General features: G+C 48.0%; 3 protein-coding genes across 3 annotated transcripts in view; 2 read left to right on the plus strand and 1 right to left on the minus strand.

Annotated features, from left to right (window-relative positions):
* The window catches only part of CDH24 (cadherin 24), a 48,133-nt gene extending 33,936 nt beyond the window's left edge, over positions 1–14,197 (plus strand). The window contains exons 5-12 of the mRNA XM_087891697.1: positions 757–924; positions 4,070–4,260; positions 5,313–5,566; positions 5,711–5,847; positions 8,181–8,302; positions 8,403–8,517; positions 9,614–9,862; positions 12,024–14,197. Of these exons, the coding sequence (XP_087747823.1) occupies positions 757–924; positions 4,070–4,260; positions 5,313–5,566; positions 5,711–5,847; positions 8,181–8,302; positions 8,403–8,517; positions 9,614–9,862; positions 12,024–12,538 (1,751 nt within the window). The 3' untranslated portion in view covers positions 12,539–14,197. The remainder of the gene's footprint in view (positions 1–756; positions 925–4,069; positions 4,261–5,312; positions 5,567–5,710; positions 5,848–8,180; positions 8,303–8,402; positions 8,518–9,613; positions 9,863–12,023) is intronic.
* A 17,254-nt stretch (positions 14,198–31,451) lies between these two features.
* On the minus strand, positions 31,452–32,364 carry PSMB11 (proteasome subunit beta 11). The gene has a single exon (XM_087894410.1). It carries the CDS (start codon positions 32,362–32,364, stop codon positions 31,561–31,563), a length of 804 nt encoding a protein of 267 aa, XP_087750536.1. The 3' UTR covers positions 31,452–31,560.
* Positions 32,365–41,228: 8,864 nt separating this feature from the next.
* On the plus strand, positions 41,229–53,872 carry PSMB5 (proteasome 20S subunit beta 5). The gene is made up of 3 exons (XM_087891698.1): positions 41,229–41,531; positions 42,556–42,862; positions 53,390–53,872. Exons 1-3 carry the CDS (start codon positions 41,349–41,351, stop codon positions 53,686–53,688), a joined length of 789 nt encoding a protein of 262 aa, XP_087747824.1. The 5' UTR covers positions 41,229–41,348; the 3' UTR covers positions 53,689–53,872.
* The last annotated feature ends 721 nt before the right edge of the window (positions 53,873–54,593 follow it).

Genomic DNA, 54,593 nt, shown 5'->3' on the forward strand with positions numbered 1-54,593 from the left:
ATTTTTTACACTGACTCCATGCAGCCAGCACTGCTGTGCTGCCCCAAAATCCCTCCTCTTCCTTCCCCCACTCCTCTGCATTCATTGGCCATCTTCCCAATCATTCACCCCTAATCTACTGCTCCAATTCAAAGAATTTCCCCCCTCCCATCCATCTCCTAGGGGACATTATCTCCAGCTAAAATAAGTAGGTGAAAGGCAACCATCCCGTTGCAGACACTTGCGTTCTCCTTCTCATGTCAGCACTAGGATAAATGCATCTTGACGTGCTGACACTATCTATCTATCTATCTATCTATCTATCTATCTATCTATCTATCATCTATCTATCATCTCCATCCTTCCACCGTTCCACCCTTCCATCCATCCATCTTTCCATCTATCCATTCTTCCCATCCATCCTTCTACCCTTCCATCCATCCATCTTTCCATCTATCCATTCTTCCCATCCCTTCCTCCCTCCCTCCCTCCATCTTTCCATCCATTCTTCCCATCCATCCTATTCATCACCTGAACGTAGAGACCCAGTGAAAGTTTCAGTTCAACCGCCCATATTCTCCCCATACCATTGATGGGCATCTGGGGTGTTCAGCTGAGTCTCGGGTTGTCTCCTCCTCCAGTGTTGGGTTCTTCCCTTTCTCCATCATGGAGTGGGACTCTGAAAACCCAAACGTCTTTCCTACCTGATCCATCCATCCATTCTCCTTCTGTCCTTCTCTTGATTCTCCTCTTGCTTCCTTTTCCCCTTGATTTTAGGCGTGATTCGGACAGCCACGCCCAACATGGACCGGGAAACTCAGCAGGAATTCCTTGTCGTGGTGCAGGCCAAGGACATGGGAGGCCATACCGGTGGACTTTCTGGAAGCACGACTGTCACGGTCACACTTAGCGATGTCAACGATAACCCTCCCCGCTTCCCACAGAGTAAGTGAGAAAGAGCTGCTGAGAATAAGGGCAGAGCTGCAGAGAAGGAGATGGCCGTATTCAGGGGTGGGCTTCAAAAATTTTAGCAAGGGGTTCTCTGCCCGGTTGCTGGGTGGGCGTGGCCATGGTGGACGTGGCCTAGTCGGCCTCTTGCACCACAGCGGCGGGGTGTGTGTGTGTCTCTTTTTGTCCTCCCCAGGTTCCAGAGGTTTTCTTCGAGCCTCTGGAGAGGGTGAAAACAGCCTCCCCAGGCACCTGAGGCTGATATCAGCTGATAGAGGCTTTTTAAAACCTTTTTAAAGCATTTTTTTTTATTAGCTTCATCGGCCGAAGAGGTTGTAGAAAAAAATGCTTTTAAAAGAAAAAAAAAAGCCTCTGATGATCGCGCGGCTCAGGAGGGCATGGGGGAGGGGAGCAGGGATTTTTGCTACCAGTTCTCCGAATCACCCGCTGCCATCGCTACCGGATCGGGCGATCCGGTCCGAACCGGGAGCATTTCACCCCTGGCTTGGACCCCTATGATATGAAGGTATCTCCTTAAGATCAAGGACCTGAATGAAAGGACCTTCTGGTATCTCCTGGTGTACAAGGACTGTAGGACCCCATGAGTGCATAACTCAAACGATGCGCTGAGCATGGAAGCCAGAAGATTTTAGCTTGTTGGGAAAACGTCCTTTCCTTGAGATGTCAAGGAATATCAAGCATGACATTTGTCTGCCTTTCAACGCCCTGCTTTTTCGTTCGTGTATCTGGGACACGGTGTCTCTTCTGTCCCTCAAACGTGTCTCTCGGGGTTACCGGGCTGCCTCTGATAGATATTTACGTCGCGGGATTGTTCTTACGGTTTGCAACCCATCACCAGATGATGTGGAAAGCAGGAGGGGTGAGGTCGGGGGGGGGGGAAACCTATAAATATTTTCAGCCAGCCAGCCAGCCAGCCGAGCCATCCGTCAATTTTTAACAGCTACCCTGACAGGTTCATCTTCACGACATGCGGAAATTGATTGGCCAGAAAGGTAGGAACTAACGATCAGAGGAAGTAGCCCAACATCTGGAATAATTATGTCCAGCAAACAATGTCCTGGAAATTTTCCAGCTTTGTAGCAGGGCAGATAATAGCGAAGGGAGAATATGGATTTGAAGTCGCTCCAATCGTAGAGCTGGAGTTAAAGCGTGTCTCACCTGAGGCCGACTAGGACAGGGGTGTGAAACTCCATTTCATTGAGGGTCGCCTCAGGGCTGTGGTTGACCTCGGGTGGGGGGGCAGGTGTGGCCGACTGGGTGGGCGTGGCCAGCTTGACGCCACTCTCCAAACTGCTGGCATGTTTCCTTTTCATATTGCGTAGACCGGGCCGAAGCTACACTGTCCGGATCAACAATTCTTCGCACTGGGTGTTGGTGTTGTCGTTAGTTACGAAGTCGTGTCCGACCCATCGCGACCCCATGGATAACGTTCCTCCAGGCCTTCCTGTCCTCTACCATCCTCTAGAGTCCATTTAAGCTCATGCCCACTGCTTCGGTGACTCCGTCCAGCCACTTCATTCTCTGCCGTCCCATTCTTCTTTTGCCCCTCGATCTTTCCCAGCATTAGGCTCTTCTCCAGGGAGTCCTTCCTTCTCGTTAGGTGGCCAAAGTATTTGAGTTTCATCTTCAGGATCTGGCCTTCTAGGGTTGATCTCCTCTAGGACCGACCGGTTGGATCGCCTTGAAATCCAAGGAACTCGCAGGAATCTTCTCCAGAACTGGGTAGACAGGGTCGAAGCCACGCTGGCCTAATCTTTCCTCTTCGCATTGGGTAGACCAGGACGGCCCCGCGGTCCGAATCCGACCACATCACGAGCCAGCTCCGGCCTGCCGGCATTGAGTTTGACATCCCTGGTCTAGGACAACTCGCTGCGGCTAAATTGCTACGACCAACTCTCCATGGCCAACTCATCGCAGGACAAGAGTTAAGCTAATATTGAAGAAGTGATGAAACAGAATCCCTAAAGGAAGGATGTAAAAGAAGGGACAACATGAAATATGAATGGCAACAATTAAAATATTTTTTTATTTTAAATAATTACAAGTAGTTCTTGACGTATGACTGCAATAGAGCCCAAAACTTTTGTTGCTAAGCGAGACATTTCCTAAGTGAATTTTGGCCCCATTCTACGACCTTTCTCGACACAGTTGTAAAGTGAATCACTGCAATTGTTAGATTAGTAATACGGTTGTTAAGTGAATCTGGCTTCCCCCGTTGACTTTGCTGATCAGGAGGTTGCAAAAGATGAGGACATAACTGTGGGACACTGCGACCATCGTAAATACGAGTTGGTGGCCAAGCGGCTGAATTTTGATCGCGATGGGGGATGTTGTAATGGCCGTAAGTGTGAAAAATGGTCCTAAATCACTTTTTTCAGTGCCGTTGTAACTTCAAAGGGTCACTAAATGAATTGTTGTTAAGTCAAGGACCACCTGTAAAATGAATTGTTGGATTCTTCCGTTGTTCTGCAGTGTGTTGTCCCATTCTGTCAGTGGAGCATGTGTAAATCAGCGGTGGGTTTCACATTTTGTTGCTATTAGTTTGCCACGCGCATGCACGCATGCTTTGCGCCCACGCGCACCTTCCATACATGCACCCGGCCTTCCGCAAATGCGCTTTGCTCGTGCGTGCATTTTCCGCCTCAAAGCCGTGCCTAAATAGGACAGCATAGAGCCGGGCCCACCTGCGATCTCTGCTACCGGTTCGCACGAACCAGTACGAACCGGCTGAATACCACCTCTGGTGTATATGGTATGTGAGGAAGACTATGAGCAACAGGGCGAAGAAATGCTACCTAGGGAATGGTCAGATAAGAGCAAACCAAGCCCAGAGCTGCATAACGGGGAAGAGGGAAAAAAAGGCTCAGAATGAACTTTCCTTAGTTCCTCAGGCTCTAAAACAGACAGCGTGAGACTTGTATTTTCAGACTTCTGAAAGATTCTGTTAATTAGCCTTGAGATAATGTAGAATTAGCTCATCCGTTCTTGTTTCCTGTCTGGTGTACGGCTGACAACGTGGCTGAGTACGGTAGGATAGGACTTGTAATCCAGCGCACCTAGAGAATGCCAAGTTCTGAACGATGTAGAAATCCGCTTGTCTTTCCGTCCCGTTTCTCTCTAGGTTCCTACCAGTTTTCCGTGGTGGAAACGGCGCCTCCTGGGTCCGCGGTGGGGAGACTGCGCGCGCACGATCCTGACGAAGGGGAGAACGCCCTGCTTGCCTACAGCATCCTGGATGGAGGAGATGGAGCCGAGGCCTTTGCCATTCACACGGACATGTTGGGACAGGATGGGATTATTACTTTGAAAAAGGTGGGTGAAGCACCCCGAAGTATGGACTTCTCATGTGTCTCTTCCTTCTTGGAGCTTTGATGTAGGAGCTGTGATGTGGAAGCCATTATCTATCTATCTATCTATCTATCTTTCTTTCTTTCTTTCTTTCTTTCTTCCTTCCTTCCTTCCTTCCTTCCTTCCTTCCTTCCTTCCTTCCTTCCTTCCTTCCTTCTTCCCTTCCTTCCTTCCTTCTTTTTCTTTCTCTTTCTTTCTTTCCTTCTTTTCTTTCTTTCCTTCCTTCCTTCCTTCTTTCTTTCCTCCCTCCCTCCCTTCCTTCCCTTCTGTCCTTCTTTCTTTCTTTCATTTTCTTTCTTTTTTCTTTCTTTCCTTCCTTCCTTCTGTCCTTCTTTCCTTCCTTCCTTTCCTTCCTTCCTTCCTTTTCTTCCTTCCTTCCTTCCTTCTTTCTTTTTCTTTTTCTTTCTTTTTCTTTCTTTCTTTCCTTTCTTCCTTCCTCCCTTCCTCCTGTCTTTTTATCTTTCTTTCTTTCCTTCTTTTTTTCTTTCCTTCCTTCCTTCTTTCTTTCTCTCTCTCTCTCTTCCTTCCTTTCTTTTTCTTCTTCCTTCCTTCCTTCCTCAACTGTTGGCATAGGACTACTTGTATTTTTACGCATAACTCAAGGCAGCGAAAATGGCCATCAGATCCTCCTCCTGCTTTTTTTCCCACAACCCTGTGAAGTGGGTTGAGCTGAGAAAAAGTGAGTGGGACAAAGTCACCCAGAGCTGGCTTTCATGCCCAAGGTGGGACTAGAACTCACCGTCTCCTGGTGATTGGCCCAAAGTCCCCCAGCTGGCTTTCATGCCTAAAACAGGACTAGAACTCACCGTCTCCTGCTTTCCAGCTTGGTGCTTTAACCACTAGACCAAATTGGCCCTCGTTTTCTTCGGACGACATGGGAATATTAGACACTTCACCGACTATTCTCGGCGGTTTGCACGTCCTTCACAAACCCGTTGAACCGCTTGCCTTCGCTCGCTTCCAATCACGTTTTTTTCTCTCGTTGTCGTTCCTCTCTGCTTGGATGGGTGGGGTAGCCTCTGGATTTCGAGTCCCGCCACTCTTACACTTTCCGAGTCGAGGCCACCAACACGCAGATCGACCCTCAGTACATCCGGAAGGGCCCCTTCAAGGACGTGGCCACCGTCCGCGTGACGGTAGAAGATGCTGACGAACCTCCGGTCTTCTCCCGTCCCGAGTACCATCTGGCCGTTTATGAAAACGGCCCACCGGGGACCCTGGTGGGCAAAGTCACCGCGGTGGACCTGGATACGCCCAGCAGTGTCATCCGGTAATGGCTGGGGAGAACACCGCTACTGCAGGGTGGGAAACCGGTGTTTGTTGTCTTTGTGTGTGTGTGAAGTTTCAGTTACTCCATTTATACTTCGTTGCCGTGACAACCTGATACCCCAGGTGCCCACCCTCCATCTTCCAGATACTCCATCCTGCAGCATACGGACCCTGAACGCTATTTCAGCATCAACCCGCAGGATGGCGCGATTCTGACCTCGGTGCCACTCGACCGAGAGGTTTTGGCCTGGCACAATATGACCGTACTGGCAACGGAACTTGGTAAGAGCCAAGTTGATATGGCGGGTCTGAGTCCAGGAGGCTCCAAGGTGGTGGAAGCTTTGCATTGCAAACATCTAGTATTTTGTAGTATTTTGATTCATCAGGACAGTACAGATATGAAAACTCTTATGTTTGCAATGAAACATATAAAGCCAGGGTGTCAAACTCAAGGCCTGTGGGCCAAATCTGGCCCACGGGGTGCTTAGATCTGGCCCGTGGGGGAGGCCTGGAAACAGCAAAGGACCAGCCCGCGGTGCCTCTGCCAGCAAAAACAAGAGCTTGGGAGTACTGCATGCAGCCCTCCCGAGTGCCGTTTTCGCTGGCAGAGTGCTGCAGGAGGCTGTCACAGCCGAAAATGGAGCTTGAGAGGGCCGCACATGGCCTTCCCGAGCTCTGTTTTTGCTGGCAGAAGGTTGCAGGAGGCCATAGCAGCTGAAAACGGAACTCGGGATCCCGTTTTTGCTGGTGAAGTGCTCGGGCCACAGGCGCCTCTGACACAAATGACATCAAGCTGGCCACACCCACCCTGGCCACACCCACCCTGAATCCGGCTCATGGGGTGTTTAGATCTGGCTCATGGGACAAGCCTGAAAATAACAAAGGACCAGCCCTTTGTGCCTCTGCTAGAGAAAACGGGGTGCGAGGAGAGCGCACAGCCTCCCCTGCGCCCTGTTTTCAGCCTGGACGGCCTCCTGCAGCACTCTGCCAGCAAAAACAGGGGCCGCACACGGCTCCCCCCTGCCCCGTTTTGGCTGTCAGAGTGGTGCAGGAGGTATCTGTCCCACCTGCCATCCATCCCCACCCCCACCCCCTGGCCGGCTCACCGAGGACAACTACAATGCTGATCCGGCCCTCGAAGAAATCCAGTTTGACACCCCTGATATAAAGCATACTTACAACAGTTCATTTGTTTGAAGTTACGTCAAAAATTGACGTAGCACCATTTTTCACACTTAATGACCATTGCAGCATCCCCAGGGTCACGTAATTTACATTCTGATGCTTGGATTTCTCCGTGTCCCGGGGTCACGTAATTCTCTTTCTGCCACCTTCTGACAAACAAAGTCAATGGGGGAGCCAGATTCACTTAACAATCGTGCTACTCAGTTAACAAATGCAGTGATTCACTTAACAAACGTAGCAAGAAAAGTCATAAAATGGGGGAAAACTCACTTAACAAATTAACAAATAAATATTAACAAATATATTTTGGGCTCAAGTGTGGTCATAAGTCGAGGATTACCTGTAGTTCTCAACTTACAACCATTTGTTTAGTGACTGCTCAAAATCGCAAAAGCACTGAAAAAAGTGACTTACGAGCAGTCCTCAGACTTACGACTGTCGCAGCATTCCCCACTATCATCTGATTGAAATTTGGGTGCTTGGCAACTGGCATGTATGTACGACAATTGCGGGGTCCCTTCCCAGCTGATTTCCAGCAAAATAGTCAATGAGGGAAACTGGATTCATTTAATGACCACGAGATTCACTTAATAATGGCAGTGATTTGGTTAACCGTCATGGCAAAAAAAGGTCGTAAAATCGGGCACGACTCGCTTGAAGGACCGCCTTGCTCAGGAATGGAAATTTTGGCTCTGAATGAAGTCGTACGTCAAGGACATCTCTGTAATAGAAAAAGCGATGGCAATTGTTTATTAATTTTCTCCTCTCTTTCTTTTCCTTCTTCCTTTCTGCATCCCCGTGTCTGTTTGCTGCTCTTTCGGAATGGTGTCTGCTCTCTGTTTTTGTTTTGCACATCGAACGTGCGCAACGGTGCATTTTTTTGCACTCTGACATTGTGGAGTGGGGCTGCGCTTTCTGCGTGTTTTTCCCTGTGATTGATTGATTGATTGATTGCCTATGTCGGCTGGATGGTTTTATATCGGCGGCCGGTGATTTCACTTGTTGGTCACGTTGGACATTTATGTTCGCCCACCCATGCGCAAATGTGCTTCATCGTGCACCGTTGCTCGCTTCCGTCCCCTTAACTCTGCACGTCTGCCCACGTCTTTCCACCTCTTGACGTGATTCTTGGCTGTCTGGTTCTGCCGGTGGTACGATGGTGGACTCTTTCGGGGGCGGGGCGGGCTTATGAATGGGATCCAATCCCACCCCACCGGATTTGGGACCATGGATTGCACTGGCTCCCCCATGGATGACCTGTACGGCTTTTTCGCATGGCTGAATCGTTTGTCCCATATCTTTATCGTCGACTTACTCGTTGGGACGTTCGTGGTGTTACCTTCCCACCTTCCCTGTTTTTCGACTGGATCGGCCTGCACATCCCGTCACGTGGTTCCATGTTGCTCCTTACCCCCGACTCTTACTCTCAGACAGTCCCACACAAGGTTCCCAGATTCATGTGGCCATTCAAATCCTGGATGTCAACGATAACCCACCTCAGCTGGAACAGAGCTACGAGCCTTTCGCCTGTGATAACGCCATCCCGGGCCAAGTAAGTAAGGGGTCCCTAGGACACGGACGGGGCAGGGTGGGGCGGGAGAGGAAAGCACTGGCTGAGAATAATTTTTGCCTTTTTTTTTTTTTTTTGCCAGCTGGTGCAGTTGATCCGAGCGGTTGACCGAGACGAGGATGGTAACACGAGCCATATCATCATCCGTTCCCCGTCTGTGATCAGAGAACCAAACGTCACTGTGCGGGATAACAAGGGTAAAGCACACACGCCTGTCCTAAAATGTAGAACAGATTTCAGAATGTTCCTTATGGACTAGGAACTTGCACTGTTGATAAAAGGAGAGTAGACGTTTTCAAGAATATGTCACGAGCAGCGTACAGAATGTATAGGAGTGCTTCTCAATGTTAGCAACTTTAAGAGGTAGGGATTTCGGCTCCCAGAATCCTCCAGTCGGCAATGCTGGCTGGGGGATTCTGGGAGTCGAAGTCCGGACCTCTTAAAGTTTCCAAGGTTGAGAAATACTAATCTAGTAATTCAGAAATCTATACAAAAATTAACATTATATTGTCCCCTTGAAGATGGTTGTACGTACCTACAATGTAAGGCAGGGGTGTCAAACTCGATTTCACTGAGGGCCGCATCAGGGTTGTGTTTGACCTCAGGGGGCTGTGGTAAGTGTGGCCAGGGTGGTGTGGCTAGCTGTACATCATTGGTGTCGGGAGCTCCTGTGGTGGCCTGAGCCCTCTGCCAGCGAAAACGGAGCTCGGGAGGGCCGCACGCAGTACTCCCAAGCTCCGTTTTTCCTGGCAGAGGCACCGCGGGCAGGTCCTTTGCTGTTTCCAGGGCAGCCCCATGGGACGGATCTAACCACCCCATGGGCCGGATCCAGCCCCCAGGCCTTGAGTTTGACACCCCTGATGAGTGGTGAAATCCTCCACCGGTCGCCACTGGTTTGCTGCCTGTGCATGTGCAGTGTGCGCTAGACACATGCTCTGTGTGGAAAAAGGAGACGTTTGAAGGTAAGTAGAACAATGAGGGGAGAGAACACCTGTGCTGCGTGATTTAGATTCGCTAGAAAACAGGATTTCCTGCTTTCTAGAGAATATAAATCGCGCAGCACAGCTGGTCGTCGGAAATACCAGTTCAGACCAACCTGTAATTTTTTTTTATTACCAGTTTGCCCGAACCGGTAGTTTTTATCACTACCAGTTCACCCGAACTGGAGCGAACCGGTAGCATTTCACCCTTGTCCCTGATGTAAAGCTTGGGTTATTACTACCTACAAGGAAACATTTCAAAAATATAATGGACCTCAATTCACTTGTCTCCTTCGAATCTTTTCATCTCCAGACAATTCAGCCTCCTTATTGCTCCGGGCCACCCGTCTGCCTCCCCAAGGTGGATTTCTGCTTGTGCCGCTGGAACTAATAGACGGTGGTTCCCCCACTCGCACGGGCTCCCCTACTCTGACAGTCAGCATCTGCCGGTGTCGGCGAGACGGGGCCATGCAGACTTGTGGTCCTGAGGCCCTCGGATCTCCTGCTGGCCTCAGCACCGGGGCTTTGCTGGCCATCCTCGCCTGCGTTGGTACCCTACTTGGTGAGACTTTGAGTTGGCATGCTGATGGCATGGGTGGACAGAGAAGGAAGGACAGTACAGGTGGCCCTCGACTTACGATCACAACGGGGCTCAAAACGTCCACGGTTATGCACGACAGTTGCTAAGTGAATTGTGTCCTCTTTTACGAATGTTTTTTTGCCACGGTTGTTAACTGAATCATGTGGTTGTTAAATGAATCTGGCTTCCCCCCCCCCACCATTGACTTTGCTGGTCGGAAGCCATCTGGGAAGATTACAAAAGCTGATCATATGACCCCAGGACAATCCAATTGTCATAAATACAGGCCAGTTGACAAGAGCCGTGGTGGCGCAGTGGTTAGAACCAGAGCTGGGATTCACTTACCTTCCCTACTGGTTCGCAAATGTGAGTGCACGTACCTCCTCTGCACATGTGCAAAGCCTTCCATGCATGCACAGTACTCGTGCATTACACCCGGGTGGGTGGGCGGAGCCTCCCGCAGTCGCCACTACCAGTTTGCCCAAACCGGACAGAACCAGCTGAATCCCACCACTGCTTAGAACGCAGTATTGCAGGCTACTTCTGCTGACTGCCAGCTGCCGGCAGTTCGATTCTGACCGGCTCAAGTTTGACTCAGCTTTCCTTCCATCCTTCCGAGGTCGGTAAAATGAGGACCCAGGTTGTTGGGGTTGACAAGAGGCCAACTCTGTAAAACCACTTAGAGAGGACATGGTCGTGTGAAAACCAGTCAGAAGTCACTTTTTTCAGTGCCGTGGCAACTTCGCTAAACGAATGGTTGTAAGTCAAGGACTACCTGTATTATGGGAATTTCAGCCAGGGAAAGGTTGAGGCTACTTATCCTACATAAGGGTCTTATAATAACTCTGGAGAACTTCTCGTGTAGAAGACAAGAGACACGAAGTGACTCAACAATATAAGGTGGGGATCAACATTGCAAGGTGGAGAAAAGTCACGGAACCTTGGGGAACGGTTGGCTAGTTGTGCTGGGTTTCTCCAGGAGGGTGTGCAGTGTAATGGTATGTGCAAACGACCTTGGGAAACAGGAGGAAGAGCTGCAAACTAGGTAAGAGTCAGATAAGAGGCAGCTGAGTCTACTGAAGGAATGACGACAGGAGAACCCTCCCAAGTTTCATGGGCTGTAAAGGGGACAAGAGGTTGGGAGAAATGCCCCTTCAAACTTGCAATGTTCTAGGTCAGGGGTCAGCAACCTGCGGCTCTGGAGCTGCATGTGGCTCTTTCATCCCTGTACTGCGGCTCCCTGTTGCCTGCCAGCTCCACAATTGATAAGGCTTTCAGTTAGGATAGGTAGAGGAAAAAGGACGCCGTGCTTGGAGGAGACACTATGGTGGGGGGACTCCGGTTGACTCCAGAATTGAATGGGGGGCTTCTGGTTAGGGCCTTTGTGCCTCTTTGAGTGTTTAAGGTTGCCTACCCATTCTAGGTAAAGTAGATAAAAGAGTTTGCACAGATTTTATTCCATAGTTATTGCCGACTATAGGGGGCAGTGTACATCTCTATTTCAAGGCCATTGAGCCAGTGCTGTCCGAAGACATTTTAGTGGTCATGTGGCCAGCATGACGTCACAGAGTGCTGTTACCTTCCCACAGAAGTGGTACCTGTTGATCTACTTGCATTTGGGTGCTTTCGAGCTGCTAGGTTGCAGGAGGTGGGGTGAGGACGGGAACTCACCCTGTCGCATAGAGGTTGGGTCTCGAACCTGGGCTGCCAGCTTTCCAGCCAACAAGTCCAGTGTCTTAACTGCTGAACCACCACCGCCCTCTGTTCATATAACCTTACAATAAAGTAGAATTAGCTTGTCTGGCTGTGCTTCCAACCTGGTTAACCTCACAACGTCACCTTGCAAGTCTGAAGGTATGTTTTTCCCCCGTCGCCTTGACAACCCATGAAATTAGGGAGGGTGTCTTCTGAGCCAATTGTCCTGCCTGCTTTACAGCTGTGGGCTCAGTTACCTTTTATCCGATTGTTCCCTCGGCTGCGTCTCTTCTCCCTGTCTCCCAAGGCTATCCTCACATACCATTACATGCAGAAAGAAGCAACGCAGGATGTTTGCAATGGGTTGTTATTGTGATTAACATCTCACCTTCTCCTCCCGTTGGTCCATCCGACTTCACCAATGCACCAACTTCCCGCTCTCCTCTAGCCCTGGTGCTGCTCTTTGTCGCCCTCCGGAGGCAGAAACAGGCTGCGTTGCTGCCCTTTGAGGAGGAAGACGTCCGTGAGAACATCATCACTTACGACGATGAAGGCGGCGGAGAAGAAGACACCGAGGCCTTCGACATGGCTGCCCTGCAGAACCCGGACGCTGCCCCTCCACCCTCGCAGCAACGGCGCCTCCTCCGGCGGGACGTCCTGCCCCGTCCACACTTCCCACCGTCCCTGTCCACCCGGATCCCACCGCAGCCCCACGACGTGGCCAGTTTTCTAACAGCCCGCTTGAGCGAGGTGGACGCCGATCCTTCTGTGCCCCCGTACGACTCCATCCAGGTGTACGGCTATGAAGGCCAGGGCTCCACCGCCGGGTCTCTCAGCTCCCCCGGCTCTTCCTGCGCTGGGGACAGCGACGCCGGCGGGTACGAGTATCTGGAAGAATGGGGGCCCCTCTTCCGAACGCTGGCCGAGCTTTACGGGGCACCAGAGGGTCCTCCTCCAACCTGAGCCCTCGTGGGCCCGATGCCTCCATGGAAGAGCGTGGACCTCGAACCCCTTCCTCTGTTTTCGGTTGCTTGTTCTCCGTTCCGTCCACCAGCTTCCTTGTTTCTCAGTTTTGGATTTGTCCATGACAAGCTCCATCATCTCATGGATTCCCAAATCCTTCCTGTTGATCTCCTCTTGTTCTGCTGTGTTTGTCAACCACCAATGTTTTTCTTTCCATTTCTTATGTTTATATATCCTTTTTTTTCTTTTCCTTTCCTTATTTTTCCTTTCCTTGCTTTCCTTTTCTTTTTTTCTATCTTCCTTTCCTTTTTCTATCTTCCTTTCCTTCCCTTTCTTTCTCCTTTCTTTTCCTTCCTTTCCTTTTTCTATCTTCCTTTTCTTTCTCCTTTCTTTTCTTTTACTTCCCTTCCTTTCCTTTTTCCTTTCCTTTTTCTATCTTCCTTTCCTTCCTTTCCTTTCCATTCCTTCTCTTCTCCTTTCTTTTCCTTCCTTTTCTTTCCTTTTACTATCTCCCTTTCCTTCCTTTCCTTTCCATTCCTTCCCTTTTCTTTCCTTTTTCTATTTTCCTTTCCTTCCCTTCCCTTCCTTTTCTTTCTCCTTTATTTTCCTTCATTTCCTTTTTCTATCTTCCTTTTCTTTCTCCTTTCTTTTCTTTTACTTCCCTTCCTTTCCTTTTTCCTTTCCTTTTTCTATCTTCTTTTCCTTCCTTTCCATTCCTTCCCTTCTCCTTTCTTTTCCTTCCTTTCCTTTCCTTTTACTATCTCCCTTTCCTTCCTTTCCATTCCTTCCCTTCCTTTCTCCTTTCTTTTCCTTCCCTTCCCTTCCTTCCCTTTTCTTTCCTATCTTCCTATCTTTTTCTATCTTCCTTTCCTTTCTCCTTTTTCTTTCCCTTCCTTTCCTTTTTCCTTTCCTTTCTCTATCTTCCTTCCCTTCCCTTCCTTTCAATTCCTTCCCTTCCCTTCCTTTTTCTATCTTCCTTTCCTTTCCTTTCCCTCCCCTCCGCTCCCCTTTCTTTTCCCTTTTCCCTTCTTTCCTGTATGGTTCTGGGTTCTCGGCCTTCTCTGCCCACCGTTCGCTTTCTCCTCGTTTCCTTGTCTCGTCTTCCTCTTGTATCCTCTCCTCCCACCCCCACCCCCCGCTGTCTCAACTACCTTTCTCGTCCCGTCCTGTTCCCCTTTTTCATTTTCGACACGATTTGTGCTGTGTTTCTTACGTTTCCTTCCCCCCTTACCCCAATTCCTATCTAAAATATTCTATGCATTCATCTTTCCCCCTCCCGGATCCTTCGGTTCCAGACTCCCCTCCCTTCCTGGATCCTATACTTATCCAGTCTTGCCAGCATGGATTGACCTCCATCATTCGAAGTGCATCTCCCATGCCCTGACAGCAGAACCAAACCACACTTCTGGGTGACCGTTGGGTCCCTTCAATTCTATCGGTGGAGTTTTGGCAGCCCCCGCGGAAGGACTAAAAAAAACGTGGATTTTGGGGGGGCGCCCTCCTCCTTTCTGACACCAAAGGGAGGGGGGCCCCCGAAAACGCTGCGTCTCCAGACTTTATTGTTCTACAATCTAGGGAGTTCAGGTGAAATCGGTGTCAGGTGGGAACATCCATGTTATAATTTCGTAATAAACGATTTATTTTCTAAAAAAAAAAAAAGAGAGAGAGAAGGCCAAGGTGAGTTGTGTGCGCGAGCCACAAAGCCGGGACTCGTACCGGCTTATTTTTTTTTTCGCGGTATCAAATTTATCAATTAATTTATCAAAATATAAGACAGAAAAGAGAAGCGGTGCAGTGGCCTAGAGGTGGAGCTTTCGCCTCACAATCAGGAGGCTGTGAGTTCGATCCTAGGTAGAGGCAGATATTTCTCTCTCTGGGCAAAATGAGAATATATCTGCTGAACAAAACTCCGGATTGGCAACAGGAAGGACATCCGGCCAGTAAAAAACACTCTGCTAGCTCCATGCAGTTGCCCAGACTCCACTGCGCAAGGGATTATGGGGTCGTTAAATGAAGATGATGATAAGATAGAAAATAAAATCTAAAGTCCAGGTAGCCCTCGACTTAACAACAGTTCATTTAGTGACCGTTCCAAGTTACAACGGCACTGAAAAAAGTGACTTTTTCACACTTATGACCGTTACAGCATCCCCATCGTCTCGTGATTTACATTCGGGTGCTGGACAGTCGACTCCTATTTATGACGGTTGAGGTGTTTCCCGCAATCCCTTTTTGCGACCTTCTGACATGCAAAGTCCATGGAGGGATGCCAGATTCACTCAACGACCGTATGACTAATTTAAAGAACCGCAGGGATTCACTTCACCAACGTGGCAAGAAAAGTCGTAAAACGGGAGCGAGTCTCGCTTAGCCCATGTCTCACTTAGCAATGTAAATGTTGGACACAATTGCGGTCGTAAGTCGAGGACCACCTGTAATGAAAAATTAGGGGAAGGGAAAAAGGGAAGAAGAGGAAATGTGGGGTAGAAAGGGAGAAAGGGGGTGGGGGAAAGGCATTGGCTTCCAACTCTCTTTGGCACCGTAGAAAATAATATTACATTTGACATCATAATAATAACATTGCAACCTAATCAAAGAGAGAAGCAACCTGGAATTAAGGAGAAACTTCCTAACAGGGAGGACAATTAACCAGTAGAACTACTTGCCACCAGAAGTTGTAGGTCCTCCATCACTGGTGAGACTGGACAGTCACTTGTCTGAAATAGTTTAGGTCTCCTGCTTGAGAAAGGGGGCTGGACTAGAAGACCTCTAAGGTCCCTTCCAGATCTATTCTGATTGATTTAATGTTTCCTTTCATACAATAGTCCATACTAGCCATTTCTATAACAACAAACCTATCTAATCAACCCCAAAAATAATCAAAATTTCATTTTTTCCCTCTCCATCACGAGCAAAAAGTCCAGAAGCGATTTCCAATGAGAAACAAACTTAAATATATTCTCTTCATTGGATAAGGGGATCATTTTTAACAACCTCTGCTGTGGGAAATAATACACATTTCTGTTTTTTCATTCCTCTTTAGAGACTATCGTAATTTATATTAATCAGATCAACGACATGCTTTTAAATTTTTTAACCCTAAAGGGAAAAAAAAAACCCCACACCTTTTCTAAATTTTAAAACCATTGCTAAAAGGGATATTTTTTTAAACTTCGCTTTTTTTCTTTTTTAATTTCCTCTAAACCCACATACTTTACCAATTCACTTTCGACAGTACTTCATACAAGTTTTAAAAATTACTCAAGCCTTTCGTATAGAAAGGAGGGGGAAAAAAAACAATTTTCATTTTCAAAGCCCGCTTTTCCAAACCCCCGGAACTCAAAATTACATGAAAGCTTCAAAGTATTCAAACCACAGCTGCGATATAAGGATATCTGCAAGAGGGACCTAAAGGCCCTGGGAATGGACATTAACAACTGGGAAACCTGGACCTCCAATCGTTCAGCTTGGAGGCTAAAGATGCAGCACGGCCTTCTCCAATTCGAAGAGACACTTGTTCGGCAGGCTGAGGTAAAAAGGGAGTCCCGGAACCAGCGAAATCCGGGGGCTGCGCAGGGGACCAAATGTATCTTCCCTCAGTGTGGAAGGGATTGCCACTCTCGAATTGGCCTTTTTTAGTCACACCAGATGCTGTTTTTAGGACCTCTTTCCAGAGCACGATACCATAGTCTCTTGAGACTGAAGGATGCCAATGCAAAATGGTATTCAGCCGGTTCGAAGCGGTATTCAGCCGGTTCGAACCGGTAGTGGCGACCTGTGGGTAGGCCGCCCCGGTGCTATGCCGTCCTATTTAACCACGTTTTCTAAGCCGCGTAGCCTTCCACGCAGGCGCTTTGCTCGCACGTACGGCTTGCACCCATGTGCGCGTACGTTCACATTTTCGGAGCTCGGCGAACCGGTGGTAAAATGATGTGAAACTCACTTCTGGAAAACTTCCTTTCAATTCTGAGGATATCACACCAATAAAAATCTAGCTCTTTTTTTCTCTTTTAAGAAGAAGGGGTTATTACCAAAACTACGGCTGCCGTCCAAAAAGCACTACGGTTGGCTGTGTTTTCTGGAGATCCCCCCTCCTTGCACAGACACATCTGTCACCGACATAACTAATTGGAGGAAGGATTTTTATTTGATCAGGCTGCACAAATTCCCAGAAAGTGGACATAAGTGGTTTCTAATATACTGGTCCCTCAAGGACCTTTATAATTGCAAGCAGAAGCCATTGATTAAAATGGATAGGCAAGAGGGGGAAAAAAAGAACATTTTTTTTGTCAGACGTTGAAATTGAAAGAACTTTTCTGCTCAAAGCTGCCGAATTTGGTTTAAAACGAAAAAAAACTTCCGTAGCTCCCCAATACGGGAAAATTCTCGACTTACCGCCACAGTTGGGTCCGGAATTTCCTTTGTAAAGCGAGGCGTTTAACTCCGATGTTACCGATTTTATTTGCCTCGCCTGTTAAACAAATCAACCCGGTTGTTAAGTCAATCGCACGGTTGCTAAACAAATCTCGTTTTCCCCATTAACGTCGCCGGTCGTAAGCCAGCTGAGTAGGTCACAAATGGAGATCTACGTGATCCCGGGACTTTTGCAAACATCCTAAAGACATCGTGCTGGTTGCCAAGCGATCATGTGACTGTGGGGAATGCTACGAGAGTCGTAAGTGCGAGGACTGGTTACCTACTACTTTTTTCGGTGCCACTGTAACTAAACGGTCGCGAAACAAATGGCTGTAAGTGGAGAACGACCTGCATTTCGTAATATTCATACTAGGGAAACACACCTTTGCCAACTCCCATCATTCCCAGCCTTACTTGGCTTTGTGATCTCTTCAACCAACGCAATCTATTTCTCCACGCAGAGAAAAGAGGAAGGGAGAAAAACGGGCCCAATTTTCAAAAAACTCTTCACTGAAAAATAGCCAATAACAAAAAAAGAAGCATCCGGATAAGAATTAGAAAAAAAATGATTTAAAAAAAAAATAAAATATTTATTTATTGTCAAGTTCAATTTAAAAATAAATAAATCATTTTTTTTCCTAATTTATTTATTTATTCGGTCAACGACCAGTAAGAATTAGAAGGGGGAAAAAAAACAAACAATTTTGATCCTTTGCAGGTCGAAGGTCGTTAAGTACAGGCAAGTCCTTGACTTGCGACGACAATTCAGCACCAACATGTCCATTCGTTAAGTCGTTGAGTGAGTTTTGCCCCGTTTTATAACCTTGCTTGCCATAACCGCAAAGCGAATCCCTGCGTCGTTAAGCGAGTCCGACCGTTGTTAAGTGAATCTGGCTTCCCCGTCGATGTGGCGTCTCCGAAGTTCGCAAAAGGGGATCTCACACACACATGACCCCGGGACACCGCAACCGTCATAAATGTGAGTCAGTTGCCAAAGCATCTGAATTTTGATCTTCTGACCATGGGGATGCTGCGACGGTTGTTAAGTGTGAAAAATGGTCGTAAGTGATTTTTTGCAGTGCCGTTCTAAGTCTGAACGGTCATTAAACGAATGGCTGTAAACCGTGGACTATCTATCATAGGAAACTAATCCAATATCTCGTCTTTTTTTCAAATCTTCTCCTCTGTCTGTATCAATGAATCTTTCTGAGGTAACAGAATAGAGCAGTTGAAAGGGGACCTTAGAGGTCTTCTAGTCCAACCCCCTGCTCAAGGAAGAAAGCTATACAGCTATATTCATTTAGTGACCGTTCGAAGTTACAACGGGCACTGAAACAACTGACACGTCCATTTTTCACACTTACGACCGTTTCACGTGATCAAAATTCAGACGCTTGGCCACCGGCTCCTATTTACGACGGTCGCGGGTGTCACGCGATCCCCTTTTGCGACCTTCTGGTAAGCCAAGTCCAACGGGGAAGCCCAGATTCGCTTAACAGCCGTGCGTGCGACAGACTTTAAAACTGCCGCGATTCGTTTTAACAACCGTGGCATGAAACAAAGGCGGTAAAACGGGGGCCGACACACTTCACAAATGCCTCGCTTAGCGACAGAAACGTTGGGCTGAGTTGAGGTCGTAAGCCGAGGACTCCCTGCGTCATTTTGCTTTTACTTTTGTTTTCCACTTCGTTCTTCCTCGCTCCATTTCGAATAGGGGCACGTAAAACAGCTGCCAAAAATATCCCTGCAATTTTTCTTATTCCCTCACCTGCTCACCCTGACCTGAACTGAGCATACACACACACAGACACACACACACACACACACACACACACACACACCTCCAAATTCTTAATTTCTTTCTCCTGCCGTTTAAAAATAACCACATTCCCCCTCCAGGAAATTGGCAAACTTGATTTCCCCTCTGCCCGTTGGAGCATATATCTATATCTATATTTATATCTATATGTCTCTCTGTCTCTATCTAAAACTATCTATCTATCTATCTATCTATCTATCTATCTATCTATCTCTGTCCATCCATCTATCTAATCTGTTATCTATCTATCTGTCTGTATATCTATCTCTATCTCTCTATCATCTATGTATTTCTATCTGTCTGTCTGTCTCTGTCCATCCATCCATCCATCTACCTCTATCATCTATCTATCTATCTATCTATCTATCTATCTATCTATCTCTATCTATCTATCTATCTATCTATCTATCTATCTATCTATCTATCTCTATCATTTATCTTTCTATCATCTATGTATTTCTATCTATCTATCCATCTCTCTCTCTATTATCTATGTATTTCTATCTATCTATCATCTATCTATCTATCTATCTATCTATCTATCTATCTATCTATCATCTCTTTCTATCATCTATGTATTTCTATCTATCTATCTATCCATCTCTCTATTATCTATGTATTTCTATCTGTCTGTCTGTCCATCCATCCATCCATCCATCCATCCATCCATCCATCTATCTACTTCTATCTATCATCTATCTTTTTATCTATCTCTATCATCTTTTTCTATCATCTATGTCTTTCTATCTATCTATCTATCATCTATCTATCTATCTATCTATCTATCTATCTATCTATCCACCCATATCTCTCTCTCTATCACCTATGTATTTCTATCTATCTAATCTATTTGTCATCTATCTGTCTGTCTGTCTGTCTGTCTGTCTGTCTGTCTCTCTCTCTCTCTCTCTCTCTCTCTATATATATATATATATAATTCCCAAGACACCTCCAATTTTACGCGGGAGAAAACCCGAATAACCAAAGACCTACATACAAACACCCGCGAAAACCTCAGAAAACATATATATATAATCATCTATCTCTATCTCTATAAATTATCATCTATCTACCTACCTACCTACCTACCTACCTACCTACCTATCTATCTATCTATCTATCTATCTATCTATCTATCTATCTATTTTCCAGGGTTTTATTGCAACACATACGGGTTCAAATCTGGCACCGAAAAGACACCGATCCTTGTTTTTCCGCTTACCCCACACCCCAAAAAAAACAAAACAAAACAAACAAAAAAAAAAACACCAAAAAACAAACAAAAAAACAAAAAACCCACAGCATGCAATATTAAATAGCCTGGAAAACGCCTGCATGAACACGGAGGCCGCATCGTGCCTGTACCTCTGCAGCCTGCAAATCAAGAAGGCCAGAATAGCTTTGGAAAGAGAGTTTCAATTTGGGCAAATAAAAGGGGGAAGGGGGAAGGTGCCCCCCCCCATCCCTCCCTCCCTCCATTTCCACCGACTGCCGGGTTAAATGGAAGCCGGGAAGGAAATGAAATTCTCTCTGGATTTGCAGGGGAGAAAAAAAAAACCCTTTGGAGTTTTTTGCAAGGAGAGAAAAGAAGGTGTGGGGTGTGTGTGGGGGTCTTTCTGGAGCCCCCTTGCTCCGAATTGACCTCCAGTTACGACGGGCTGGGGAATCCCCCATCCTTCCTCGATTGATGGTGTTTGTAGTCCTAAGGCATCCCTGATGGTGTTTGTAGTCTTAAAGGCATCCCCGTCGGGGAAACGCTGAGTCCCGAAATACGAAGATGCTCCTGAGGGAAATTATTTCTGGAGGGGATTCGAAGCCACAATTCAATTTCCTTGCTCGGCCCTCTCCTCCCCCCCAGCCCCCATCGTAACCGGCCACATCATGGTTTGTTCAAACTCGGTTTTTCAGGCCAGGCGGAATCCAAAGCCCTTCCTTGCCCTCCAACCTCAAGCATGGCTGGCTGGTTGGCGGAGTGACAAGGCCTAATAATACCACATCGATCACGCAGCCTTTGGAGGAAGCCACTCCGTCTCTCTCCTTTGGAGAAACAAGGGCTTGTTAAACGGGCAGTGGGAGGTAGGGTCCCTTCCTTCCTTCCTTCCTCAATCCCTCCCTTCCTCCTTTCCTTCCTTCCTTCCTTCATCAATCCCTCCATTCCTTCTTCCTCCCTCCTTCCGTTCCTCAATTCCTCCTTCCTTCCTCAAACCCTCCTTCCCACTTCAATCCCTTCCTTCCTTCCCTCTGTTCATCAGTCCTTCCTCCCTCCCTCCCTTTTCTCCTATCTTCCTCCCTTCCTCCTTTCCTTCCTTCCTTCCTTCATCAATCCCTCCTTTCCTTCGTTCCCCCTTCCGTCCCTCCCTCCCTCCCAATCTCTTCCGTGCTTCCTTCCTTCCTCCCTCCCTCTTCCTCCCTCCCTCCCTCCTTCTCTTCCTCAATCCCCATCTCCCACCTTCTTCAATCCCTTCCTTCCTTCCTTCATCAATCCCTCCTTTCCTTCGTTCCCCCTTCCACCCCTCCCTCCCTCCCTTCCTTCCTTCTTTCATCAATCCCTCCTTTCCTTCGTTCCCCCTTCCATCCCTCCCACAATCTCTTCCTTCCTCCCTCCCTCACTCTTCCTTCCTCCCTCTCTCCCTCCTTCCCTTCCTCAATCCCCATCTCCCTCCTTCTTCAATCCCTTCCTTCCTTCTTCAATCCCTTCGTTCTTCCGCAATCCCTCCCTCCCTCCTTCCCTTCTTCTCAATTCCTTCCTTCCGTCTTCCTCCCTCCTTCCCTTCTTTCCCTCCTCCGTCTCTTCCTCAATCCTTCCTTCCTTCCTCCCTTTCTTCCTTCAATCCTTCCCTCCTTCCCTTCTTCAATCCTTTCCTCCCCCTCCCTTCTTCCCCTTCCTTCTCTTCCTCAATCCCTCTCTCCCTCCCTCCTCAATCCCTTCCTTCCTTCCTCCCTCTCTTCCTCAATCCTCCCTCCCTCCCTTTCCTCCTCCCTTCCTTCCTCAATCCCTTCCTTCTTTTCTCCTTCCCTTCCTCCCTCCCTCCTCTCTCTCTCTCCCTCCTCTCTCTCTCTCTCTCTATCTATCACTTGCGCACAGGGACGAAATCTAAAAGACACGCAAAAGAGAAACAAAATGAGAAAAAAGCATGCCCATCGGGGAAGGAAATAAATATTTCTCCCCGTCTCCCTTAACGGCAGAGCTTAGTCTTATCCAGTGTTGCAGAGCCTGCTGATCAGCCAGAAAAAAAATGCCCTTTTCGCCGTCCGCTCGAAGGCGGCAATCACAACCGTGTGCATATCTCAACAGTGGTTGTTCACCACAGCAATCGACCCAAAAACATCATATTCACACATGAGCTGAGTTCCCCCTCGCTAGCAGGGTTCTTGGCAATGCTAACCTGGCAGACAGAAAGATCTAGAGTGCTGTTTCTTGTGCAACTCCCAGAATTCCCCAGAGTCCCAGGGGTCGGCAATCTTAAACACACAAAAGAGCCATTTGGACCCGTTTCCCACAGAAAAGAAAACACCGGGAGCCACAAAACCCTCCCCGTGCCTGACTTACCTGGCATCCAAAACGGGCCGCATGGAGATTCCAGGGAAGGTCGGGGAGGGGTGGGAGGGGCCAGTCAGTCCTTGCAACTACCGGTTCGGCAAACCAGATGTAAAATTAGCATCCAGTTCGCCCGAATTGGTCCAAACCGGCTGAATCTTACCCCGGCTTAGGACTGGGGTCGGCAATCTTAAACACTCAAAAGAGCCATTTGGACCCGTTTCCCACAGAAAAGAAAACACCGGGAGCCACAAAACCCTTCCCGTGCCTGACTATTTCCTGAGCAGCCACAAAACTAGTATATGTAGGTGAATTAAATGTTCTGTTTTCTTCTGAAACTTTTCTTTTTTTGGATTTATCCATGGTTGGCCTACCGGGGTTGAAAAAATCAATAAATCGCGTACCTGCGGGTGTTGCACATTGGCAGTTGTGACTGCATATTTTGAGCGACAGGGAGCCGCAGCAGAGAGATGAAAGAGCCACATGCGGCTCCAGAGCCGCCGGGTTGCTGACCCCTGCCCCAGGCAGACCGGTTAAGTCTCCAATCCTATTAAATGTTAAAAATCTCCTAGAACCCTGTAAAACCTTGATTTACAACAGTTTGTTTAGTGACAATTCGAAGTTACAACGGCAATGAAAAAAGTGACTTACGACCGTCTTCACACTTATGACCATTGCGGCATCCCCATCATCATGTCATTGAAATTCGGATACTTGGGAACCGACTCACATTTACGACAGTTGCAGGGGTCATGTGATCCGTTTTCGCCACCTTCTGATCAGCAAGGTCAATGGGGAAGCCCAGATTCATATAACAACTAACTTCACTTAACGACTTTTTTACGAAAAGTCGTAAAAAGGGGACAACATTCACGGAACAGCCTCCTCGCTTAGCGACAAAAAAAAATGGCCTCGATTGTGATTGTAAGTCAAGGAGTACATGTATATGGAAGTGGGGCACTGTTTTCCTCCTTCCTTGTTGAGGTTCCAATTTCCCTGTCTAGTCTGAAACCATGAGATTTCCTCATGGTCTCCCATCCCTATTGAAATATTCTTTCACTATCAATCCCCCAGGCTGGGAAAACATAACAAGGGATATACAGCTGGACCTCGACTTACGACCAAAGCCTAAAATTCCTGTTGTGAAGTGAGACATTTGTTAAGTGAGCTTTGCTCCATTTTACGACCTTTAGTCGTAACCCGGTTGTTAAGTGAATCTGGCTTCTCCATTGACGTCGCTTGTCCGAAGGTTGCAAAAGGGGATCACGTGATCCAGGGACACGTGATCAAAATTCAGACGCTTGGCAACTGACCATGGGAATGCCGCAATGGTCGTAAGTGTGAAAAATGGTCATGAGTCATTTTTCCCCCCAGCGGCCTTGTAACTTTGAACGGTCGCTAAATGAACTGGTGTAACTCGAGACTATCTGTATGGGTAGGTGGGGGGGGAATGTCCTAGAAATAGGAGTGACCTCTGTCACGTCGACGACGCCTGCTCAGAATCCGAATTTAGGAGCTGCCTTGGACCAGGTCGAACTTCTCCACTGAAACCCACTCATCCGTTCTTGGGAACCAAGGATGAAAGGTGCCTAGGATGGAATAAGAATAAGGATAGGGGGATAGGAGGATAGAATAGAATAAGGACAGGACAGGACAGGACAGGACAGGACAGGACAGGACAGAACAGAACAGAACAGAACAGGATGGGACCTTCGAGGCCAACTGGAAGTTGGCAAATGGGCCATTTCTGACCTCCGGAGGGCCTCTGGGGAGGGGAGAGGCTGTTTTCGCCCTCCCCAGACTCCTAGAAAGGCTCTGGAGGCTGGGGAGAGAGAAAAACAGGCCTTTCAGTCCCACCGGAAGTTGGCAAATGGGTCGTTTCCGGCCTCTGGAGGGCCTCTAGGGGGTGGGAAAGGCCGTTTTTGCGCTCCCCAGACTCCTAAAAAGGCTCTGGAGGCTGAGGAGAGAGAAAACCAGGCCTTCCCCACCACCACCTGTAGGCAGGAAACAGCCTGTTTCCATATTTCTGGTGGGCCCAGAAGGCCCGAAAATCAGCTGGCTGGCTAGAATAGAATAGAATAGAATAGAATAGAATAGAATAGAATAGAAGCAGTGATGGCGAAACTGTGGCACGCGTGCCGGAAGTGGCACACAGAGCCATCTCTCCAGTCACGCCAGCCATTATCCGTTGCTCTTCCGGGTTCCAGTGCACATATGCACACTGTCCAGCTGGTCTTTGCGCACGCGGGAGCAGTGAAAACCGGAGGAGCAGCTCCCCGGCGCGCATGCGTGCACCGGGAGCTGAGCTTCCTGTTTCCGGTGCGTGCATGCACGCCGGCCAGCTGACCTTCGCGCGCACATGCGTGCCAGAAACCGGAAGACCAGGTGACCAGCGAGCATGCACACACCGGAAACCGGAAGCTCAGCTTCCCGGCACACGCATGTGCGCAGGGGAACTGCTCTTCTGGTTTTTGGCGCTTCCGTGCATACGTGCCAGAGAGCTGCTCTTCCAATTTTCGGTGTTCCCCTGCTCGCGTGTGCACGTTCCTGTTTCGGGACTCGGTTTTGAAAAGGTTCGCCGACACTGAAATAGAGGGAGGGGAGGGGAGGGGAGGATAGGATAGGATAGGATAGGACAGGACAGGACAGAATATGGGGAGGGGAGGATAGGATAGGATAGGATAGGATAGGATAGGATAGGATAGGATAGGATAGGATAGGATAGGATAGGACAGGACAGGACAGGACAGGACAGGACAGGACAGAATATGGGGAGGGGAGGATAGGATAGGAGAGGATAGGAGAGGAGAGGAGAGGAGAGGAGAGGAGAGGAGAGGAGAGATAGGAAGCAGGAGACCCTGCCTCCACCATTTCTGACAGATGGCAGTCCAGTCTCTCCTTGAAAAGCTTCCAGTGACGAAGACGCATCTCTTCACGGCCCCCGAGGACGTCGCTGCCTTCGTCCTTTCAGACGACCAGCCGGCTTTCGCCGCTTCGCAGATGCCCATCAGCATCGGCGGTAAAGGGGGAGCGTCCTTCACGGAGTCATTCATCCCAGCTTAGGTTCGGGCAGCTCGACACGTGTCTTTTGGCTGCCGCCGTGCTGAAAAATCTCCGCTTTCATTCAGTCTGCGCGGAGCCGATGCCCGGGAGTGCGGGAGAAGGATCCACATATCGTGTGAATCCCCAGATCCAGTTGGAGCGGGGTTCAGGGATTGCGGGGATCGGGGGAGGGGCGGGAAAGCTTATCTGGGGCAGTGGTGAAATTCAATTTTTTTTACTACCGGTTCTGTGGGCGTGGCTTGGTGGGCGTGGTGTGGCTTGGTGGGGGTGGCTTGATTGGGCGTGGCAGGGGAAGGATACTGCAAAATCTCCATTCCCACCCCACTCTGGGACCAGCCGGAGGTGGGGTTTGCCGGTTCTCCGAACTATTCAAAATTTCCGCTACCAGTTCTCAGAGCTACTCAAAATTTCCGCTACCAGTTCGGCAGAACCTGCTGGATTTCACCTTTGATCTGAGGGCTGTATAAGCGTGCCTGGGGGGGGGGGTTGTCAGATTGGAAAGCCTGGCATCGCAATGGCTTTTCTTGGCCGGCGGCTGCAGCGGTGGCGGCGGCTTTTGTCTGGAGTTTTTAATTTAGATGCAAATGAGGAGGGCGGGGCTGCTCCTCTGCCAGCATATTAATGCAGACTTTCTCTTTCTGCAGTGGAGGTGGAGGTGAGGGGGGGGGGAGTCCCGGGAGACTCTCGCGTTCACACATGCATCCCGTTTCTTGGGATTGTCCAAGCCCGCTTTGCCTCTCTGGTTTGTAGTTGTAGCCCTGTCCATCAGGTGCTTTTTGGCCCGATTCCCGGGGTCAGAAAGGATCCCTGGGATCCAGGGATCGACTTGGTCTCTGGAGAGTAAGCTGGAACAACTTTCCTTTCCTTCCTCCTTCCTTCTTTCCTCTATCCTTCCCTTTCTTCTTTCCTCCTTCCCTTCTTCCTTCCCTCCCTCCTTCCGTTCCTCAATCCCTTCCTCCCTCCCTCCCTCCTCAATCCTCCCTCTCTTTCTTCCTTCCTTCCTTCCTTCCTCCTCTTCCTCCCTTCTTCCTCAATCCCTTCCTCCCTCCCTCCCTCCTCAATCCTCCCTTCATTCCTCCCTCCCTTTCCTCCTTCCTCCCTTCCTCAATTCTTCCCTTTCTTCTTTCCTCCTCCCTCCCTTTCTTTCCTCCTCCCTCCCTTCCTCAATTCTTCCCTTTCTTCTTTCCTCCTCCCTCCCTTCTTCCCGAATCCCTCCGTCCCTCCGTCCCTCCCTCCTCAATCCTTTCCTTCCTTCCTCCCTCTTCCTGAATCCTCCCTCCCTCCCACCTTTCCTCCTTCCCTTCCTTCTCCTCCTTCCTTCTTTCCTCTATCCCTCCCTCCCTCCCTCCCTTTCTTCCTTCCTTCCTCAATTCTTCCCTTTCTTCTTTCCTCCTCCCTCCCTTCTTCCCGAATCCCTCCGTCCCTCCGTCCCTCCCTCCTCAATCCTTTCCTTCCTTCCTCCCTCTTCCTGAATCCTCCCTCCCTCCCACCTTTCCTCCTTCCCTTCCTTCTCCTCCTTCCTTCTTTCCTCTATCCCTTCCTCCCTCCCTCCCTTTCTTCCTTCCTTCCTAAATTCTTCCCTTTCTTCTTTCCTCCTCCCTCCCTTTCTTTCCTCCTTCCTTCCTTCCTCAATTCTTTCCTTTCTTCTTTCTTCCTCCCTCCCTTCTTCCCCAATCTCTCCCTCCCTCTCTCCTCAATCCCTTCCTCCTTCCCTCTTCCTGAATCCTCCCTCCTTTCCTCCTTCCCTTTCTTCTTCCCTCCCTCCCTCTTTCCTTTCTTCTTTCCCTCCCTTCTTCTTCAATCACTCCCGTTTCCCCCCTCCTTCCCTTCAATCCCTCTCTCCCTCCTCCCCTTTTTCAATCCCTCCCTCCCTCCTCCCCTTTTTCAATCCCTCCCTCCCTCCCTCCCGCCTTCCTTTTTTTTTTTTTTTTTGGTCTTCCCGTTTCCCAATCTGGAATACCAATCTTGGGCTCTCCTCGTGGTGCCCCATCCCTTTTGGAGATGGAGATGACGGAGGGCTAGATCGCTGCTTCTCAACGTTGGCCAGTTGAAGATGGCGGGGGAACGCGTCCTGAACTAGCCAAGGTTGAGAAATACTGGGTGAGATGACTGGAGGTTTTCTTTGTGTATGTGTGTGTGTGTGTGTTTGTGTGTTGCAGTTTGGGGGTAGCTTGCCAGACCTTCCTACCTCTCTGGGATCTCCTTGTGGTCTCCCATCCCATTCCTGCCCAACCAGCTCGCTGCTTCGCTGTCCCGATTTGCCTATGTCCCTAGGATCTCCTTATGGTCTCCCATTCTTGTTTTTTTTAAAAAAAAAAATCCCAACCAGCTCGCTTCTTCCCTGTCCAGGCTTTTCTCCTCCCTAGCATCTCCTCATGGTCTCCCATCCCTGGCCTAAAAAGCCAACCTGCTCGCTTCTCTACACTCCTGTCCCTCCGCCTGGCCTCACTTGCTCTACATTCCCCTTCCCTCCGCCTCCAGGTGAAGCGTTTAAAAAGCTGATAATTGCCTCCCCCCCCAACCCCGCCATGTCAGCTAATGGATCGACCCCCTGCCGCTCTGCAGCGTTGATTGACAGCTCCGGCGGCTGGCACATACGCCCCCTGTCCCATGGCAGAGAGAAGCGTAAATAAAATGCGGCGGGTGTGGGGTAGGGAGTGGGTGGGGTAGACAGAGAGAGGAAAAAAAGGAAAGGAAAGGAAAGGAAGATAGAAAAAGGAAAGGAAGATAGAAAAAAGGAAAGGAAAGGAAAGGAAGATAGAAAAAGGAAAGAGAGAGAAAGAGAGAAAAGGATAGAAGAAACAGGAAGGAAGGAAGAGAGGGAGAGAAAGAAAGAAAAGGAAGACAGAAAAAGGAAAGGAAAGGAAAGGAAAGAAAAGGAAAGGAAGATAGAAAAAAGGAAAGGAAGATAGAAAAAGGAAAGGAAAGAGAAAGAGAAAAAGAGATAGAGAACAGAAGAAACAGGAAGGAAGAGAGGGAGAGAGAAAGGAAAGGAAGATGGAGAAAGGAAAGGAAAGGAAGATAGAAAAAGGAAAGAGAGAGAGAAAAGGATAGAAGAAACAGGAAGGAAGAGAGGGAAAGAGAGAAAAAGGAAAGGAAGATAGAAAAAGGAAAGGAAGATAGAAAAAGGAAAGGAAAGAGAAAGAGAGAACAGAAGAAACAGGAAGGAAGAGAGGGAGAGAGAGAGAAAGGAAAGGAAGATGGAGAAAGGAAAGGAAGATAGAAAAAGGAAAGGAAAGGAAGATAGAAAAAAGGAAAGGAAGAGAAAAAGGAAAGGAAAGAGAAAGAGAAAGAGAGAGAGAACAGAAGAAACAGGAAGGAAGAGAGGGAGAGAGAGAGAAAGGAAAGAAAGATAGAAAAAGGAAAGAGAGAGAGAGAAAGGGATAGAAGAAACAGGAAGGAAGGGAGAGAGGGAGAGAGAGAAAGAAAGGAAAAGAAGATAGAAAAAGGAAAGGAAGATAGAAAAAAGGAAAGGAAGATAGAAAGGAAAGGAAAGGGAAAGAGAGAGAGAGAGCAGAAGAAACAGGAAGGAAGAGAGGGAGAGAGAGAAAGAAAGGAAAGGAAGATAGAAAAAGGAAAGGAAAGGAAGATAGAAAAAAGGAAAGGAAGAGAAAAAGGAAAGGAAAGAGAGAAAGAGAGAGAAAACAGAAGAAACAGGAAGGAAGAGAGGGAGAGAGAGAGAGAAAGGAAAGGAAGATAGAAAAAGGAAAAGAAAGGAAAGAGAGAGAAAGGATAGAAGAAATAGGAAGGAAGGAAGAGACGGAAAGAGAGAGAGTAAAAGGAAAGGAAAGGAAGACAGAAAAAAGGAAAGGAAAAAAGAAAAGAAAAAGAGAGAAAAAGGATAGAATAAACAGGAAGGAAGAAAGAGGGGGAGAAAGAGAAAAAAGAAAGAAAGGAAGGAAGGAAGAAAGGAAGAAAGGAAGGAAGGGGAGGCTGCAAAGCCATCCGGGGATGGGCAGAGGGGAGAGGAGGGGGCACAGGACACGGAGATGTGGGGGCGGGCTAGAGAGAAAGCCAGGCAGGTTGGTAGGCGAGTCATTTGCCCCCCCCTGCGTCCCCCAAAAAAGCCAGCCTGGCCGCGCACGAGAGATGCCAATTAAGATAGCGGCAGAGCGTGGCACGCCAGCTTTGAAACGCGGCGCGCACCCGGAATAGCAATCAGCTCCAGGCTCCCACACTCCAAGGCCATCCCATTGCAACCATTGGGGTGGCGGGGTGAGGACAGCATCCCCCCCGCCCCCCCAGAATAAGGCAGGCCCTTCCCTGAGGGGGGGGTTCTTTTCCTAGCTCTGGAGACCAGGCGCGAGAACAGATACCCCCACATTTGCGGGGGTCCCTTGCACCCCCCCCTCCACGTCCCCAAGAAGCGGAGGCCGGGCTGGCCGACTTCCGTTTTGTCGTGTTTGCGTGATTCCTGCCCTCCGTCCGAGTAACAAAGTTGGAAGGGACCTTGGAGGTCATCTAGTCCAACCCCCTGCCTCTATAGTCTCCATAGTCTCCACACAGGAAACCTGTACTAGGGATTCAAACCGCCGAACTGCCGACCTTCCTGATCGACAAGCTCCGTGTCTTAGCCACTGAGCCGCCAAGTTGTGCGAGCTTCCGAAATAAACTAACCAGCTAACTAACCCGGGTCGGCCCGAACTAAACTGAGTGTGTGAAGCCAGCCTTTGCTGGTTTGGTCAGCTGATGGTCTGGAGTGGCAGCATCCGGCATCTTCAGTCCCGTTGGAAGGTATCTAAAGATCCCCGATTCACACAAAGTGAGGACCCCGTGAGCCAGTGGTGAAATGCTCCCGGTTTGGACCCGATCACCCGATCTGGTAGCGATGGCGGTGGGTGGTTCGGAGAACCGGTAGCAAAAATCCCTGCGTTCCCCCCCCCCCCATGCCCTGCTGAGCCGCACGATCATCAGAGGCTTTTTTTTTTTAACTTTTAAAAGCATTTTTTTCTACAACCTCTTCCGACGAAAAAATGCTTTTAAAAGTAAAAAAAAAAAAAAGCCTCTGATGATCGCGTGGCTGAGCTGGGATCATCAGAGGCTTTTCAAAGCATTTTTTTCTGCAACCTCTTGGCCGAAGAGGTGGTTAAAAAAAATGCTTTGAAAAGCCTCTGACGATCCCGGCTGAGTTGCCTGATCGTCAGAGAGGCTTTTCAAAGCATTTTTTAAAAAGCCTCTCTGACGATCCCAGCTGAGTTGCCTGATCGGCAGAGGCTTTTCAAAGCATTTTTTAAAAAGCCTCTCTGACGATCCCAGCTGAGTTGCCTGATCGGCAGAGGCTTTTCAAAGCATTTTTTAAAAAGCCTCTCTGACGATCCCAGCTGAGTTGCCTGATCGGCAGAGAGGCTTTTCAAAGCATTTTTTAAAAAGCCTCTCTGACGATTCCAGCTGAGTTGCCTGATCGGCAGAGAGGCTTTTCAAAGCATTTTTTAAAAAAGCCTCTCTGACGATCCCAGCTGAGTTGCCTGACCGGCAGAGGCTTTTCAAAGTATTAGAAAAAATGCTTTGAAAAGTTTATTTTTAAAAAAGTTGGCCACGCCCACCCAGTCACATTAACCCCCCCTCCCTACCAAGCCACACCCACAGAACCGGTAGTAACAAATTTTACATTTCACCCCTGCTGTGAGCCAATCTTCTCCCAACCAGCATTCAGGGGTAGGTGACTTACTTGCCCCGTAACCCGGTTTGACTGACTGATCTTGCCCCGGGTTTCCTTAGTTTATGGCGGGACTCGGAACCAGCATGGCCTGTCCTCTATCCTAGTTTATACTGGCCTCCGGCTTCCTGTAATGGATGCGACGTGGCCATCTGTTCCTTTCCGACATTGCCTAGTCTAGCTTATGTGAGGTCATGCTGGTTTACGTCGGCTCAAGCCGGGGGCTTGTGTCGATTATTCCCCGCCATGTTGGTTAATGATTTCATTTTTGGAGACCCCGCGATTCCTTCAAATGGATCCCTCTTTGATCTGGAACCGAAGAAAAGAGATCAGGCTGATATTGCTCAAGCTGGTTTATTTTGCACCCTTCCCCACCTGACAATCTGTGGCATTCTCCGTGCTAGAACAGTGGCCTAGAATGATAGTTTTTTCGATCAAAATAGATCGTGGTTGCTGCTAAAGGGTTACAGAATAACAATTGGAAGGGAACTCGGAGGTCTTCTACCCAACCCAAGCAGAAAAGATGGGTGTTAGTTGATCTCTTCATGGGGATCCTTTCCACCGTCTCCATCCTCTTCAGCACGGAACTCCAAACCACGATAAACCTGACTCAGATCTTCCCGCGACACGCAGACCCACCCGTTAGGCCGGACGTGGTAGAGATCCACGTTGCCGCCGGAATAGGCGTCTCGGTGAGCAGCATGAGCCACCGCTTGGCGAGCCAGCCAGAACGCCTCCGCCCGGGGTAGATCATACCGATAGGTGCCATCCAGCACACCGTAGGCGTAAGTCGATCCGGACCCCACAGCCAAAACGTCGCCGGAAAAACGGGTCCCGTCGCTGTAGACGTAGTGCAAGCCGGGTCCCTGGTGATCCCAACCGCAGAGCAAAGTGGCCACGCAGAGATCCTTCTGGGCGCATCCCCGCAGCATGAGAGCGAGAAGCTTGGCCGCCCCGGCCACGCTGGGCTGCTGCCCTTCTGAAAGGTGCCTCAGGCGGAGCGCACAACGCAGAAGACGCAGCCAGGTAGCGCAGTCGGCCGAAGTCCCCGACGTGGTTGCCAGAAGATGTTGGTGCAGCGTGATAACTTTGCGGGAAGATGGGTCGGATACCAGACCCGCGCAGGAAGAGCGAGTGTCCGCTGCCACCACCACCCCGTGGCTGCAGCAGAAAGCCAGCGTGGTGGTGCCGTGGGACAGCAGGAAGGGACGGGGCACCTCGGGCCCACCGGGTGACGGCTGAAGCCAAGGAGGCGCCTGCAAAGGGTCCCTCTTGCTGACAACGTCCTGGAGAGCCATTTGACAAGAAACTAGAAAGCGAGGGGAGGAGAGCATTTAAAGGATGAGCCCTTTGCTCGGATGCGGAGAGGGGGGCCCAGGTCAACAGGAGCAGGAAGAAGGGAGGGTGAAGCGGAGGAGGTAAGGATTATATTTCTTGGGACGCGGAGCAAGATTTGAGAGAAGAAACAGCTTTATGTTACACGCGTCGGAGAGCAGGTCTGGGCCCGTGTCAGGTGCTCAATTCTCTCTCAAAAGGGGACGTTTAGATGTTTTCTTCAAAACGGGGTGGAATTTGATGCCGCGGCCTATCTCAGCCCCCAGCTTCAAGCTTTCCTAAAGAGTGGTAGAGTGCGCCTTCCTTTGGTTTCGAATTCGGGACTTCTGCATCCCAAGCAGTCTTACAAAACTGTACTGTTGTGTGAAGAGAGGCATAAAAATTCATCTCGAAGGATAGTCTCGGCAAGCAAGGACGATAACCCGGTACAGAGAGTCCTCTACTTACAAACAGTTCATTTAGTCATCATCATTGTTTAATGACCCTATAATCCAATGCGGGTGTGGAGTTTGGGCAACTGAATGGAGCTAGCAGAGTGTTTTTTTACTGGCCGGATGCCCTTCCTGTCGCCAATGCGGAGTTTTGTTCAGCAGATATATATATTCTCATTGGGCCCAAGAGAGAGAAATATCTGCTTCTACCTAGGATCGAACTCACAGCCTCCTGACTGTGAGGTGAGAGCTCCACCTCTAGGCCGCCGCACCACTCCACGAACAGTTCATTTAGTGACCGTGCGAAATTACGACGGCGCTGGAAAAAGGGACTTAGGACCAGGGGTGGGATTCAAAAATTTTAGAAACTGCCCAGTTCCTGGGTGGGCGTGGCCTGCACCACAGTGGGGGAGGGGCATTTTCGCCTCCCCCAGGACTCCAGAGGCCCTCCGGAGGCCGGAAACGGGCCTGTTTCCAGACTTCTGGAACATCCAGGAAGCTCGTTTTTCGCCCTCCCAGAGCCTCCGAACGGGCGCTACACTTACCTGGCATCCAAAATGGGCCGCATGGAGATTCCTGGAAAGGGCGGGGAGGGGCGGGAGGGGCCAGTCAGTCCTTGCAACTACCGGTTCGGCGAACCAGGTATAAAATTAGCATCCGGTTCGCCGGCTGAACCGGCTGGATCCTACTCCTGCTTAGGACTGATTTTTTTTACCCTAACCCAGGGGTCGGCAACCTTAAACACTCAAAGAGCCATTTGGACCCGTTTCCCACAAAAAAAGAAAACACCGGGAGCCACAAAACTCTTCCCATGCCTGACTATTTTTTGAGCGGCCACAAGATTAGCATACGTAGTTGAATTAAACGTTCTGTTTTCTTCTGAAACTTTTCTTTTCTTGGATTTATCCATGATTGGCCTGCCGGGGGTCGAAAAGTTTAATAAATTGTGCGTTAGTGGGTGTCGCAATTTGGCAGTTGTGACGCACATTTTGAGCGACGGGGGGGATGAAAGAGCCACATGTGGCTCCAGAGCCGCGGATTGCTGACTCCTGCCCCTAATCCTTTGGGATAGGAGCTGAGCAAGACATAAGACAAAGAAAGAAGCTCTCTTTTGTTCCAAGGGTGTCTTTGATTGGCACCTACTGCTGAAGTGACAAGCTCCCCCTTGGCAAGGACGGGAGGGAAATAACTTTATTTTTTACTCTTGGGATTCCTGGAGAGATGCTGTTTTTAGGACAATCTCTCTTGAGCAGCTGCGTTTTGGTACCCAAGATACCTTCGCTGCACGCGGCATTCAATGTTGTTTTTGGGTTACTTGTCCTGGTATACAAGGACAGGACAAAATGAATGGCGGATAAGAACACCTTAATTCAGGTTTGACTTTCCCTGCGGCCGAGACTGGTGTTCCCAACCTAAAAATGGCTTGTCCTTTCTCCAAGGTTATTCCTGACTTTGTCCCTTCCTCGCCTGCCCCCCAAAAACGATGCTATCTTGCTAACAGCTGTCAGTCTTTCTTAACCGTGCATCCTCTGCGGGGATGGGGGAAGGGATGCTGAATTGCCTCCACGCCATCCCAGCCGTGTCCGTCCTTCCCGAGATTGGGAAACAAGACTCTCAAGAGCGCTACGAGCGAGCAAGAAAAGAAGTGTACGTGCCACAGATGTGCCAGAGGTGTTATCCAGATAACAGCTGGGGACTGTCTTTACACACTTCATTGGCACTCCAAAATCCCGTGGAGATTCTCTTTGAATTTATTCTAATTTACTTCTCGAGCGGTTTAACTTTAGGGCAAACCCTTCCAAGTACTGAGCATTATTTTGGCTGCGATCTTGGGAAAAGTTGTGACGCTTGTTCCAGATGTTGGAAATTGGAAAAATTTGGGGTTCCAACTCGAGCCGGCAGGGGGGGGGGGTTGAGCGAGCAAGCATAAACTCGAGATCCAGACAGTTGTGAGGAAAGAAGTAATATTTATTTCCCGTAAGCAACCCGTTTGACTTTAAGGGCAACTGCAGAGAAATGGGGAACGGCGACAGATTTTTCACGGCTGGGGTGTGGAAGTGTCAATGGGCTGATTTTAGGGTGACACTTGAGGGGCGTTTGTATGTCTGTGTATATGTGTTTGTTCTTGTGAACATGCTGTTCCGCTGGGAAACCTAATTTAATTAACTCTTATTAGTGTTTACAGACATTATCCTTTGATATGCGGATTAGGGGGTTTGAGGAAGTTCGCGTAATAGATTTTCCTCCGTTTTGCGATTTTTAACTTGATTAACTCAGTTTCATCTTGACTGTCAGTTATCTAGTGGGGATGCTGATTCTCAGTCCGTTGGGGATTTTATTAATGTTTTAAGGGAAGATGGAAGCAGCATGAAGAATAAAATATATTTTGATATTAAACTTCCCACAGGGTCAAAGAGAAAGAGGAGTCTAGAGACTTGAAGTGGTTATTTTAGTTCTTCCAGTTCCATCTTTTGGAGAAAAAAAAAAGTTAGATTATTATTACAGATAGTAATAATACTATCTGTATATAGTATTATTACTATCTGTATTAATACTATAGTATAAGAGCCTGGTAGTACAGTGGACTAAAGCACTGTTATTAACATCTGCTGCTTGCAATTACTGCAAGTTCAAATCTCACCAGGCTCAAGGTTGACTCAGCCTTCCATCCTTTCAAAGGTAGGTAAAATGAGGACCCGGATTGTGGGGGCAATAAGATGACTTTGTATAAAATATACAAAAGTATGAAGGCTATTGCTTAATGCATTGTAAGCCGCCCTGAGTCTCCGGAGAAGGGCGGCATATAAATTAAAGCAAAAAAAAAAAAAAAAAAAGTCCTCGACGTACAACCAGAATTGAGCCCAACATTTAGGTTGCTAAGCAAAGACATTTGTTAAGTGAGTTTGGCCTCATTTTACAACCTTTCTTGCCTCCGTTGTTAAGCGAATCATGGCAGCGGTGAAGTTAGCTCCACAGTTGTTAAGTGAATCTGGTTTACTCCACTGACCTTGCTCGTCCGAAGGTCGCAATAGGGGGAAATCGCGTGATCGCAGGACACTTCAACTGTCATAATTTAATTTAATTTATTATTATTTATTTTATTATTTCAATTTGTATACTGCCCTACTCCCAAAGGACTCAGGGCAGTGAACAGCCATAGAATAAAACATATAAATATAAAATTTAAAATAAAGTAAAATGAATTAAATAATTTGGCTGAAAATTTAAAACCCCAATAATTTAAAACCATTTAAAATTTCCATTTAAAAAGGGGAAAAAACTTAGGTCAGCTTGATGAAATAAGAACGTCTCGAGCGCGTGACGGAAGGTACGCAGATCCGGGATCCTCCGTATCTCCGGGGGGAGCTCGTTCCAGATAGTAGGTGCCCCCACAGAGAAGTCTCTCCCCCTGGGAGCCGCCAGTCGACATTGTTTGGCCGACGGCACCCGGAGGAGCCCCTCTCTATGAGAGCGTACCGGCCGGTGGGAGGCTATTGGTGGTAGTAGGTGGTCCCTTAGATAACCAGGTCCTAAGCCATGGAGCGCTCTAAAGGTAGTAACCAAAACCTTGAAGCGCACTCGGAAGACCACTGGGAGCCAGTGCAGCTCGCGCAGGAGAGGTGTTACATGGGAGCGCCACGTTGCTCCCATCACCACCCGCGCGGCCGCACTCTGCGCCAGTTGGAGCCTCCGAGTGCTCCTCAAGGGGAGCCCCATGTAGAGAGCGTTACAATAGTCCAGACGGGAGGTGACGAGGGCATGAGTGACCGTGCGTAGGGAGTCCCGATCTAGAAAGGGACACAACTGGTGGATCAGGCGAACCTGATGAAAAATCCTCCCGGTCACGGCCGTCAAGTGCTCTTCTAAAGACAGCTGTGAATCCAGGAGGACACCCAAGTTGCGAGCCCTTTCCGTGGGGGCCAATTTAATTTAATTTAATTAATCATATTTCTATGCCACCCAACTCCCAAGGGACTCTGGGCGGCTTACAACAAAAATAATACAAACAATGAACATAATTTTTTTAAAAAAAACATTATAAAAGCATTTTAAAAACATTAAAAACACATGCACACCATCCATGGCCGGATCTCGCAAGATTGAACAGCAAGATCAACGGCCTCAGGCCTGCCGGAAAAGCCAGGTCTTCACCGCTTTCCGGAAGGCCAATAGGGTGGGGATAGTCCGGACCTCAGGAGCTAACTGGTTCCAGAGAGCTGGGGCAGCCACAGAGAAGGCCCTCCCCCGCGGGCCTGCCAGCCGGCATTGTTTAGCTGACGGACCCGGAGGCGAGTCGGTGGCTAATGTGAGTTTGAATTCGGAACACGTGACTGTGGGGATACTGCAATAGTTGTGAGTAGGAACAATGGCCATAGGTCACTTTTTTTTCCCAGTCATGTTGAATGGTCACTAAATGAACCAATGGAACGGCTTCCCGCCAGAAGTTATGGGTGCTCCACCAGTGGAGGTTTTAAGAGGAGATTGAACAGCCATTTGTCTGAAATCAGAGGTGGTATTCAGCTGGTTCGGAACGGTTTCAAGCGAATTAGTAGCGGCGACTGCGGGTGCCTGCCTACCTGCCCTGCCGTAATGCCGCCCTATTTAGCCACATTTTCGAAACCGGGCACATGCGTGGAAGGTGCGCGCAACAAGCAAAGTGCATGCGTAGAAGCCCTGGCCCATGTGCGGAAGGCGCACACGCGAAGTGAGCTGTGAAACCCACCGCTGTCTGAAATGATGTAGGGCAGTGATGGCTAACTTTTTTGCCATCACGTGCCTCGGAGGGGGGGAGAGGGGGCGCCGCGTGCACGCGTGCCCACACCCATAATTCTACCCCCACGCATGGGCGCACCGGTCCCACCAGAAGTTGACAAACGAGCCGTTTCCGGCCTCCGAGGGGCTGAGGAAGGCCGTTTTCGCCCTCCCCCAAGCTCCTAGAAAGGCTCTGGAGGCTGGGGAGAGCGAAAAACGGGACTTCTGGCCCCACTGGAAGTTGGCAAATGGGCCATTTCTGGGCCTCCGGGGGAGTGGGGAAGGCCGTTTTCGCCCTCCCTAAGCTCCTAGAAAGGCTCTGGAGGCTGGGGAGAGCACAAAACGGGACTTCTGGCTCCACCGGAAGTTGGCAAACGGGCTATTTCCGACCTCCAGAGGGCCTCCGGGGGTGAGGAAGACTGTTTTCGCCCTCCTCAGGCTCCTAGAAAGGCTCTGGAGGCTGGGGAGAGCGAAAAACGGGACTTCTGGCCCCACCGGAAGTTGGCAAACGGGCCATTTCTGGGCGTCCGAGGGGCTGAGGAAGGCTGTTTTCGCCCTCCCCAAGCTCCTAGAAAGGCTCTGGCGGCTGGGGAGAATGAAAAACGGGACTTCTGGCCCAACCGGAAGTTGGCAAACGGGCTGTTTCCGGCCTCCAGAGGACCTCCGGGGGTGAGGAAGACTGTTTTCGCCCTCCTCAGGCTCCTAGAAAGGCTCTGGAGGCTGGGGAGAGCGAAAAACGGGACTTCTGGCCCCACCGGAAGTTGGCAAACGGGCCATTTCTGGGCCTCCGAGGAGCTGAGAAAGGCCGTTTTCGCCCTCCCCAAGCTCCTAGAAAGGCTCTGGCGGCTGGGGAGAGTGAAAAACGGGACTTCTGGCCCAACCGGAAGTTGGCAAACGGGCTGTTTCCGGCCTCCAGAGGACCTCCGGGGGTGAGGAAGACTGTTTTCGCCCTCCCCAAGCTCCTAGAAAGGCTCTGGAGGCTGGGGAGAGCACAAAACGGGACTTCTGGCCCCACCGGAAGTTGGCAAAACCATTTCCGGCCTCCAGAGGGCCTCCAGGGGGTGAGGAAGAGTGTTTTCGCCCTCCTCAGGCTCCTAGAAAGGCTCTGGAGGCTGGGGAGAGAGAAAAACGGGCCTTCCCCACCCCCCAAGGCCCTCCGGAGGCAGGAAACAGTTTGTTTCCCTACTTCCGGTAAGCCCAGAAGGCCCGAAAATCAGCTGGCCGGCACGCCCACGCACGCCAGAGCTGAGTTCGCGTGCCCACCGATATGGCTATGCATGCCACCTGTGGCACACGTTTCATAGGTTCGCCATCACGGATGTAGGGTCTCCTGCTTGATCAGGGGGTTGGACTAGAAGACCTCCGAGGTCCCTTCCGTTCTCCGATTCTGAAAGTCAAGGAGTACCTGTACAGTAATTCCAAAGGGGAGCCCCTTCAACGCTTAGTGGAATTGGCGCTGATTCATTCCCCCAGTTCCATGGGCCAAATGTCATTCGTTCCTTGATCATTTTTTTAAAGAAGATTAAAGAGGTATACGAAAGCCAGGTAGAGGGGAATAAACAGGAACAAAAGCAAAAAAAATAAATAAAAATAATAAAAATAAAAAGCTATTTTCAGTAGAGAGACGAGAGATCACAAATCTTCAGAGACACCTTCCCATGGAGAATGCTCAGCACATCAGCATGGAAGCGAAAACTATTACCACCGCACTAAAGCTTTCTACAGATATAACATCGGAATTGAATTTCCTTTTTTTTTTTTTTCTGCGGGAAAGAAGGTAAGTGCTCTGGGAGGTCCTTGGAGGGTTTCCATCCATGCAAGTACTAACCTGGCCTGATGTGGCTTCGCTTTGTAAAAAAAAAATAAACGAAATTCATTTTATAGATCTAAAAAAAAAAAAATACAAAAAGAAACCGTACAAAAGCACGCAAAAACGTGTAGCAACACAAAACATCACAAACAGCCAAGGGGAAAAGAACAACCATTAACAGAAGAACAGTATGCATATGTGTATATCTCCGTCCGTCTATCTATCTATCTATGCCGTCTGTCTCTATCTATCTCTATCTATCTCTCTATCTCTCTATCATCTATCTATCTAATCTCTGCCATCTGTCTGTCTGTCTATCGATCAATTGATCTAATCTTTGTCATCTGTCTGTCTATCTTATCTATCTATCTAATCTCTGCCATCTGTCTGTCTGTATATCTATCTATCTAATCTCTGCCGTCTGTCTGTCTGTCTGTATATCTATCTATCTAATCTCTGCCGTCTGTCTGTCTATCTATCTACCAACCTACCTATCTACCTAATCTCTGTCTGTCTGTCTGTCTGTCTGTCTGTCTGTCTATCTATCTATCTATCTATCTATCTTATCTATCTAATCTCTGCCGTCTGTCTGTCTATCTACCTACCTAATCTGTCTATCTATTTTATCTATCTAATCTCTGCCATCTGTCTATCTAATCTCTGCAGTCTGTCTGTCTATCTACCTACCTACCTAATCTCTGTCGTCTGTCTGTCTATCTATCTACCATCTATCTATCTAATCTCTGTCATGTCTGTCTATCATCTATCTATTTATCTATCTATCATCTATTATCTATCTATCATCTATTATCTTTCTATCTATCGATCTATCAATCATCTATTATCTATCATCTATCAATCTATCGATCATCTATTATTTATCTATTTATCTATCATCTATTATCTTTCTTTATCTATCTTCTATTATCTATCTATCTATCATCTATTATCTTTCTATCTATCTATCATCTATTATCTGTCTGTCTGTCTGTCTGTCTGTCTGTCTGTCTGTCTATCTATCTATCTATCTATCTATCTATCTATCATCTATTTATCTATCTAATCTCTGTCATCTGTCTGTCTGTCTGTCTATTTTCCATTCAATCATGTCTGATTCTTGAAGACTGTCTGGACATGTCTTTGCACTTTTTCTTGCCAAGTGGTTTTTAAAGTGGTTTGCCGTTGCCTCCTTTGTTGGGCTCAGCAAGTGACCCGCCCGAGGTCACCCAGCTGGCTCGGTACCCAAGGCAGGATTACAACTCATTGTCTCCTGTGCCTAGACCCCAATGCCTTAACCACTACCCCCAAACTGCCTCTTGTGTGAACGTTACAGTATGGATTTGCTATTTTTAAATTTGTACCCTGTGCCATCATGAGGCAGTGAGTTCCTCGGGAGAACCTCTGTGCGTGGCACAGATTGCATCCTGCAGAAGTCAAAACGGACTCCTTTTGGGTTATTTACTTCCCTAACGTGGAATAAATTTAGATTTCAACAATGATCTTTCTTTCTTTCTTTCTTTCTTTCTTTCTTTCTTTCTTTCTTTCTTTCTTTCTTTCTTTCTTTCCCTTCCTTCCTTCTTTCTTTCTTTCTTTCTTTCTTTCTTTCTTTCTTTCTTTCTTTCTTTCTTTCTTTCTTTCTTTCTTTCTTTCTTTCTTTCTTTCTTTCTTTCTTTCCTGTTGTTTCCCTTCCTAGCACTCACAAAGCATCACTCCCTTCGGGCGAACCAACCGGCTTGGCAAGCTCATCCTTGCCCTCCTCCAACATGGCGTCCCCCATTGTTATCCAAGGCCGCTAAATCCGGCGCCGAAGCTAAACCGTGCCCTCATTCAACATGGGCGTCTCCATTGTTATCCCAAAACAGCGCGCAGTCGCGTCTTTTTTGCGATGCGACGCGGTCTCTTGCCCTAACCCAACATGGCGGCCGGCGTCTATATAGCCCGGAGGCCGTAAGCGGCTTTCCTGAGTCACGGTGAGTTGCCCTCACTTAACATGGCGCTGGCCAGTTTGTTGGAGCCTCAACTCCCCTCGAATGGGCCCGGTTTTTTCGGCCCGGGCCCTCGCGGCGGGGCGAAAATGTCCGGGGACTTGGCGTTGGCCGCCCCTTACGCCGGGCTGACGGCGGGCGACGCCAAAATCGAGCTGGAACACGGGACCACCACCCTGGCTTTCAAGGTAGGCCGGCGGCGGGCGAAGCAAGGTAGACTTGAGAGTAGCTGGAGGCTCTACGGAGCTGGTGAGGGCTGCCCAGAGGACGGGAAAGCCACGCAGGGCTGGGAAACCTCGCTGAGCTTCCACAAAGGTCCTAAAATCATGTGTTTTTCGTTTTTTTAAAAAAATTCCATTCCTCTTGCGCTATTTTTTACAGGTAGTCCTCGACTTACGACCACAACGGAGCCCCCTCTTGCGCTATTTTTGCAGGTAGTCCTCGATTTACGACCACAACGGAGCCCCCAAAGCTGCTGTTGAGTGAGATCTTGATTGGGTTTTGCCGTATTTTACAACCTACCTTGCCGCAGTTGTTATGTGAATCGCTCTAGCCGATAAGTTAGGTACCTGGTTGTTAAGTGAAACCTGTTTCATACCCCCCCCCCCATGGACTTGGCTTGTCAGAAGGTCGCAAAAGGGGACACAGCCACGGTCGTAAGGATGAAACGGTTGCCCAGACTCTGGATTATGATCATTGGGATGCGGCAAAGGTCGTAAGTGCGAAAAAACGGTCACGAGTCACTTTTTTTCCGGTGCCATTGTAACTTTGAATGGTCGCTAAATGAACTGTTGTAAATCGAGGACTACCTGTACAGGCCTGGGTCGGAGGGCGGTGGTCAATTGCACTTTGAAGGTGTCGTTTAATAGTCCTCGATTTATGACCACCATTGAGCCTAAGATCTCGTATGGCCCCATACAACAAATACTATGTTTCAGTTACCAAACAGCCCTCATTGGCTGACCTGTTGCTGTGCCCTATTCCAGTTCATGAATATACTCTGACAGTTACTACCTTTGGCCAACTTAACAATTGCGGCCATTCACTTAACGACGGTGGCAAGGGAGCTTGTAAAAGGGGACGAAGCTCGCTCAACCGTCTCCCTTAGCGATGGGAGTTTGGGGCTCGATTGTGGCCGTAAGTTGGAAGTCCGCCCCGTAGATTTGACATACTTTTTGATCTTCGGTGGTCTCTCTTGCTTGCTTTCACCAGTTCCAGCACGGTGTGATTGTGGCGGCGGATTCACGATCGACGGCTGGCGTGTACGTCGCTTCGCAGACGGTCAAAAAAATCATTGAGATTAACCCTTACCTGCTGGGCACCATGGCTGGCGGGGCGGCGGACTGCAGTTTCTGGGAACGGCTCCTCGCCCGGCAGTGTCGTATTTACGAACTCCGCAACAAGGAGAGGATTTCGGTGGCGGCTGCCTCCAAGCTCTTGGCCAATATGGTGTACCAGTATAAAGGCATGGGCCTCTCCATGGGCACCATGATCTGCGGCTGGGACAAGAGAGGACCAGGTGAGGAAAATTTACCTCTTTCTTTTGCAGATTAATGAGGGAGGGAAAATTTGAATTTCAACAGTGGTAGAATCAGCTTGCAGAGTAACAAAATGGACAAAATTGATGGCCTGAATGCTTTCTGAATGCGCTGTGCATTTCATTTATTATTGGATTTGTATCATTGTCTTTAACGACCCCGTAATCCCTTGCAGGGTAGAATCTGGGCGACTGAATGGAGCTGATCTGTCCCCGTCCACACACACACACAAACACAGCCAGCCGAGGGTTAAGAAAGTACTTGGCACGCACACAGGTCGTTATCTCAAACTTGGCAGCAATATAATCACCGTCTGCCAAGAGATTTTACTGCAACAGATAACATAAAATTACATACGCATTGCAAATAGTCCAGCAAAACAAAATCCCTTTCGGCAGCTTCAGACGTTGTTCAAGTGACTAGCCAAAGTTTGTTTTTGTTCGTCACGGAGTTTTACCAGCCACCACCCTCTCTTATATAGTCTCTGGGGTATGGTCCAGTGACTCAGTTCTAATCCCTAGCACGCCTCCTTAACTGCTGCAACCGTTTATCACGCCTTCGTTGGCGTGCATCCAGGAATGACAGCTCTCCTTCGCTCTCATCCGAGACACCTGGCTCCTGGCTAATCTCCTCTCCCTCGGCCGGCACCTGAGACAGTGCCAGAGGGGAGGGGCCTGGAGAGGGAGGCCTGGCTGACTCCTCTTCCTCATGTTCAGAGCTTTCTTCCTCCGATGAGATAGGCTCAGAGGGCGGGGCCACAACAGGAGCTGAGTGTTTCCTGGCTGGATGCCTTTCCTGTTGCCAATGCGGAGTTACATTCAGCAGATATATTCTCATCGTGTCCAGAGAGAGAAATATCTGCCTCTATCTAGGATCGAACTCTCAGCCTCCTGATTGTGAGGCGAGAGGCTCCACCTCTGGGCCACCGCGCCATTATATTATTGGATTTGTATCAGTGGTGAAATCCAAATTTTTTTAGTACTGGTTCTGTGGGCGTGGCTTGGTGGGCGTGGCAGGGGAAGGATACTGCAAAATCTCCATTCCTTCCTTCACTCCTGGGCGGAAGGATACTGTAAAATCCCCAATCCCTCCCCACTCTGGGGCCAGCCAGAGGTGGTATTTGCCGGTTCTCCGAACTACTCAAAATTTCCGCTACCGGTTCTCCGAACTGCTCAAAATTTCCACTACCGGTTCTCTGAACTACTCAAAATTTCCGCTACCGGTTCTCCGAACTGCTCAAAATTTCCGCTACCGGTTCTCCGAACTGCTCAAAATTTCCGCTACCGGTTCTCCGAACTAATCAAAATTTCCGCTACCAGTTCTCCGAACTGCTCAAAATTTCCACTACCGGTTCTCCAGAACCTGTTAGAACCACCTGGATTTCACCCCTAATTTGTATTCTTTTTTTCCAAAAATCTATAATTCAAGAGAATGGACATGTTTAATCCCGTCTCCTGTTTTCTCTACCACAACAACCCTGTGAGGTCGGAGTGAGAGAGAGAGAGAACTGGCCTAGCTGGTTTTCTTGCCTAAGGCAGGACAAGAAATTAATCTTCCGGTTTCTAAGCCAGCGCTTACAGACTGTTATCAAATTGCCTTTTTTGCATTTATGTTTTTTTTTTAAATCCAGCTCTTTAAAATGTCTTTTTTGGGAATTTAATGCTTTTCCGTTCTTCCTTTTGCTTGGAGTTTACCTTCTCCAAACCATATATTAAGTTGTTTCCAAAGGTGCTTTTTCAAGAGGCAATTGGACTTTCTGGTTTTTCTTTGAAGACGTGAGAGCTGAAGAAGCTCCTTGGATGAGAAGCGAAACGTCTTCAAAGAAAAACACATAACGGCTCTGGTGTCCGTTATTGTCTTGGCTTGCTCGGCGTGCACGATTAGCCACGCAATATTTCCCTGCATAATTTTTCACAGAAGCGGAGCCAGGAGTTCTGTGGGCCAAGTGGAATTGTCCAGTGGTCCCTTGGAAAAATTACATCCAGTGTGTCGGTTTCTTGGGTGACCGAGGCTTACTGAGTCATTACAAGACACAATTAGTCCCAAAAAAACCTATTTTATTGTAACAGCTGAGCAGGGGTTTTGCCGGGACCAAGACTCTGCTTGTGTTGTGGTCCGCCAGCAGCCTGCGGAGCTGGCAGCAGTGTCGGACAGTGAGGAGGCTGGGGAGGAACATGGGGCCAGTCCTGGACTCTGGGGAAGGCCTGGACGAGAGCTCTGTGTCAGAGGCAGAGATGGGGCCAGGGCCATCTGGGATGCGCGGACTCCGAAGCCCCCAGAGTCAGACAGCAGAGAGGTAGAGGAACAGGAGGAGCCTGTTCCTAGTGCACGCATGCGCAGAGCTACCAGAAGGCAAGAGCAGCTAAAGCTGAAGGGACGACTCAGGAGTAAGGCCAGGAGATGATTGGCCCCTCCCATAAGGCTTAAAAGAGAAACAAAGGCACTTGGGGCCTTTTGCAGGAAAGCAACGTTGCTAACTCGGTTTCCAGTCGGCATCTCTTGTTTGTTTCTGAACTCTGTGGGGCTTTGCCGAGTAAGGCCTTTGGCAGGCTGTCAAAGAAGATAAAAGGTTGGTGATTATCCCGAAGGACGTCTTCCGAAGGACTTGTTTTGCAACTAATTGGGACTCAGCTGGGAATGAACGTCATTTTATTTACACGACGTGTGAATTCCTTTCATTCACAGTCGGCAGGGCCTGTCCAAACAGTCTTTCGAAAGAATATTTATCAACACAGACCTTATCTCGCTTGGAAAACTGCCATGTCAATAGTTTCTAAACGCAGGGCAAGGCAAAACTTGGCACAGAGTCTCTGAGAGTCACAGACAGATCTTCCCACTCTTGAAATGACCGATCGAATGAATTGTTTCCTGCAAAAGCCCCCTCCCCGTTCGCTCCTCTTTTGCTTCCTATGGGAGGGGCCAATCACCTCCAAGGTGTGGCTTTACTCCCAAGTCGACCCTGCTTTCTGAGTTGTTCTTGCCTTCTGGCAGCTCTGCGCATGTGCACACTGGGAACGGGCTCCAGCTGTTCCTCTGCCTCACTGCTGTCTAGCTCCCTCTCTGCCTCCGACGCAGAGCCCTCGTCCGAGCTCTCCCCAGGCCCCAGGACTGGCCCATGTTCCTCCCCAACCTCTTCACTTTCCGACTCTGCTGCCAGCTCTGCTGGCTACCGGCAAGCCACAACAAGTTGTAGCTTCAGTCTGCTAGACCACTTTGGCTGGTTTCTGCCAGCTAATCTGGATCGGATCAGGATGGGAGGCTATAAGTCCGTGATGGCGAACCTATGGCACGCGTGCCACAGGTGCCAGGCGGAGCCATATTGGTGGGCACGCGAGCGTTGCCCTAGCTCAGCTCCAGCAGGCATGCATGCGCTGCTCAGCTGATTTTCGGGCCTTCTGGGCTCACCAGAAGTTGGCAAACGGGCTGTTTCCAGCCTCCGGAGGGCCTATGGGAGGATGGGGAAGGCTGTTTTTGCCCTCCCCAGGCTCCTGGAAAGCCTCTGGAGCCTGGGGAGGGCAAAAAACGTGCCATCAGATGCCAAAAGCGGGAGGAGCATGCAAGGGTTGTGTGCACATGCGCGGGGGGCAGGGCGCATAGAATTAGCCAGGTTAGCCATCACTGCTATAAGTAGTCCTCAGCTTACAACCTCAACGGAGTCCCAACATTTCGGTTGCTGAGCGAGACATTTGTTAAGTGAATTTTACCCCATTTTACGACCTTTCTTGCCCCGGTTGCTAAGTGAATCGCTGCGGTTGTTAAGGGAGTCGCGTGGTTGTTAAGTGAATCTGGCTTTCCCCACGGACTTTTGCTTGTCCGGATGGTGATGACATGACCCTGGGACGCTGCAGCCGTCATAAAGATGAGTCAGTTGGCAAGCGTCTGAATTTTGACCAAATGATCTTGGGAATGTTGCAACGGTCGTAAGTGTGAAAAACGGTCATAGGTTATCCTCAACAACAGTTCGTTTTAGGGACTGTTCCAAGTTACAACGGCACCGGAAAAAGTGACTTATGACCGTTTTTCACACTTAACGACTGTTGCAACAGCCCCCCGGTCCTGTAATCAAAATTTAGCTGCTTGGCAAGTGGTTCACATTTATGACGGTTGCCAGGTCCCGGAGTCATCCTTCCAACACGCAAAGTCAACAGGGAAGGCAGATGCACGTAACAGCCATGTAACTAACTTAACTTGCAGAAATTCACTTTAACAACTGTGGGAAGAAATGAGACAAAATTCACTGAACAAATGTCTCGCTTAGCAATTTAGAAGCTAAATTGCGGTTAGAATAGAATGGATTGGAAGGGAATGGAATGGAGGGGAGGGAAGAGGAAATGAGAATTGGAGAATTATTAGAGGAGAACTGGAGAATTTGAATAGAATTTGAATAAGAATAGAATTTGAATAGAATTATTTGAATAGAAATATTGGAATAGAATTAGAAGAGAATTATTGGAATAGAATTAGAAGAGAATAGATTTGGAATGGAATGGAATTATTGGAATAGAATTATTGAAATAGAATTAGAATTGGAATGGAAGAATGGAATGGAGGGGAGAGAATAATTGGAGAATTATTAGAGGAGAATTGGAGAATTATTAGAGAGTTTGAATAGAATTATTGGAATCGAAATATTGGAATAGAATTAGAAGAGAATAGATTTAGAATGGAATAGAATTATTGGAATGGAATTATTGGGATAGAATTATTGGAATAGAATTAGAATAGAATTATTGGAATAGAATTAGAAGAGAATTATTGGAATAGAATTAGAAGAGAATTATTAGAAGAGAATTATTGGAATAGAATTAGAAGAGAATTATTGGAATAGAATTAGAAGAGAATTATTAGAATAGAATTATTGGAATAGAATTAGAATAGAATTATTGGAATAGAATTAGAATAGAATTATTGGAATAGAATTAGAATAGAATTATTAGAATAGAATTAGAATAGAATTATTGGAATAAAATTAGAGAATTATTAGAAGAGAATTATTGGAATAGAATTAGAAGAGAATTATTGGAATAGAATTAGAAGAGAATTATTGGAATAGAATTAGAAGAGAATTATTGGAATAGAATTAGAAGAGAATAGATTTGGAATGGAATAGAATTATTGGAATGGAATTATTGGAATAGAATTAGAAGAGAATTAGAATTGGAATTGGAATGGAAGAATGGAATGGAATAGAGGAGGGGAGAGAATAATTGGATAATTATTAGGGGAGAATTGGTGAATTAGAGAATTTGAATAGAATTATTAGAATAGAAGAAAATTAGAATTGGAATGGAATGGAAGAATGGAATGGAATGGAATAGAAGAGAGGAGAATTATTAGAGGAGAATTGGAGAATTATTAGAGGAGAATTTGAATAGAATTTGAATAGAATTATTAGAAGAAGAAGAGAATTGGGAATGGAATGGAATGGAATGGAATGGAATGGAATAGAATAGAATAGAATAACAACTTTTTTGTCACTTTGAATGTACATTGATCAGCATACATTTAAATGAAATAGAATAGAATTCTTTATTGGCCAAGTGTGATTGGACACACAAGGAATTTGTCTTAGGTGCATATTCTCTCAGTGTGCATAAGGAGAACATTCATCAAGAATAAAAAGATACACTTAATGATAGTCGAGCTTACTAACAAGCTATCATATTGTACTAGGAAACAAATAAAAACAATATAAATTGAAAGATACACGCACCATGGTTATAGTAATAAGTGGGAAGAGATAGATACTAGTAAGGAAGAGAAGAAGAATAGTAATGCAGTCTTAGTAAACAATTTGACAGTATTGTGGGAATTAGTTGTTAAGCAGAGTGATGGAGTTCGGGAAAAAACCATTCTTGTGTCTAGTTGTTCTGGTGTGCAGTGCCCTATAGCGTCGTTTTGAGGGTAGACGTTGAAACAATTTATGTCCAGGATGTGAGGGGTCTGTAGATATTTTCACAGCCCTCTTTTTGACTGGTGCCGTATACAGGTCCCCAATGGAAGGCAGGTTGGTACTAATTGGATAGTAATTTTTCTGCAGTTCTAATTATCCGTCGACGTCTGTGTCTGTCTTGTTGGGTTGCAGAGCCAAACCAGACAGTGATGGACGTGCAGATGACAGACTCAATCATTCCTCTGTAGAACTGGATCAGCAACTCTTTGGGCAGTTTGAGCTCCCTGAGTTGGCGCAGATGTGCAATCCAGCTGATTGTATCCAGCTCTCAAAGGTGTTCTGTCCCCAACTACACTCACACACACCAACAGACGTTCAAGAGTTAAAGACCAAACCAGCTGGCAAAATCCTTTTCCTTATAATAACGGAACTTGGCAACAACCTAGTGGCTGCCTGCCAAGAGTTTATTATTTACGAAGAGGAAAGATAACTTCTCCCCACTTCTGATACATCAAAAGAAACAGCTCAATAATTACGGAGTTAATCAAATCCAGAGATAATCCAGAAGTCTATAGCAAAAGTCCGGCAATGCAGAATGGCGTGGAAGCTTTCAGCTTTGTTCGTCACAAGGTTTGACTGGCCACCACGCTCCCTTTTATATCCTGTGGGGTGTGGTCCAGTGACTCAGCCTAATCTCGGGCACAACTTTTCTTCTGTTGCGCACGCTTATCTCTGCGACGCTGGCGTGGATCCAGCCAAGACTCATTACCCTCATCACTGTCCACCTGTGGCTGCGTGGACGTGCTTGGCCCCGGCCCTATCTCTTGCCCTTCGGCGGACACCGAAGGCATTGCCAGAGAGGAGGGTCCTGGAGAGGGAGGCCTTGCCAACTCCTCTCCTTCACTCTCGGAGTCCTCTCCTGCCGATGACACAGGCTCAGGTAACGGAGCCACAACAAAGGGTCACCCTCTTTCCAATATAATAGGACAAAATTCACTTTACAACTGTCTCGCTCAGCAGGACAAGCTTTGGTCCCAATTTGTAATAATAATAATAACAGTAACAGAGCTTGAAGGGACCTTGGAGGTCATCTAGTCCAACCCTCTGCTCAGGCAGGAGACCTAGGGATTCGAACCGCTGAACTGCCGACCTTTCTGATCGACAAGCTCGGCGTCTTAGCCACTGAAAATCTTGCTGAAAATCGGACATTTAAAACTCCTAGCATTAATATATATATATATATATTATTTGAAATAGTAACGGCAGTTGCTGTAGAAGACCCCTTGCATAAGCCTAATGATGGCAGATGAGATTCTGCCGAAACCTTGCCTAAATGCTCTCAATCTTACACGGGAGAAGACCCGAATACACCAAGACTTGCATACCTGTACCCGTGAAAATCTACGAAAACATATATGCACCAGATCAAATCCCCCTGCAACTCAGACTAACCTGAGCACAACCAAGCCCCCACCTAAACAGAACACACCCCCATCCAATCAGAGCACAGCCAACCCCCCATCCAATCAGAGCACGGCCAACCCCCCAACCAATCAGAACACACCTCCACCCAATCAGAACACAGCCAAGCTCCCACCCAATCAGTTCACACCCCCACTGGCAGTGAAAAGGAAGAAACAGCTGCGATCACACATTGCTCCTAGAAGCACGAAGCCGAGAACACCAGCCTGAAGATGACAAATGAGACTTCGTCGAAACGTCGCCAAGACACTTCCAATTTTACGTGGGAGAAGACCTGAATAACCAAAGACCTACACACACACACACACACACACACACACACACACACACACACATATATATAAAACTATTCTAAAAAATATATATATGTGGGTGTTTTGCAAGGTTATTGAGAGAGACGGCTGTGATTTGAGGCTGATTCTTATCTTGCAATTTGCCTTTTTATTTCTTTTTTTTCCCCAGAGCAGAATGCCAACACGTTAATGGAGACTTCACAGTTTTATTTATTTAGTCATCTTTATCTTAACGCCGTAAATTTGAGGCACGCAGCTCGGTTTTTGCAAAGTATGCGGTGTTTGCCGCCGCGGCGCATGGCTTTTTCCCCTGCACTTGGGGCTGTGCCACAGCTTGGCAAGAGATAACCCAGAAGCCCTTCGGGCTGTTGTGTTATCGTTGTGGTTCTGTACTCTTGTGCTGATTCTGCTCGGCTGGGCAGCTTTGCCGTCGTCCTGAGGGAAGGGGGGGGGGAAGCTATAAATCTCAATTTAAATTACCCGTTGCCTGAAGGGTTTTTCCGCGGTCCCCGAAGCCCCTCTCTAGAAATTCTCCGAGCGTTTTGTGTAAATAGATCCGTTTCCATTAACTCCGGGGATCAAGCTGGCTGGTGCTTGAGAGAAATGTCACCAAATGTGCGTGGTGGATGGCGTTAAGGTTCTGAAATAACACGGCGAGAATGAATTTCTGCCGAAGTACCTGAAAGGGAAGCAAATAAATTTTGGAGTGGGAGATCAATCATAGGCATGGTCTTTCTCCCTCTCCTCCCCCCTGTGCTGTAGGGTGGTTCTTCCAAGCTTAGTGTTTCTCCACCTCAGCGATTTTAAGACAGGTGGACTTCAACTCCCAGAATTCCCCAGCCAGCCATCTTCTCTCGAAGCCCTTCATTGGTTCCCTGTAAATACAATACGGGGTCTCTCTCTCTTGTCTCGGTCTCTCTTTCTCTCTCTGTCTCTTTCTCTCTCTCTGTGTGTGTGTCTGTCTACGTCTCGCTTTCTTTCTGTGTCTCTCTGTTTCACTGTGTGTCTGTCTGTCTCTCTCTCCCTCTCTCCTGTCTGTCTCTCTTTCTCATCTGTCTCTCTCTCTCTCTCTCTGTCACTTTTTCTTTGTCTCTTTCTCTGTGTCTGTTTCTCTCCTGTCTGTCTCTCTCTTCTCTCTCTTTCTCTGTCTCTTTCTCTCCTGTCTCTCTCTCTGACTCTCTTTCTGTCTGTCTCTCTCATCTGTCTCTCTCTTTCACTGTGTCTTTCTCCTATTTCTCTCTCGCTCTGTCTCTCTCGCTGACTGTTTCTCTCTCTCTCTTTCTGTCTCTCTCTTTCACTGTGTCTTTCTCCTATCTCTCTCTCCTGTCTCTCTCTCTGACTGTTTCTCTCTCTCTCTCTTTCTGTTTCTCTCATCTGTGTCTCTGTTTCACTGTGTCTCTGTCTCTCTCCTATCTGTCTCTGTCTTTCTGTCTCTGTTTCTCTTTCTTTCTGTCTCTCTCTGTTTCACTGTGTCTGTCTCTCTCTCCTGCCTGCCTGCCTCTGTCTCTCTCTGTCTGTCTCTGTGTGTGTATCTGTGTCTCTTTCTCTTTCTGTCTCTCTCCTATCTCTCTCTCTGTATCTCTGTCTCTGTCTCTTTCTCTCTGTCTCTGTCTCTCTCCCCTCCCCCTCCATCTCTACAAATCTGTTCCAATTTTGAAGCCCTCCATGGATTTTTATTTGAATAACCCCATAATTCTCTTTCCTTGTATTCTCTTGAAACAGTTTCTTTGAAGACCTACCCATCTGTTTACACTATGGCTTACTCCCTGTAGACAGCGCAGCTCTGCTGCTTCGATGGCTGTGGTATGATTTCTTAGCAAAGGTTTAGAATAAAAAGCCGGGAAACAACTTCGAAGAATTCCTCTTCCTCCTCCCCCTTCACCTTCCTCTCCTCTTTCCTCTCCCTCTTCCTTTCCTTCCCCTTCCTCTTCTCCCCTTTCTACTGCTCCTCTTTCTCTTCTTTTCTTCCTCCTTTTTTCTCTTTTGCCTTCTCTTCTTCCCCTTCTCTTCCTCCTCCTCCTGTTCTTTTTCCTTTTTCTCTTTTTCTTTCTCCTCCTCTTCCCGCTTTCCTCCTGCTTTTTCCTCCCCCTTCTTCTCTTCCTCCTCCTCCTCCTCCTATTTGGGAGGGCTAAATGGCGTGCAACATGCCAAGGTAGGAATATAAGCAGCGCCTTGCTGGAGGGGATCTCCCAGCAACCTGCCCTCACAGTAGCCAAATGTGATTGGACACACCAGGAATCTGTCTTCGGTGCATAAGCTCTCATTGTACACGAAAGCTATGGCATGATAAATCATGATCACAGTCGTCATAAAAATACATTTTCATCATAAATCACAAGATACCACACTTTGTGATAGTCATAAGATACTAAATAAGCAATCGGCAACAGTAACAGAGTTGGAAGGGATCCTGGAGATCATCTAGTCCAACCTCCTGTTCACGCCATACTAGGGATTCGAATCGCCGAACAGCCGACCTTTCTGATCGACAAGCTCAGTCTCTTAGCCACTGAGCCACCTAGTCAATCAACGTAAATCGCACCAGGAAACTAAATAAAACAATATAAATCGTAAAGATCCAAGCAACCAAGTTATATTCAAAAGGAGATAGGTAGTAGGAAAGATGAAAAGAAGAATATTAATATAGACTCTGTATTTTAAGGTGGTAAAATTTGGAGAAACTCGGCAGATTTCAACCAGAAAGCATGTTCAACCTAATTAAAACCTTCTTCTTTTTTTTTTTTTTTGGAAGAATGCCATATGCCTAACTATGATTAAGGCCATTATAGAAACATTACGGTTGATTCCGTTAACCCTGGTTTCCTTGCCCTGTCTTTCAGGTCTGTATTACGTGGACAGCGAAGGGAACCGTATCTCGGGAACTGTGTTCTCGGTGGGCTCCGGTTCCGTCTACGCCTACGGGGTGATGGATCGCGGCTACTCACACGACCTCTCGGTGGAAGACGCCTACGATCTGGCCCGCCGAGCGATCTATCAAGCCACGTACCGTGATGCTTACTCAGGTGGCTCGGTCAACCTGTACCACGTCCGCTCGGACGGCTGGATCCACGTCTCCAGCGACGACGTCTCTGAACTACGAGAATTGTTCGTCGACACGTCCGCAGAAGCCGTGGCTTGAAAAAGTGGACCGAAAGGGGCGGGGCGGTGGGGGCAGCAGGCTCTACAAAGGGGTGTATTTTCAAAACCGTCAAGAAGCGAAATTGTAACTGTTAGCAGAGGCCGCAAGTTGTTGAAGACGTCTTGACCAGTGTTTTATGTAATAAAATGTCCGGTTTCTTCGGAATTAAACTTTGCTTGTCCAAGCTGTTTGGTGTTCTCATTGGAAGAAAGGGAAAGTGAGTGGTGCGGTGGCCTAGAGGTGGAGCATTCGCCTCACGATCAGGTGGCTGTGAGTTTGATCCTAGATAGAGGCAGATATTGCTCTCTCTAGGCACAATGAGGATATATCTGCTGAACAAAACTCCACATTGGCAACAGGAAGGGCATCTGGCCAGTAAATGCTCTGCTAGCTCCATTCAGTTGCCCAGACTCCACCCTGCAAGGGATTATGGGGTCGTTAAATGATGATGATGATGATGATGATGATGATGATGATGATGATGATTGGAAGAAAAGGAAAGCAAGTTGGATCTTGCCTACTGAGTGTGCGCACATCCACACAACGCCTGTGTTATACAAGTAGATTCAACATAATCATTTCAAAACATCTCTTTAAGTAAATTTTGTCCCGTGTTAAGTGAATCCCTGCAGCGGTTCAGTTAGCGACAACGTTAAAGCAGCTTCCCCCTTTGGCTTGTCCAAAGATCTCCAAAAAAAAGGGATCACGTGACCCCAGGACAATGCCACCGCCATAAATACGAGTCGCTCACCGAGCGTCCGAATTCTGATCACGCGACCACAGGGATGCTGCTATGAAAACCAGTCCTAAGTCCCTCCCTTTTTTTCCCCCCATTTTGTAACAGTCACTAAAATGAAGGGTTGCATTCGCCGAAGCATTCTGAGAGGCCACAAAAAGAAAACAGG

The sequence above is a fragment of the Pantherophis guttatus genome, chromosome 4 (genome assembly GCF_059756535.1).
Source record: "Pantherophis guttatus breed Tessera chromosome 4, ASM5975653v1, whole genome shotgun sequence".
Classification (NCBI taxonomy): domain Eukaryota; kingdom Metazoa; phylum Chordata; class Lepidosauria; order Squamata; family Colubridae; genus Pantherophis; species Pantherophis guttatus.

Coding starts and splice junctions, on each gene's coding strand:
- PSMB11 (XM_087894410.1), bottom strand. CDS start 32,364: ATGCTCTCCTCCCCTCGCTTTCTAGTTTCTTGTCAAATGGCTCTCCAG.
- PSMB5 (XM_087891698.1), top strand. CDS start 41,349: ATGGCGCTGGCCAGTTTGTTGGAGCCTCAACTCCCCTCGAATGGGCCC. Junction 41,532..42,555: donor CCACCACCCTGGCTTTCAAG/GTAGGCCGGCGG, acceptor TGCTTTCACCAG/TTCCAGCACGGTGTGATTGT. Junction 42,863..53,389: donor CTGGGACAAGAGAGGACCAG/GTGAGGAAAATT, acceptor CCTGTCTTTCAG/GTCTGTATTACGTGGACAGC.